The 69,650-nt window shown below is 41.2% G+C and overlaps 8 protein-coding genes across 8 annotated transcripts; 3 read left to right on the top strand and 5 right to left on the bottom strand.

The window, feature by feature from the left end:
- Positions 1–20,507: 20,507 nt before the first annotated feature.
- c1qtnf4 (C1q and TNF related 4) lies at positions 20,508–22,176 on the top strand (the record flags this gene model as incomplete). Its single annotated transcript, XM_080028837.1, has 2 exons — positions 20,508–20,864; positions 21,352–22,176. 2 exons carry the CDS (start codon positions 20,508–20,510, stop codon positions 22,174–22,176), a joined length of 1,182 nt encoding a protein of 393 aa, XP_079884963.1.
- A 3,230-nt stretch (positions 22,177–25,406) lies between these two features.
- Positions 25,407–28,307, bottom strand: ndufs3 (NADH:ubiquinone oxidoreductase core subunit S3). Its single transcript, XM_080050290.1, has 7 exons — positions 28,237–28,307; positions 27,754–27,822; positions 27,246–27,343; positions 26,801–26,950; positions 26,508–26,633; positions 26,251–26,370; positions 25,407–25,692 (listed from the first exon to the last, which is right to left on the bottom strand). Exons 1-7 carry the CDS (start codon positions 28,289–28,291, stop codon positions 25,525–25,527), a joined length of 786 nt encoding a protein of 261 aa, XP_079906416.1. The 5' UTR covers positions 28,292–28,307; the 3' UTR covers positions 25,407–25,524.
- Positions 28,308–29,164: 857 nt separating this feature from the next.
- Positions 29,165–35,159, bottom strand: ptpmt1 (protein tyrosine phosphatase mitochondrial 1). The gene is made up of 5 exons (XM_080024900.1): positions 35,081–35,159; positions 34,826–34,982; positions 31,610–31,690; positions 30,940–31,131; positions 29,165–29,846 (listed from the first exon to the last, which is right to left on the bottom strand). Exons 2-5 carry the CDS (start codon positions 34,970–34,972, stop codon positions 29,718–29,720), a joined length of 549 nt encoding a protein of 182 aa, XP_079881026.1. The 5' UTR covers positions 34,973–34,982; positions 35,081–35,159; the 3' UTR covers positions 29,165–29,717.
- Positions 35,160–36,554: 1,395 nt separating this feature from the next.
- On the bottom strand, positions 36,555–43,317 carry prc1b (protein regulator of cytokinesis 1b). The gene is made up of 14 exons (XM_080025871.1): positions 43,210–43,317; positions 42,834–42,966; positions 42,108–42,230; positions 41,511–41,744; positions 41,263–41,433; positions 40,881–41,030; positions 40,619–40,766; positions 40,384–40,520; positions 39,966–40,061; positions 39,715–39,861; positions 39,516–39,626; positions 39,298–39,408; positions 38,588–38,770; positions 36,555–37,233 (listed from the first exon to the last, which is right to left on the bottom strand). The coding sequence occupies exons 1-14, from the start codon at positions 43,218–43,220 to the stop codon at positions 37,162–37,164; spliced, it is 1,827 nt and encodes a 608-aa protein (XP_079881997.1). The 5' UTR covers positions 43,221–43,317; the 3' UTR covers positions 36,555–37,161.
- Positions 43,318–43,752: 435 nt separating this feature from the next.
- On the bottom strand, positions 43,753–51,935 carry vps33b (VPS33B late endosome and lysosome associated). The gene is given in 24 exon segments (XM_080025137.1): positions 43,753–43,977; positions 44,739–44,858; positions 45,274–45,349; positions 45,481–45,582; positions 45,702–45,775; positions 45,895–45,902; positions 45,904–46,025; positions 46,508–46,554; positions 46,652–46,771; positions 46,908–46,982; positions 47,070–47,160; positions 47,248–47,334; positions 47,437–47,510; positions 47,961–48,038; positions 48,128–48,218; positions 48,367–48,471; positions 49,674–49,768; positions 49,865–49,910; positions 50,001–50,068; positions 50,495–50,544; positions 50,662–50,723; positions 50,859–50,939; positions 51,429–51,565; positions 51,825–51,935. Coding segments are annotated over 23 exon segments (1,848 nt in total). The 5' UTR covers positions 51,525–51,565; positions 51,825–51,935; the 3' UTR covers positions 43,753–43,897.
- A 5-nt stretch (positions 51,936–51,940) lies between these two features.
- On the top strand, positions 51,941–54,711 carry hddc3 (HD domain containing 3). The gene is made up of 4 exons (XM_080025123.1): positions 51,941–52,165; positions 53,589–53,644; positions 53,739–53,979; positions 54,508–54,711. The coding sequence occupies exons 1-4, from the start codon at positions 52,054–52,056 to the stop codon at positions 54,636–54,638; spliced, it is 540 nt and encodes a 179-aa protein (XP_079881249.1). The 5' UTR covers positions 51,941–52,053; the 3' UTR covers positions 54,639–54,711.
- Positions 54,712–61,830: 7,119 nt separating this feature from the next.
- On the top strand, positions 61,831–66,291 carry mfap1 (microfibril associated protein 1). Its single transcript, XM_080036795.1, has 8 exons — positions 61,831–62,012; positions 62,581–62,794; positions 62,893–63,058; positions 63,507–63,694; positions 64,300–64,569; positions 64,698–64,857; positions 65,359–65,448; positions 65,811–66,291. Exons 1-8 carry the CDS (start codon positions 61,931–61,933, stop codon positions 65,988–65,990), a joined length of 1,350 nt encoding a protein of 449 aa, XP_079892921.1. The 5' UTR covers positions 61,831–61,930; the 3' UTR covers positions 65,991–66,291.
- A 168-nt stretch (positions 66,292–66,459) lies between these two features.
- hypk (huntingtin interacting protein K) lies at positions 66,460–68,450 on the bottom strand. Its single transcript, XM_080036902.1, has 4 exons — positions 68,275–68,450; positions 67,279–67,334; positions 67,033–67,084; positions 66,460–66,705 (listed from the first exon to the last, which is right to left on the bottom strand). Exons 1-4 carry the CDS (start codon positions 68,434–68,436, stop codon positions 66,610–66,612), a joined length of 366 nt encoding a protein of 121 aa, XP_079893028.1. The 5' UTR covers positions 68,437–68,450; the 3' UTR covers positions 66,460–66,609.
- Between the last annotated feature and the right edge of the window lie 1,200 nt (positions 68,451–69,650).

The following is a 69,650-nucleotide window of genomic DNA, read 5'->3' as shown; positions in this document are numbered from 1 at the left end:
CTGCCAAGGGGGTAAAAAGGAAAACGAGGGGGACATAGGGACCAATTTGCTGTCTCCTACCATCATTAACTGATAGCTGGGGCGAGTCGTTAGCCGAGTGTGTCCTGTGCGCTGGTCTCGCGGTGCAGGATGAGGAGCACTGGCTGAAGGTGGCAGATGGCAGAATAAAGAGCCCATAAATAGATATTCAAGGGGGGGGGGGAATGGTAGATGATTCAGGCCCTGTCCTGTTTTCTGATTATTATTAATTTAATTAAAGGGACAATGTGGAGTTTGTCAAAGGGATAAACAAAAAAGAGAAATCTACAAATTACTTATTAACAAAAACGAAACAGCCCCTAGGCTCCAGAATCGCTAAGTCCACCTTTAATGTTAAAAGGTTTAATAATTTCCTTTAAAGTAGCGGTGTGCTCCATGAATTTACTCTTGGCAAGCCTTAAAAACTTCTTCACAAAACCACAGCTCTCACAAAGACAATAATTGGATTTTGTAACATGGATTGGGATTGGACTAATAGAGCAGACAGTCAAGGCAGCAGGTTGACCGATGAGTAGTCAGGTGATGGGGAAAGGAGCGAAAGTCTAAATGTAATGTGACAAAGAAACGGCCCAGAGAAAAGTAAATGTGGCTGGAGACAAGGTACAAATAGAGAGACTCCGACAAGATGAGAACGGATCAGATGGATCAACACAATTGTAATAAATATTTGGAATCACTCAACCTTATCTGCATTATTTTTGTCAGTACATGAGATTATCGAGTTTACTTTATTTGTATTAAAGTTTGCGTGAAAATGTTTTGAACTCTAAAACATGGTTGACATTTTTTGTTAAGAAACTGAGTCTGGCCGGAAAGCACAGAGGAAGAACATGGAACAGTGTAGGTCAAAATCCCAGTAGACAGGAAGTCCCCTTAACACACACACCAAGATAAAGCATTCAGACAAGAATTAGTTAGAAAAGCCCAAACAATCAAAGAAGGTGGTGACGGGGACATACGCTTCAACAAACAACACCTGAAAAAGGAAAGGGTCTACAACAACGTAGATCTACAAAACCGAGCCACAATTTTGAGTGACATTGATTTTGTGGTTCTATTATCATGTAATTTGACCTATTCCTTTGCACTAACAGTGCTGCATTAATTGAACCTATGTTGTTTTGGACAATTTCTGAAACTAATCAGAGATAAAAAAAAAATTTAAAAAGGACTGCAAAATCAAAAAAAGTTTATGAGCATTTTAGTCACGAGACCATTAGCAAGGCAACAGTGTAGGCTATCTTGGTAAGCATACACTCGGAAATATTTTGCAATCGGTTTCATCACCACTAACTTTTTGCATTTTCCTTGGCTCTGTGTGAGCAACAAACGTTCACAAGAATTTCAGAAAAGTGTAAAGAAAACCTCCTGTCCACGTCCTGAGCTTTTGGCGGCTTCACACTCCATTACCTTATCCTGGTCAGAGCAGACGCGTGTGGCCAGCCTGCCATTAAGACCCGTTTAGCCTCATTGCATGGCCGTTCTTCCCGCTCTTTTAATTCTATTTCTGTGTGTTGGCCGAAACACAAAGAGATCGTCGGTTTTCAGAGAAGTGTCGGATGCTCGGATGCAACAGAGCGCGGCAGGCAGGCAGCCCGCCAAATGCTGGCCAAGAAAAGCAAAGGCGCAGGAGGGATTTAGTCAAGTGCTCATTTAAACATGAGCGAGCAACAGACTGTGGAATTTGAATGAGATTTCAAAAGGACGTGGTTAGATGAATTTCAATTTTGAGTGCAAAACATGCATGCTCCCTGTCTCGTCCCCCTTTACTCTTTCCCCCTCCCCTCCCCCCAACTCCCCACCCCTCACACATACACACACTTCCGCCCCCTCCCTCCCAGAGGTGAGATAATGACAATTTGCAAGAGGGAGGAACTTGGCAGCAATTTTGCCACATAGCGGTGTCCCACAGTTATTGTGGCACAGCTGCTCCTCCCCTCCTGTTTATCCATGAACACACCAACACATGGACACACAGCAGCAGACACACATGTGAACACACAAAAGCAAAGCCACACACACACACACACACACACACACACACACACACACACACACACACACACACACACACACACACACAGACAGGCACACATACACACACACACACACACACACACATAGGTTAACAGAGCATCATATCTGAGTGCATCTCACCAGCAGCTCGCTCACTGCAGTGGTGCGCATTGCACCTCCAAAACCTCCTTATCAGATCACAACCCCCTGTGGCATATCACCCAGTGTGTGTGTGTGTGTGTGTGTGTGTGTGTGTGTGTGTGTGTGTGTGTGTGTGTGTGTGTGTGTGTGTGTGTGTGTGTGTGTGTGTGTGTGTGTGTGTGTGTGTGTGTGTGTGTGTGTGTGTGTGTGTGTGTAAATGGCGGTGGGGGGTTGCCTAATGCAGCTTCAAAGACAGCAGCAGGTTGAAGGAAGACACTGGAGGAGGGAGAAAGGAGGCAGATGGAGAGAAAAAACTGCGAGTGACGGAGAAAAAGAGCAAGGAGGGTGGAAGAGAGCTGACTGAAAGAGAGGGAGAGAGTGAGAGTAAAGAGGGAGAGAGAGAGAGAGAGAGAGGGAGGGGAGGTTTAGCCAACAGCGCTCTGGTGAGACAGAAGTTTCAGCTCTCCGCTAGACACACATCCAGGACACTCATAAAAACAGGTGAGATAACTTCTCTTCATCTCAGTGAGGTGGTTTTGTATTCATTATGCTTTTCTCGGAGCTGTAATGTGATGCAGAGTCTCTGGTGTGTAGGTGAGTGCAGTGTTGGTGCGATGATGAACTTGGCGCTCAAGTTGTGAGTGTGTGCAGGCATGCAGCATACACACCGGGGCATCAGTGGATGCCGACACGGACAACAGAGATAAAGAGTGCAGAATGTGTATCATTTTCTAGATGAACTCTTAACACAAAAAGGGGTGTTAGTGTCGCTGGAATATTGATGGACGCTTTCCTTAAGTGTTGCATGCTGTGTGAGTGCCGGTTGGGAGAAGCGCTATACGGTCTGTGAGTGCGTTCAGCAGTCGTGCCGAGTCTGAGCTGCATGCATTATTTATCTGCACTGATCTCCAGAAACAGTGAAACCTCTCCGGGAGCGGAGGGAGGACTGTATATATATGCCATACTATATTCAATTTTAATACCATATGTGATAGCTGGACTGATCTAATCCGTGAGAGGAGAGAGCAAATGGACAACCTGCATCTTTTATGTGTGCATGATCTGTGCCATACTGGCTTTGTCTTGTTTTGGAGGCTGCAGCATTGCAGGAGCAGTATCCTATGCATGGATCTCCTATGGTTTATTTATGTCATTATATGTGGGAGAGATACGGGAGAGCCCCAGTATAGCAGCAAGAGGCTGTGAATGAGGTTGATGTGATGAAATCTCTCTTATCTTTATATGGGGGTTTGCACTGCCAGGAGGTTGACTCCTTTGTCTGCAGATATAGAGTATCTTTATCCACATCAGTGTAACCTTCCGCTGCAGGCTAAAGATTACTATTCTGACTCTGTATGTGCAGATTTGTACACATTTGAAGGGGGCATAAGCCAGTGTTATTTACATCATCTGTGTGTGTGTGTGTGTGTGTGTGTGTGTGTGTGTGTGTGTGTGTGTGTGTGTGTGTGTGTGTGTGTGTGTGTGTGTGTGTGTGTGTGTTTGCATGCATGCACACAGCTGCTTCTGTCCTATTTTATTTAAGATTGCAGGCAGCTCCTGAGAGAGTAAACAAATAAACTAGCAGTTATAAAGCAGTTAATTTGGCCCATATCTAGATCACTCAATATCAAAAACACACAGACACTCTCACAGCACATGACACATTGAAGGTAGTTTTGAGCTGGGTGTTTCGAGCAGAACTGTGGCTGTGATCTTGGATTCACAGTAATTGGATGGATTGGATGTTTTTTTTTATTGAAAGTCTGGAAGCAGCAAATTGACGACTCGAGCAAAACACACTGCACAACTTAAACTGTAGGTAGACTATGATTACAATTGCGTTGCAAGAGAGGAAATTGTCCGAGAACATGAATTCTTGTGAGTCTGTGTACCAAAACAGAAATGTTTATTCTACAAAAAGTCTGTCTTGTCGATTCATTCTGAAATGAATCCAAAAAAGGCATCAGGCAAAGAATCACAACATATCTCCTTGCTTTAAGCAAACATGTTACATGTCACAAAGAAAAACATCTAACAGTCTGCAAATGTCATGGAGTGATAAACATTTGTTATTCAAAACCCATTTTTGTTGGACTAGTTCTGATGCAGGTGATGATGAGTAGACACTACAATGGCTCATACCACGACATTAAAGGATCACTCCGCTGTACAGTGACAGGTGTTCATTTTCCCAGAGGGAGTTAATTGAATTTTCTGAGTCATTTGAAGATAAAATCAATTATATGTTTCCCCCATTAAAGCAGAAGTGATCGTTTGGATCATTTTAGCTAACTTTCTGTAAATTACTGTAGTCAATAGTCCCCTCCCTTGTCTCTACGTCACCACATCAAAGTGCAGCGGTCTTGAGCCTTAAGTTACTGTATCTAGTGTCACCTCAGATCTGTAAGAACGATAAAACATGATAAAAACCATGAAAACAAACATAGGAATGATTTTTATCTGCTCCGCCATTGTAGCCGGGTAAACATTCAGCTCTCTTCGCGTTCACGGGCAGAGAGATCCACCTCTTCTCTCTCCTGATTGAATAAAGGGATATGAAATACAAGAAAAATGTAACTGCCAATTTATGCATATAGCAGTGTTACTGAGAGACCTGCATTATAATTATATGAGTGTAAGTGATTGCTGTATGAATTTATCCAGAGATGTAAGATTGCGTATATCAACTCGTATATCAACACAAATATTGTTTACTTCTGCTATAAGGAGTGAAAAACAAGCCTCAGACTTCTTCCTCAATTATTTTTTGAATTTGACTCTGAACATGAACACAGTGCGGATGCAGAAAATAATAGGCCTGTTTTTCTCTCAAAAGCACCAACTGTTTTTCTCCCACACTGTTATGTAGCTCACACAGTATTTAAATCACTGATGCACAAATGCATAACAATGCAGACCAAACATAGATGCTACTTAATGATGATCCACAATGAGATCCTTTTCAAATAGATGGCAGACCATTTAAAGGTATGGTTCAACAATAGTGCAAAGCATTTATGATAGAAAAAAACAAATAATGATGTGTCTGGTAATTATAACTTGACATACATGCGAGATCCGTATCTCATAATCATTGGAAAAATATTTGAGTTATTTATCTTGTAACTATTGATTATCGATCATCATTTTTAGCATTATTGTCTTGTGTTTTTGTTCTCTGTTAAATGCCATGCATTTCCCGAGTAACCAAACCTAGAATTCATATGAAAAACTGACGGTGACATCTGAAAGTGATCATTTCCAAATTTTGCACCAGAGTGGATGAAGTGAGAATTGCGGCAGAATATTTGTAAACGTTTTGCAAAAATAAGTATTTACACTTCATTGTCACTTCTTTGTCACAAGGAAACCCCTGTCGTGTGCTTATCATATTTCCAAAGAGACACTATCATCATCAAGTTCAAGGACATCTTGACCATCCCTCAAGTGTCTTTGAGGATTTCCTCTGCACAGCAGTGGAAGCAGCGTGCGATGCTGGTGCTTCAGTACTGAACTCTGTTGGATATTTGGAGGTTCTGAACCAGGCTTGTGCTTTAACAGTACAACTGCCAGAATGTTCTAAATAAAACTGAATGTGGGCCATTTGCAAAGGCGGTGTAGCCTGCAGTCCAGTATACCTCTGCAAGGCTACAATCACAATACTTAAAGCAGATGGAAGCCTGCTCGTTCTGAGCTTGCCAGTTTTTAAATCATAACATCAACCCACACAGGACACATAAACAGAATGCCACCAACCACAATAGACCAACTGCAGGTGAGTGGACTGTGGAGCAGTGAGCACAGCTCTGTGAGAAAAGAGTATAATGTGCGGACTACAAGAGAAAAAGCGATGCAGTCAGTCTATTTTTAAGCATTAACTTCACACCTTGAGATTTGGATTACTGCGAGTGCCTGATATAAACCAGTCATAGAATAAACCCTGAGCAGAGAGAAACATGACAGTACCGCAGCAGAAGATGTCTTTGAGCTACACACAGGGAGTCTTCATCTGATAATCCCTCTGTTGCTGCACTTATCTATCTCCTGCATCACCCTGACAATCTCACACATACACATACAGTTCATTCCTCTGAACCAAACCCTGAACCCTTTCCTCTGTGTATCAAAACGTATTCTTAACCCCTTTGGGAATACAAATCTATCCATCTATCTATCTACAATATCTATCTATCTATCTATCTATCTATCTATCTATCTATCTATCTATCTATCTATCTATCTATCTATCTATCTATCTATCTATCTATCTATCTATCTATCTATCTATCTATCTATCTATCTATCTATCTATCTATCTATCTATCTATCTATCTATCTATCTATCTATCTATCTATCTCATCTTCTAACATTTTAGAAATGTAATTGTGAGAAAATGAGCTTGCTGTCGTTACCATTTACTGCAAACCAGCTCTAATGTGAGAGCTACTGATCCAGTCAGTAGCTCATGGGGATTTAAAATGTGTTCATTTGTGAACTGGAAAGCTTCAATCCAGATGAGGATTATATAAACGAGAAAGATAAGATTATTTTTAGGGATTAATTGGATAAACCAAGAGTAAGTGGATAAATCATTCACTGTTCCTCCTTTGATGGATTTTGCTCTGCGCCATTGTGGAAAATCCATGTTGAAGTAAAACGGGCTGCTCCAAAAAGAAGCTCTTTGACTTCAAGGATCTGACACCAAAACATAATGTGTTTATGTTTTAGAAACATAGAAACTGTTGTGCTGGAAATATTTCAATGTGATGATAATTCACTTGTTTTGGTTGATTATAAAAAAAAAAAAATCTGAATTAAAAAATACAAAGAGGAAAGATAAATCATTACTACTGTATTTGTTTCTTTGTGATTTCCTGCAACCCTACACTCACATTTTAATCCCAAACCAGCCAGCTCCCAGGACTGATAGTGTATTTGTTCCTCATAACCGCACACAGAATGAGCAGAGGCAGCAGTCTGCTTGTGTCTTGCCTGTCACTTGTGGATTGAACCCTGCTGAGTTCCCTAGGAAGACATCAGGTTGCTGCCATAACTGTTACTCTCTCTCTCTCTCTCTCTCTCTCTCTCTCTCTCTGTGTATCTCTCTCTCTCTCTCTCTCTCTCTCTCTGTATCTCTCTCTCGCTCTCTGTTCCTTTTTCTTTTTACATCTTTCTGAGGTCACAACTGATGAATGTACAGAACTGAGAGCTCCAGGTTTTATTTTTACTGAGACTGGCAAGAGAAAGAAGATGTTTACAGGACGGATTATCGTTCATAGAAATGGATCCTTCTCTTTTGTTTCAACCTGACTACACCTTTCTACATCTTTCTTTCTTTTGAATTCCTTCTTTCTGTCTTTCTCTCCATCCGTACCATCCCCTCCCGAGGCTTGTCCTGTGTCTACGGTGTCTACAGTTGAGCAGGCAGCTGACAGCACGCTGACAAGTGTTGATGAGAAGCAGTGGAGGGAGGGAGGGAGGAAGGGAGAAAGGGAGGGAGGGAGGGAGGGGGACTATTGAGAGGGACAGCAGCAGCGGGGGTCTGTCACTGCACCTTCAGATAAAAGCCCGACCCCACTCTCTTTGATATCTGTCCCAAGAGACCAGGGTCCATCCTCAGCTCATAGCATTGAGGTGTGTCTGTGTGTGTGTGTGTGTGTGTGTGTGTGTGTGTGTGTGTGTGTGTGTGTGTGTGTGTGTGTGTGTGTGTGTGTGTGTGTGTGTGTGTGTGGACGGGGGAAAGGGGGGGGACTTATTAGCCACTCGTGCCTTTTTCCCCCCACCTTTGTACACTTGTAAAGAAGGAGAAGTAGAGGAGGGTAGTGTCAGCCCTGGCTTGGATCAAAAAGCCAAAAGCAGAATTAAGAGAAGATCCAATACTGCGGTTGGGAGAGTGAAATGATTTATTTCAGAGGATTAGCGATACAGTCAGGTTCTCCGCCCAGTACATTCTCCCTCCGCTGGGTTTGTATGAGAAACCGAGGAGCTGAAGGAGGAGGCAACAGGGAGAGATAATTTCTAATTTGGGAAATCCCAAAACAACATGAGTGAGTTCACAAGGGAAAAGCTGCTACAGTCATATTGTCAAATTGTCTGTATATGACAACACAGGACAACAGGGGATATTACATAAAACCCACTTTCCACTTGGGGTTGCAATATATACTGACACACACACACACACACACACTCACACTATATTTGTATATATATATATATATATATATATATATATATATATATATATATATATATATATATATATATATATATGTGTGTGTGTGTGTGTGTGTGTGTGTGTGTGTGTGTGTGTGTGTGTGTGTGTGTGTGTGTGTGTAATATAAGGATAAAACATGGGAATTATTTTAACAAAATTAATTCAACAATGAATTAATAATGTCAAAAACTACAAAGTATGTGCATATATGTGAAGTAAAGAGTTCATTCATTCTGGAACATATTACTGTAAATGGTATTATATTACTTAATGCTATTACATTCAACCCCCACAGCTATATTGTGGAAATAGTGTATCCATGTTATATTGTACTGTAATGTGTTAATGTAAATTAGTTATAGAAACTTTTAGCAGGGTGCAGAACTTTATTATTCCATTATTGCTCGAGGATCTATACCGCAGCAAAAACATGTTTTTCAGGATTGATGCTTTAAATGAATACGGAGGTCACAAGGTCAACTGGGTGTAAAGCACAAACAGCAGGGTCAGCATTTTTGTCCAGGGTAAAATGACCAGGGAATAGCTGTCATGCTGTAACATACACTGTACGAAACAGAGCTTGTGATAAAAGTGTCTATTATTGCAGAAAACAAAAGCCACCTCTATGTTCCTCCATTTTCCTTATTATTTTGGCAGCTGTGGTGGTTGTGGCACAGCAAGTAGGGCAGGTTTTCTGTGCAAGACAATGGACCTCAAATCTAACCTGATGGGAGCCTTGTTGCCAGCAGTGTGTGTGTGTGTGTGTGTGTGTGTGTGTGTGTGTGTGTGTGTGTGTGTGTGTGTGTGTGTGTGTGTGTGTGTGTGTTTGCATGCGTTTAAGTATTATGTGTGCACACAGCATGCTGACTGTTATTTATCTGACTGAAGGAGCATTTCATACAGTGTTCAGAGTGTCCTAGTTGGTGGAGAGCCCAGTGATATATCTGTATAACTACGAGAGGTCATTAAGATCACTTCCTTTGTTCAGGTTGTCCCACATAAGATATTCCAGCTCCTTTTTTTAACATAAGAAAGCTTACTTTTCTAGATCCTGAAAAGTCTGGTTTTAAAAACCGATGCAATTTAACGTAATAGCATGAAGTATTCATAAATACAAACTTTGAAGTCCCCAAAAGGGTATTTTAGTTCAGACTCAAGGTGCTTGCTATCAGTTCTCCTAGCCCAAAACCCCAGACTTCTCTGGGCTTTGGCTCACACACACAGCTGATTATACGATACAGAAGTCAGCTCAGGAATCCCCATTTTGAATTCCCCTGTCAGGATTACAGATCACGAGAATAGACAGTCATCAAAGTAGACTTAGTACTTTGATGTCCATCCAAGAAGTGTACATTTTGATACTGACTTCTACTCAGAGGTGTGAACCTTCATACCCCCCCCTCCCTCAGAAGCCTTTGCTTTGATTTGGCCCTCCCAGCCCCACAGCAGGCAGGAGTCTGACTGAGCTGGTTGGAGAACATCAGTCACACCCTGCAACCTTCAACCTTCGAAAACAGAACTGCAGTATTGATCATAATGGAGACCTTTCATGTGCTGTGAATTTTTTTGTGTGCAATAAATAGTACATGTACGTAGATGTGACAAATATGATGTGTATTGTGTTTTTGCATTGAATTGATTGGCGAGGAGAAAGAACTGGTTTTGTGCTCTTTCTAATAAGCCTCTGGAGGCTTTTCAGTTGGAAACAGTCACTCAGTTTAAATAGGTAGGAGTCAGGTAAAACACATTAGCCCCTTTTACACAGCCAGTGAAAGCCGGGAATATGCCGGCCTTTCGGCCCTCCCCCCAGCTGTGTAAATGCGACAGTTGCGGAACGAGGGAAGAAAGGTGCGAGTGATCGTTCCGGGAATTTTACTACCTCGGGGGGTAGTAAGATTCCCGACACGATCAGTTCCGCCTCTCTGTTTAAATGCTCCAGCTTGTTGTTGCGGAACAGGGGGGCGTTTGACGTTCCATAGTCTACGTTCTAAACATGCGACCATGTTAGCAGTTGAAGGACGTGTGTTTAACATTAACCACGGCGGCCTGATGTCCCGTAAAAATCACCAAATAAAAGGAACGGTGTATAATCTAGCTGATCATAAGGTCCGTTGCTCAATCCAAACCCCCGCGCTTCATTTTGCAGAGTGTATGAGTCTATTTCTGCCCAGGAGAAGTTGTACAATGGAAAGCTAGGCTAGGCTAAGTAAGGGATAAAGTATAGCAAACGGGTCACTTGCTAGAAATAAAGACCGACAAGCTGAAGCAGGAGCCCGACGCGCAGCGGAGGGCTCTTGTTCAGCTTGAAGGTCGACCTAGTAACGGGGGAATAGTCTGCTCGCCCCGCTAGACTGTCTGCTTCAGCTGACTGAAGGCTCGGGCTCAGCTGTTAGCCACAGCTAACTGTTTTGCTAACACATTCCGCCGCCGCTATTATTATCCTTACTGAGCGTATATCCACACTTTATTTCTGTCTACAGTAACGTGACTTCACACACTGTGTGTATGTGTGTGTATGTCTGATTGGCAGATCGCTGCCCTCACAAAGAGACTCGCTCACAACCAACCTGTCACACACACACACACACACACACAGAGGTGAAGCGGTCGGATTGATTTAGTCAGTTTGGTTAACTGTCCCAGTGATGTTGGACTCAGCGCGTAGCGAGATCAACTGGCACATCGTGGGGACAGTAAAATACGGCCCTCTTACTGCAAGCTCCAGCACTTCTGCTCTCAATTCACCGGCCATTGTTGTTGTTGTAAAGCAGCTGACCGGCGCGGCGCTAAATGTTTACGTCACACCTGACGCTGTTTACAAGCACCTCTTTCATTCCGGAGCGCTGTGTAAAAGGGACTACTGATGCGCCAGCAGGCTGGCGTTGCTTGGTTCTGTGTAAATAACACAGAAGCAAGCAAAGCCGGCATATTGGAGTGATGTTGTTCCGTCAATATGCCGCAATCTCTGTGTAAAAGGGGCTACAGATTATTTTTTTCTTTTCAAACTGGCAACGTTCAATAGGCATGAAAGGGCACTGAAGTCAGTAAGAGGGTTGTGCGCTTACTATATGTTTGCCACATTGCACTGAATGATGGCACAATGTACTAGACAGAATGATAGCTGTTTGGAGGAAGGCTCTTAAATCTCATTAAGTGACAATTATGATGGCCACCATTTTGATCCACACCTTAAAGGGTTATTCAGGTTAATCACAGCTAGCGTGTTATGTTATGTATGTACAGTTTGGGCCATCTTTCCAGTAACATTGTACCTACCAAGTAAATGGTTCTGACGGGGCAGAAAGACATATAGTCAGACGATCAGACAGATTGGAAAGAAACCCAAGCAACTAACTTGTTGAGTACAGCGTAATCATTGATATAATAATGTTAAAAAATAAATAAATAAAAAATGATTTAATATTTAGAGGACTGAGTCTCTATGGAGGGAGGCACACTCTAACCACTACACAACGAGCGCCCCCAAACGATTGTTTAATTTTTCTTAGTGCTTAAAACATCAGCACAATTTTGCAGCAACTTTCAATAACCATGCAGGCGGAAATCCACTGCAAAAAAGCAAAGAGAAAATGTGTTTAGCTGTGTCCCCTCTCTCTCTCTCTCTCTCTCTCTCTCTCTCTCTCTCTCTCTCTCTCTTGTTACTGTTGCTATCACAACAGTGTAACTATTTCTGTTTGATATGGATCAAAGTCAGGTGAGATATTGCTGAAATGCATTCTGAAAAAAAGTACAAATTCAAAAACCCAAGTAGAGGTGGGTGGCTGAGAGAATAAGGTAGGAAACTGCAGTGGTTCTGTTATGGCAATGAAACAATGACTACAGTGCTGACTTTCAGATTAAACACATTTTTACATTTGGATATTCTCCAAATCTGAGACCATGCAAAAACGTTTTGCCCCTCCTTATACCCTCTTAAAACCTACATAAATCCTTTTCAGATGCTTGAGAGCATGGACATGGTCGTGAATACAGTATTGACATATTTTATGTTAATATGGTAGACTTGTTGGCAACTTAAGCAGTTGCCCGTAACATCTAGCAATAATCAGGCAACATTACCTTATATTTTGAGGCGTATATATGTCCATGTGTCAAATGTTAGCCCAATATACATTCTCTTTAGGGTTATGTTTTTGGTCTCCACCAATGCCTGAGGGGAATACTGTATACCTGTCTCTTTAGCTGTTAAATGTACTGTTAGGACAAAATGGAAGCTGGATGTCAGCATTTCAACCTCACAACCCAATAAAACATCACTGTCCTAATACTCTCTGATAACACTGCAGTTTCCAGGACATAAACTTCATTACAAACTCATATCATCGTTTTAATATGTTTCAATTTGGTTTGACAGTGAAAGAAGATAGATTTTGCCTCATAAATATCCTTGTTGATGATGTGACACATTAGGAGAGATGGACAATCATTGTTATGAATAAACACAATCAGTTTCCAACGCCTGCAGCATCTATCATGTTGCTGCTTATTTACATGGATTGATGAGTATCCACACCGCTTAAGGCAGTGATTATTTTCTCATCGGGATATAGTCTTTCTCCTCTCAGCAGAGAATTTGGACCTGATGTCACTGATTTTTTTTTGTGTGTGTTTTTTCAAGGTTTCGTGCTGCAAATCAAAAAAAAATAATTTCAAAGGGGCTTTTACTCATATGGCAGCGGGAGAGGAGAAAGCAGCAGCAGCCTCCATCGCCGCCCCCTTTTGTTGTGAGGAGATGAGCGGTTGGGTTTGGCCTTGAGCTGCCTCTGCACAATGGATGTTTGTCTAAGCTCATAAAGCAAAATATCTTTCATCCTCTGTGTTTGGGTAAACACGGGCCTAAATGGAGACGTATGGGTCCAGTGCGTGTTACTGAGCCAGGACACAGGGACAGGGACAGGAACGATGTGTGATCAATCTTATGAAGGACATGACAGCAGAGACGCAAAAGCACATTTCACATTTGTAGGCATGAATGTAGTGCTGATTACAATTGTATACAACCTTAAAAGGAAGAATTAGCTTTCTTACCATGTGCGATATAAGAGGATCAACATTAATCTCAAATTTTTTAGACAAGTAGGGAGCTGCTGTTCGGACAAGGTAACCACAGCTCAGCAACAGAAAACGACTGTGAATCAGTTTAGCTGAGTTCCAGAGTTCAAAAAGACACGTTTACCTACACCTCTGAAGCTCACTAAATTTCAAACTTTATCTTGTTTTTCAAGCATGAACAAAAACTGACAATGTGTGGATTAAAAGAGAGTCACTACTGTATGTGTTCTTATCTGGATATAATTATATTATTATTATATAATATATATTTGACAGTTTATTCATCTGCCCATTACTTCTGTGCCCACCAAACAGTTTTCTAATGCTTACATTTCTTGTTGTAATGAAATGAAGAAGCACAAAAACAATAAATAGTGTGAGTGTTTTGATATGCACGTGCACCCATACACTTATGTTATTTTTGCTTCAGTAGAGGCATGCAGCCATGCTCGACTACACAATGGAACAATGGTTCTCTCTGTGTGGCTTTGATCTAATGAGAGAGAGAGAGAGAGAGAGAGAGAGAGAGAGAGAGAGAGAGAGAGAGAGAGAGAGAGAGGGAGAGAGAGAGAGAGGATGAGAGTACGAGAGAACAATGTTCTGGGAGGCACAGAAGAGAGATGGATTTACACTTTGATCATGATGATAGTGAATCAGCTTCTCCAAGAACTGATTCCACTTTAGCTTGACCAAAGAACTTGAAATACAAATTGAACTACATTGTCATAAAGAGTGACACAACATTATTTTTGAGCATACAATGCCTAAAGAGAAGCTCTCAACAGAGGCAAAGGAATGATTTACAAAATTGAAGCTAGTTAATTATATCAATCCTTGACAGCTTGCCGCCCATTCCACTCACTATGTTGATCTGGCGTTTTGCGTTGGCGCTTATACCTGTCAGCAATTCAAAGATTCACTCAATTGAATCCCAAGCCATCCAATTAACTTCTTCATTTTTTTGGTAGAGCAATTGGCCGTTACATCCAGCTATAAAACAGTGTCGACCGAACATGGCAAAATCCAAACAGTGTACAAGTGATTGTTGGCATCCTACCAAAATGGATGACTGTCACATTCCCATTCCCTAAATGGAGCGGGCTACACGTAAAGGGTAATATCAGGAGGTCTTTACTGGAAGGGGCTCTAAAGACAGTATTACGATGACAGTTATTACAAATCAGAAAAAGGAAATGAAATGGTAAAGAAACAAGGACACTGGAAAGACAGAAGTAAAGACCATATGTCAAATTACTTCCATTGTCCGTAATGCAAGAAACAAGGTCTATACAGTACAACATTGTAATTGAATCTATGTCCAATATTGACTATAATTTTAACTTTGGTCTCCACCAACTCCTGAAAAAGTGTCTGTCTTTTTAGCTGCTAGATGTTCAACCATCTAAGTCCTGAATTGTTTTTGTCCCCTGTATTATGTTGGGCAGGCTGTTGGGTAGAACAGTGGGTCCGTTAGAGCATGTTTGCTGAAAAAAGCTGCCTGTAGCTGCTGGAAAAGAGCTCAATAAAAGCACTCAATGAGAGCCTCATAGGCCCCTCCAGAATTGGCAAAGATCTCTAAGGGTTTGGCCCTACGTGCAAAGCCCTCTCACCTAACATGAAGTCAGTGCATTCAGTGGTAATATTAAATATTGATAAAGTGCAGCTATGAGAAGAGAACTCCAATCGCAGTGGAATCTCCCCCAAACTCCGACCTTAGCCACTGTGGGACAAATTCAGGAGCCTCTGGTTGACGGTTAAAAGGCCTCCTGATATTTTTCCATGATGCCCCTACTGTGCTTGCACTGCAGCGGGAGGAAATATGAAAACATATTAACAGGTTCTTAGATCAGACTTAAAGGTAATATGAACTAGTAATCCTCAGTCAGGCGGTGCGAGTTGGGGATTGGTTGTGCTGCTTCAGTCTGAGGGCCACTGTGTTTGTTATCACCTAAGGCAGGTGGCCCAGCAAGTAGGAGAGAATTACTTGCACACAACCACACTGTGGTAACACACATTCAAACACAAAAGATATCATGCACATCCAGCCTACATACACATATGCCTTAACACACATACTATACTGTACTTATGGATCTATATGTCTAATCTACTGTAGACACATTTTGCACACACAACCAGAAATACATTATGCTTTACTATATTATATAGGACACACACATGCAGAATTCCTGTGACCCAACCCTTTTTCACAGAAATACATTTTACATTAGTACACACACATGCACACAAATGCACTCGGATACACACACCACAACAGCATCGTACGAAACTAGGAATATGCAAACACACACACACACACACACACACACACACACACACACACACACACACACAACCTCATTGTATAACCATCATCCCTATAAACACACAAATACCAGCCACACAGCTTCCCACTTTTGATCAGCTTTCTCTCCTGGCATCTCCTCCTTGCATTTCCTCTCCCTCCTCCCGTCCTTCCCCATCTTGATCATCAGTTATTGATCCGTCTCCAGGGAGGAGAAATGAGCTTTTCTACTTCCTCTATTTTTAGACTTGGAGAAGATCTCAGGGAGAGCCTCAACCTGAATGGGATGCAGCTGATATACTGCCAGGTGCTGCTCTATTTGATGGCAAAGCGATACAAGAGTTGAATAAAGACCGAGCCTGTAAAGTAATGAAGTCCAACTACTTGCGAGAAAGTTTGGTTCTCTCCAGGGACACGACACGAGCACACTGACATGCAATTGTAGTGTTGTTTTTCATATTTTTGCATATAAACCCTAATGTAAAAAGTTAGACAATGCTTCAAGGGGTTGAGGAACAACAGCCATTGAGTTTGTGAGACACTTTTAGGTAACACTTTTAGGTAACACTTTACAATCAGAATACATTAATGACCTTTTAGTTAAGGTTTAGTTAATGCTTAATAAACATTTAAGAAGCATTAACTTATTATTAATAACTGCTTAGTTAGTGCTTAATAAGTATTGACTAAGCATGAACTAACCGGTATGCTTAGTTAATACTTATCTAAGCATTAGTTAACTAAGCATTAGATAACTAAGCATTAGTTAACTAAGCGTAGTTAATTCCTTACCAAGCATTTACTAACTGTAAACAACTAACAGTTAGTTCATTCTAAATAAGCATTAACTAACCATTAATAGCAATAACTAAGCATTAAATAACAGTTAATTAATGTATTGTAAAGTGTTACCCAATTTTACAATGCACCATATAATGAGAAATGCATGAAGGTCAAATTTAAAATAAGGCTGGTTTTGAAGGTTTTGAAATCCTTGGGAGACTGATCTTTTGGAGACAATATACATTCAGCTAAAAAAAACACACTAATAACTGATGGTGTGTTCAGACATGGTTGCTCCATCTCTCCCTTGTACCCTCTGTCTTTTTCTTAGAAGGGCACATCAACCCTTTCAGCCTGAGCAGACAGACTCAAAATGTCAAACACTATTATAATCACAGTTATGGAGATTTTGGAGATAGTGGAGATCAGATGACAGTGTTTAATGGCTGAAATAATTAACCAGGTGTTGAGGGACAGATGGCTCTTCGACAGCAGACAATGGTACATGACCAAATCCCTTTTTCATTGTGAAAGTTGATCACTCCGAAGCCAGCGGTTCTCTTTGTCAACGCTATCTCCAGACAGGAGCGTCGGTATTGAAGGATTCTGCAAAAACCCTGGATTACATTCTAAGGCAACGGCTATTATGAGTATGATAATGGGAAACAGGTATAGCTATGGTTTGTTTCACATACTGTCTGGCAATTGTGGGTCTTTGTCGTGCGAACGTTGCTCTCGACAGACGTTGTGAAGTTTCAAGAAAGAACCTATATATTTTGGGGGTGGACTGTGCGGGCCTCCTTTAGCTTTTTACTTCAAACATCTGTCTATGAGTCAGACAGTGCTGCCCCACACTGAGAAGAGCCAGGTGTTGGGCATCTGGTTGCTCCAAAAATGTTGTTCCAAGTAATCCTCACTGCAACCAGCGTGATTGTAGATTGGGGAATTTTATGCCAATTGACATTAATGTACCAGATGTTCATGAGTCATAAATGAATCCAATGTCCCATTTCAAACTGTCTTATGCTTGTTTTGCAAACCACACCAGACTTAAGCCATGTACCTGTTTACTTACTCACTGGAAAAAAGCATTTCAGTGCAAAATAGTAGAACAGATTGTACATATTTGAACATTTCTAACTTTCAAAACCATACATGGATCGAGTAGACTGTGAACTGAGACTGCCGTCCCAAAAAAAAAAACTTAAAAATCTGTTATTTCAGCATATAAACCACAATCATGTCATGTAGTGGCCACAGGAATTATGACATAATAAAATAATATAAAATTCAGTGTAGGGAGGTCAAGGGGGACTCTTTTTAATTTCCTGTTTCAAACCGAAAGTGAGATTATCTCAAAAAAATGTAATATACAGTACCTTTCCTCAACTTCTGAAAAGTATTTAGAAGTGTAATAAACCCTGAAACTGTCAAAGAATGTAAGAACAGTATGTGAAAAGATATATAACAAATTAACAGATTAATCTAGCCCTAGTCTGTTTGAGCCTATGGGAATCCCCCAGAGGGACCTGGACCAGGCTGCTGGGCAAAGGAGGCTGCGAGGCTCCTCCTGTCGGGATTGTATCTCTGACCCATAAATTGTATACAATTTGATGATGGATGGATATTTGGAGATAAGACTTTAATTGCAAAATAAAATGCAATTCATAATATAATTCACAGCATTAGTTAAATGGATGAATATAATCTTCTTGTATCTATCAAAATGATGAATGATTTTTTTCAGACTCCATTTTGGCATTAAGCCATCATAATTAAGTGCTGGTGGTCACATCAAGTTTGCATAAGCTATAATTTGCTAGTAAGAGCAGGGAGTAGCTCCATTGTCAGGGACAAATATGATCATTTAATCTTGTCTCCTCTTGAAACAAGCATCATCAAGATAATTAACTCTAACTCAGTTGTTTGAGAGTGTGCTCTAAATGAGGGGTTCACATGACAGTGTTCACCACACTATGTTGGAGCCATTCATACAACAGAGAAAAATGTCTAAATAATAATAATAACAAACTACAATCTCAGTCAGTTTCTGCTTTTGATTGATTGAAGAAGAGTTCTGTGCTCTTAAATATATCTTAACAACTATTGGTTGGATTGTTCTTTTGTTTTAAGATATATTGCAATAACTGTTCTGACTTCACATATAGCCTCTCCATCAGGGTAAAAGATGTATTGGTCCAAAGCTTTGCGTCACGGACAGATATGACCTTCCCATCTGCCACTGCACAAATTCATGTATCATTAGCATGTGTACATGCTGAACACATGTATTGAACATTTATACTATTTCATACATCTATACTATAGTTAAATGGCCTATTAAAAATAACAACAACAAAAAATAAGACGAACGCCGTGCTGTTAATTTTTAATTCAAAACATTTTATTACTAAGTTGTGCTCCAGTATTTTCTGTTCTGTTGCTCCTCTCTGTGCTTAACTCCCAGTGGCCCTCATTATGGAACAGGTTTGTTTGATCTGTTCTTTCTTTGCTGTTTGAACCTGAAGCCTCACAGTCTCTAAAGAGTATAGTCTATCCAAATGACGAGTTACAATTGCTGCCATTACCAGCACAAACAAACACTATTATAGTGCAAGCTGCCATTTTACGAACAAGTCTAACTGCTGCATTGTAAATTCTGTATTTTCTTTTTGTTTATTTATTTAATTGTCTACATTTAACAAAAAATATGTGTGCTTAGATTCCTCAAGGAAACTGATAACACTGCAGCAGCTTTTGCTCTAGCAGAATGGATTTTTCCCCTGCTGCAGCGGGACAAGCGATCAGATAAAAACAATCAGTCGTGCCTCATTGCCTTCTGTACAATTAACCGCTGTAATTATTTTTCATTTAGAGGTCGGTTTAAGATAAACATACAAGAAGAACATTTAGTTTCAGCAAATAACTTCCAAGGCCTTGGAAGGGGTGCATTGCAACAGGGAAAACATTCATATTAATCACCAAACAAGTATAACACAAAGTTAACAAAAGCGTTTATAAACTGATGTCAACCCTTGACACTGGGGCAGGAGTCTAGATAAATCCCAAGAAGCTCCCAGAAAATGTTTAAGTTGTTGTTTGAACTGCTAAGACAAAAACTTGGATGTACAGCAGAAGGAATCAAATCCATGCACATTCACCGAAGGCTTACCTCATGTAGATGCGCCGACAGTGTTGTTGTAATAACTAATTAAGTAATGCACTATAGCTTTGAGGCTAAAACAGCCAATCCAGTTGCTTTACATTACCGTACACTAGATTAAGGAGCAGTTCCACTTCTACATACTGTATTTGTTCCTCGTATATGTTGATAAACTGTACTGAACAACTTCAGTGGTTCTGGTTGGTAGCTCTGTACATGACACTATCTCATTCTGTTGTAAGGGGCTCCACCTGTGCACATCTGCTTCCTGCTGGTTCATTAGAGGGAGACAATTAGACACTGAGAGTGCTTGTCTCTGTTAATAAAAGACACAATAATACCTCCTCCACTGAGAGCAATCTGCTTGAATGGTTCAGACACTGCACAGGGATTGTGTGTACAGTATATGTGTGTGTGTGTGTGTGTGTGTGTGTGTGTTTGTGTTTATCTTTTAGACACATTTGCTGAAGCTTATTCTGTGTGTTTGTGATGTGCAAATGTATGCTTGCACCATAATGTGAGATTTGTCCGTCTATGTGTGTGGTTTTATTTAGTTTTACCTCCCAGCTTGTGTAACGAACCTCAGTGCCTACTTTGGGAACTGAGGGAGACTAGAAGAGACAAGTTTCAACTGACCACAATAGAAAAATACACATTCGTTTTCCAGCCTGTTGAGTTTCATATCACGCAGTGCAACTACCCTGTCATAGCTGCAGTATTCAAAGATCTGAAAGCCCATTGATAATTTTTCTCTGTTTCTGCAGATACAATGCTGCTGTCATCGAGCCTGCTGCTTGGCCTGCTGTGCCTGAGCCATGCAGGCGGTGTGTGGGGATTCGCTCGTCTGCAGGAGGACGTGGAGTTACGCTCTGCTTTCTCCGTTTCGCGCACCAACAGCATGGAGGGAGGGCCCAAGATGACCGTGACCTTTGACACCGTTTACGTCAACATCGGCGGGGATTTCGACCCCAAGGCTGGCTTGCTGCGCTGCCGTATCCCCGGGGCCTACTACTTCTCCTTCACCGTGGGGAAGTTCCCGCACAAAGACCTGTCTGTGATGCTGATGAAGAACAGGAACGAGGTGCAGGCCATTGTCTACGAGGAAAATGCTGGAGAGGAGAGGAAGGTAGGTTTCAGACCACTCACCTCTAAGTGATCAGCAATTAATGGCTTTTTCTTGGTTGATGCTCCAACCACGCCACTTTGTGGGCATTTGTGGGTGGCATCAAATTCATCAGACTGGCACTAGAAATATTCCATTTTATAGTCATCATATTGTAAGCCCTATTTTACAAAATGTCATACTACAATATTAACTTAAGGCTGAGTTCTGATTCAGGATGGATTTGCCACTCTGAGGAAATATTTACTAAGGTAGTTTATCATGTCGAAGCTCTCTCGTTGTAGGCCTATGATATTGCAATGTGGCTCTAATCACAGAGGGTGGGTTTGTGATGGGGTACTGAAGGAAAACAGAACAGAGGGGATTACACACCAAACTCCCCTAAATGAGGAGCTGCGTGAGGTAGACGATCGTATTATGTTTGGAGTGGATGGTAAAACAGATCAGTGAGTCCGTAGCTGCCATTACTAACGTCTGCTTCCATCTCCAGGTGCAGAGTCAGAGTGTGATGCTGCAGCTGGAGTTCGGTGACACCGTCTGGCTGCGTCTCCACGGCGACCCTCGCTACGCGCTCTATAGCAACACCGGCCACTACACCACCTTCAACGGTTACCTGGTCTACCCCGACACCTATGGCTACCAGACACACCACCGCCAACACCGTCCTGCCATCAACTCCCAGCAGCCCAGGCAAGACGAAATCATCAACAGCAACCAGGCCACTGAAGCCGACAGGTCTGGAACAATAGACAAGCTGGAGGAGAAGGAGCTTCAACAAACGGATGAGGAAGATGAAGATGAAGATGAAGAGGATGACCAGAGATCTGCCTTCTCGGTGGGGCGCACCCAAAGCATTGTGGGAGAGGACCAGGTGGGCATGCCTCAGCACCAGCCGGTCAGCTTCGACACGGCGTTCGTCAACATCGGAGAGGACTTCAACGTGACGGACGGCGTGTTTACGTGTCGCGTTCCAGGCGCGTACTACTTCTCCTTCAACGTGGGCAAGCTGCCGACCAAGACGCTGTCTGTCAAGCTGATGAAGAACCGGCTGGAGGTGCAGGCCATGATCTACGACGACAGCCAGGGCGAGAAGGCTCTGCAGAGTCAGAGCTTGATGCTGTCGCTGAAACCCGGGGACACGGTCTGGCTCTACTCCCACCAGAGAGACGGCTTCGGGGCCTACAGCAACCACGCCAAGTACATCACCTTCACCGGCTTCCTGGTCTATCCAGACTCTGCCAGCAGCACTACCACCAAGACCGCTGCCGCCGCCACAACCGCCGCCAGCCAATCATACGCAGACAAGAAACCGTAGCGGCAGAACTACGAGCTATAAGGACTGAACATTGTGGAAGGAATTTGTGCAAAGTGGAAAAGTCTCCCAGTCAACAGAAGGGCAGCTTTATACTGTAGTTGAATGTTGCTTCGTGGTTGTCTTTGAAGCTTCCCCTTCATGTGAATTCCTTAGCAAAGTCACAAGGACCTTGAATTGAGTTTAGAGCGTGAATGAAAATGTCTTTAATTTCCAGCTAATGGCTTCCCAGGATATGACTTCTCAACTCAAATATTGAACCACGAGTGACAGTAATGTGAACTCTAATTGAATTTCACTCCATATCGAAAATCCGGTCATTACCTTCTCGCCTGTGTGTCTGCCAAACTCCTATTTGAATAAGTGCGAACACCAAAACGCAAAAGGAGATAGCTTCCGTACTGACATGTCATTGGCATTGGAAAAAAATAAAATTTGCCCTCAATGATTGGAGTCATTTATAATGAAATGATTGCCCAGTGGGTGCAGAAGTTAACAGAAAACCAAATGATGGCAGTTCAGTCAGATTATCAGGCTAAAAAAGTTTATTAAAAAATGATGCAATTTTCAGTGCCCTTTTTCTAACTAAAGGTCAGGCTCATTATCTGCAGCAGCATAGGGAGTTTGGTAGTCTTACATATTGTTCTTGAGGTGGTAATCACAGGATTTTACTTTTGTAAGTGCATTTGTTATCCTTGTCTGTTTGTAAAAAGTCTATTTACCTTCCTTGTCTTTTAGAGGCATGTGAAAATGATACATGAACTATGTGTTTTGTGTCAAAATGGGGTCTGACCTTTCCTCATTTTGGAGTGTTTCTCGACCTGATGCTCAGCCACAGTTGGGAGCACAGGACAGCAGGACGAAACAGACGTACATTTGGAAATGTGCAGACTGCATATCCATCCCGTACTGTCTGTTGACCCCATGTCGCCTTTGGGCCTACGGGGATCTGGCCATAATTTGATTTCTAATTCTAGCAGCGTGTAATTCATTTCTTCAGATAGTGACCACTGTGGGGGAGATTGAATTGCTTCTCCCAGACCGCTGTTATATCCATGTCTGTTTAATTTCACACCACCAGGAGAACGATGATTCAGTTCAAATTGTGATGAACCTTGACTTTATGAAAATCACCCACTCTGTTGGAGAGGCACCATGTGAAGTGATGCTTCACTGTGAATTATGACATCTATTTTTATTTGTATTACAGCTCCCTTGATAAGGATTTCTGAGAGGAGAAGTTTGGTTTAAACACATCAGTTCAAATGTCAAGTTCAATGTCCTTTTTTTTCATACGCTCTATACAAATACAGAAGCAGTCGTTGGCAATGGAATTCTTTGTACTGATTCTGTCTCCAACAGTATAAAAAAAAATATATAGTGCAAGTTTAAATAAAATAATAATATATATAAAATAATAAAATAAAATATAATAATAATACTGCAGGCAGGATGATTTACATATTGAAAGTGGTCAGAAATCTCAGAGATAGACATCCCAAAACCTGGGCACAGGGCACCAACATTATCGACCATAAACTTCTTGATAGATTTTTAAAATGACTCAGTCCACACACTGAGGCCAAAACCTTTGAAGAAGGTTACTAACAACATCCCTACAAACAGGTGGATACTGGACCACATTTTCAAACCTTCATGGGGACATGAATCTAATAAGTTCCTATCAAAATGAAATGTCAAAAAAAGCTTATGGAATGTTATACTGCATTCTTGAATGTAAACAATTGATCTAAAGGATTGAGTTCAGACAGCAAAACATATTCTAACTAGGCTTCACTTGATATTTTAACTATTAGTTTTCAAAACTTAAAAAGGGTAAATGGAATACTATCAAGCTTAACCTGAAAATGTGACCACACTGTGCAGTCATAGCGTTGAAAAGCTGAATTTCCTTTAAGTCCTAAGAGTCCTCACCTCAGACTGAACTCTTCGTCACTAGGAAAATGCTCTCACACCTCTAAAAACTAATAACAGACGGCTTCACACTTGCACACAGTGTTTCTAATCGACAATTTCCAGTTGCCTTAAGGCTGCAGTGATTTCTAAGAAAGTGACGACATTTTGGACAATGAGGAAGTCATTTTTTTTTTACATGAACATGAAATTATACTATGAGTGTGTCTCATTTCAGATGATAATGTATTTTATCAGTCTAACCTTTGGTGGCTTCTCTAGCTCATCCTCAGTGAGCCAGCAGTGCACAGGGGGATGGCCACAGTTTTACTTTAAGAAAGACCTGACCCGGGTCATTTAATCGGTCTGTGAAGGTGATACATGTTAACAAATAGTGACACATCCTGCACAGAACTCATGGTGTGTGTAGTGACTTGATTCAAAACTCAACTGACCCACCTGTGTGATGCATGCCTAAAAACGGAAAATACCGTGAATTAAAAAAGATACTCTCATGATGGCTAAAGAGCTTCATAGGCCCAGGCAAAGCCTGTTAACTGTGTATTTTTATTGAGTGAATTATCTGTACAGTAATTGACAATATGTTGAATGTTTCTGGTCTGTGCTTCTTTCCGTCTAATAATCCTGATGGAAGATTGATCATTGTGTATAAAAAAACTTTGTCGAGCAGACGTGGGTCAAAATGTGGTTGAAAGTACTTCTCAGATTGTGTTCAATTTGGCTAAAAATATGTTGCCAAAATAAGCAATTTTGAGTCCCAAAAACATAAATCTAGTCATGATAAAAAAAATTACAAAGCAAAAATAAACATTCTGACCTGCGTCTTGTTTTTAGTAGTGTTTTGAGTATTCCTTTTTCTTATATGTAAAATGAATGCTTCAATGAAAATGTTTGACAAAATAAAAAATATAAAATGTACAGGTTGCATCAGATATCATGAATCAATGGATGAAAGCATTGGGAGAAATGTACAGCTTCACATCTCCCCCGTTAATATTCTGTGCTGCAGTACCACCTGCTGGGCCTTTCTAGCTCCTTCACTGTAAGTGAGAGAACGGTTATTAATGCCACAACATACAGTAATATTTGAGACAAAGGAGCTTGTGACTGAATGGGAGGAAATCCCTGCATCCACTGGTCAATTACTGGTAGAAAGCCTTTTATAAACAGCAGATTTGAATGAATTGTTCAAAAGCCAAATAAAAAAAAGTGTACAATTCTGGTATCTGCAAGTTTTTTGCCATGAAGGGTAAGACATTTTAACTTAATCTTGCAAAAAAAACACAAATCCACTTAACTCTTTTGAAGATTGTTTTATTAGTATTTTTATTTACATAAATATCTCAGATGGGCTTGTTCAGGGATATTTGGAAATGACGCTAGCAGACAGAATACGTTGATGAAACAGAAGGGACATCATTTCTTCTCCGGGGCCTCTCCGGCCTCTAGTTTGGGTGCAGCCTCTTTGGGCTCTCTGTATGCGGGGAACACCTCCCAGGGCGTGTTCAGGTCAAACTTTCTGAACTCCTGTGACAGCTCCACCGGCTCTGCCACCACACGCTTCACCTCATCATCATAACGCACCTGCAGGGGGCGACATGCTTCAGTTAGCAAGTGGTCACGGTTTCAACTAACTTTTTTAAATTTGATTTAAAGTTAATTCAGGGCTTTCATGATTAAGAATGGAAATGTAAAAGGACTTAAAACGTGTAACTTCACAAGAAGATTTTTATGTTGTATTTCTACAGGGTACTGTCTTCAAATTAATAATGAATTATTTCAAGGATTCAGTTTCAGAAAGTATTCAGGTAATAAATTATTCTCTGCCTGCACAACCTATCAAGGGTTTTCAAGGCACGTGGGAGCCCTGCATTTATTATCAGGTTGTCAATAAATAAATAAATACATTTATGAATTACAATCACAGGATCCAGCAGAGGTTGAGCTCCTAAGCGTCTGAGCACAGCTTCCATACCTCCAGCCAATACTATCACACTTACAGGACACCGATGAATGATACCGTAAGCAGCCGTCTAAATCACTTAGCCATGTTAGTACTTTATTTTTTCAAGCAAAACACGTCATGACCGATTAATGAATCACACATTAATGAAGCTGAATTAAGGTGACGACAGAACTCACCTCTACGTATCCTGAGAGAGGGAAGTCCTTCCTGAAGGGATGGCCCTCGAAGCCGTAGTCTGTCAGAATACGCCTCAGGTCCGGGTGGTTGGCAAAGAACACACCATACATGTCCCACACCTAAAGAAACACACGCTTTTACACTCCGTTTGTCTGCATCGATGCCACAAAGTCATGTGAAAGCCCTTACTATTTTACCGTTATGGTCTAAAACAGTGTAATGAATGTTGAGATTAGGCCTACAGGTTGTGACTCACCTCCCTCTCATACCAGTTGGCACAGTTGTGGATCGTCACAGCAGAGTCCACCGGGCTCAACTCGTCTGTGTACGTCTTAATGCGGATACGGGAGTTGAAGCGCAGCGACAGCAGGTTGTACACAATCTGTAAACAAAACCAGCACACAATCACTATCAGAACTCATCAAAAGAGAGAGTGAGTGAGTGAGTGAGTGAGTGAGTGAGTGAGTGAGTGAGTGAGTGAGTGAGTGAGTGAGTGAGTGAGTGAGTGAGTGAGTGAGTGAGTGAGTGAGTGTTCTATGTGACAAGAACCTCAAAGCGGTTCTGCCTTGTTGGGACGTCTACAGCTGTCAGATCAATCATGTTCCTGAACTGGGCGTTGGTGTGGTCCCTAAGGAAGGTCAGCACAGGGATCACTCCATCAGGATGGATCATCATCTCCAGCTCATTAAAACAAGTCACCTACACATACACACAAACAAAAACAATCTGGTTAAACTGGTATACGGTAGCAATGGTCTGCTGTGGCATATTTTCAGAGGCCCCAACCACAAGTTCCTGCTTGTGTGACATGTTTGCAAAACATTTGGTCAACGCACTGCAAGTTTAATTCTATAACGCAAACTGCACACTTAGGGCCCATGTTAACCTAGCTTTTTTTGGTGGTAGGTGGACACGGGCCCTTAAGGTCATTTGGCCAATACAGGGAGACAATGACCTCAGAACTACTGACACTCTTGTGGGCATTAGCACTGACCTGGACCTGCTGGATATATTTGGGCATCATCTCGGACACATACTCCCCAAACGCAGACAGCTGGTTGTGAGTGACGTCATCCTTGGGCCTGACGGTGGCTGTGTGAAGGACACAGGACACAAGAAATGTATAATGATTGAACGCAGGGATCACTCCATGACAATTAACATAGCAAAGTAAGTTGCGGAAGGATGAATGATGTGCTGGAGTTTGAGGGACATTTCTGGTTTTTCTGAGATGCCTCCTGCCAGGTGAAACGGTGCTCTTAACATACTCCCCCCCAAAAAAATTACTAATTAAGCTTCGAGTTTTTGCAGCCTGTGTATCTCTAATAATAAAAATAATAATGGATTTTACTTATATAGCACACCTTAAAATACAACGAAATCTAAAAATGCTTTACACAAAACAAGGGCCAATCAGCAGTTGCACAAGAATAGTAAAATAGAGAGATCAGTGATCGAGACCTGCATTCTTATTCAGATCAGTGTCAGAAGTGTTTACTCACGAGTTGCGTCTGTGGTGGAGCTCTGCAGCCTGGTCTGCTGCTGCTGGAGCAGACACGAAGTCCTGGCAACTGAAAATGAAATAAAGAAAATAAACAAGAAGAAGGATGCAATGCAAACAAAGAATTAAACATACCACTGAAAACTGAATCTGCATGTCTACAAATGAACTCCAACAAAAAGATCCACCAAGAACACGTGGGTACGCAATTGATTGTTTATAAAAGACGCAACGTCCTGTTAATGTTGTCTCGATGAACTCATATGTAACGTAGGGTAACACAACATCTGCATTATAACGTCGTGTCTGTTATTATATAGCGGCTAACGTTAGCATTAGCTAGCTCGAAGGTCAAACTTGAGACATTTGACGGCTTCAAATGAGACAGTGCAGTTTTCGGAGGCGAACAAAAACACGCTGAATAAGACAGACACCTGCAGCAAACAGGCCTGTAAAAATGTAAATGATTTTCAGGTCAACGTACTGTTATAACTCCGGCCGAGTCCTCCGCGGACAAACCGCATCAGCGACGCCGCCATGTTTCCTCTGAAGCCGTTTTTCTTCGGGCACAGGAGAGCGACTGTCAGCGCTTTGTCGCCACCTGATGGGCCGGAGGTGGTGGTCTGTGAGAAGAGCTGGACCTTTTTTATGTTTTATAAGCATAACAAATACATGCGAAGTCTTTGGCAGTGAAAATATTTAATCTCCCTCTATCAATGCAAAAGGCAAAACGTACACATTTATAAATAGTTCTAAGTATAAAAATGGAGATGAAATAAAATGTATTCAAATAAAATGGAATGTAACACAATATACTGAAAACAGTATATAAACACATGGTATGAACCCCTAGTTTATAGCTGTGCTGCCCTTTAAATGAATGAAGAAGAAAAAAGCGACTATAAAAAGCTTTTAACCCTCGATTAATAGGAAAACTACTTTAAAGGCCACTGCTCGACATTTAAGTCAAATGATTGAAGAATATTGAATATTTTTCCTTTGAATTACAAAGAAATCTGTTTTTAGATTAACCTTACTTCAAGTAGCCTAAGTCTACTCAACAACTGTACTGAGGTAAAGAAACAGTAAACCTTCATACTGATTGTCCTGTTTGATATCTTTGGGAACTCAAACTGTCTTAGACAGTTTGAGTTCCCAAAAGATATCAAATCTCATTTGAAATGTAGCCAAAGAAAACACATACAATATGACAAAATGAAAAACATTCCAATAAGGACAAACAGTATGAAGGTTTACTGTTTCTTTACCTCAGTACAGTTGTTGAGTAGATGTACTACCTTTTCAGTTCCAGCTAACATGGATGTGGTGCAACTTCTTGAACTGTCCCATAATGTGAAACATTACAAAATAAAAACTGCATAAACACCATAAGATTGTAATCATATCACAGATCTTTTATTCAACATAGTTATCACACTTTTTTTCTTTTGTAAAAAGGCACCATAGGAAAATATGTTAAACTGAAAAATAAAATATGATAAATGATATATGATATTTTATTATTATGTTTACAAACGGACAATTTCGCAATGTTGACTTGTGTAAGGGATTTAAAAGTATTTCTGTCTGATGAGACTGTTCAAAGATTTTAAAAGTTTGAGGGTTTTTCCATTTTCTAAACATTATTCTCAGCTTCAAAATTTCCAAGATATAAAATAATTATACTGCAGTCGCAATCAGAAAACCAGGTAGTCAAGGAGTTAAAGGAAAGAAGCCACAGGAATTATAAGACTTAAAAAAAGAAAGAATACTAATTGGTTGTAAATTTACTAAAACTTTACTAAAAATCATAAGAATTTGACTTTAAAATGTATGTGGAAAAAGAAATAGTTGTGGCATTTTACTTCAGTGAGTAAACATTATGTAATGAATGATTGCACATGGCTCAGGGTCCAGTCTTCCAGCTGCTCTAGGCTTGTAGTGATGTGTGACGGCCCTCCTCTCTCAGCTGGCCTGTGCACACACCTGCAGGTAGTATTTCCTCAGCACCTCCAGCTGAGCCGAGCGCACCAGGACGTGCGACCGAACAGATGCAAGTTTCTGACAGGCCTCCTCAGGAGTGCAGCAGTGTAACTGTGAGCAGAGAGAAGGCACACTGTGAAAATCACTATATGACTGACTTAGCGAGCAGACAGTTATTTGGACCATGTTTCATAGAGGCAGTGTTGTAGATTTATGACTAGAAAGCGTCTGATTCTCCTCTATGTTGGTGTCATTACTGTTGCTGGCCTTGAAATGAAACAATGACTTTATGGTGGTTAAGCTGTTAACATCCAGCTTTGCATTGCAGCCGAGTCCAACACCATTCACCCAATCAGGATGTAGACAAGCTGAATGTAAAGCTTAAAATGAAGCTCATCGTTTCATATATTCATAGTTCATATACCCTGGAGTGAGAAAATACTAGACAATTTACATACAAAGTGTGCTGTATGATACACGAAATACATTGTAGTAGTTTGTGACCAACTGTATTAAGACAATGAAGCCAGATAAAAGACAAATAATTATTCAAACACTAAAATTGATGTTCATAAATGTTTTCATTACTAATTGACGTATTTATCAATTGTTCTTCTAGCAAAACATGATACAAGTAGGAAAATAGATAGGGCCTAAAAACATAATGTACCAAAGACAATCCCAGAAAAAAAAATAACCTCAACTAAAACATCTTCATTGTGTAAACTCGGATCTTGAAGTTCAGCTAGTACTTGCTTCCTTCTTGGTCTCATTGAACTTAAAAACAATTGTTGAACTGAAACATTTTGTGTCACTGTGTTCCCTGAGCACTCATCTCCACTTTCAGACTTGATATCACAAGGGTCCAGCCATTAAAACAAACAATCTCGATCTGATTGCTCTTAACACTTTGAAGATACCCACTTGCTGATGTCTTCAATTAGCCTCATCATTTTGCACAGAATGAGGACTATTGATTTCAATGTATGTGTTTGTCAGATAAAAATGTGAAAGTATCCTTTAGGGTACTAGGAGAGTATTTGTTGAAGGGGTTTACATTGCATTACAGTGTAAAAGGGGTTTCTATTTTTCGGCTACCTCAGTTTACGTGCCAACCATCTTATTAAAGTGATGACTAGGTTTGAGTGTAAACAGCAGGGCAGGAAATGATGGTGTGACCCCCTCAAAGTTCCTGTACACTGACCCGTATGAGGTAGGCAGCAGCCATTGTGGCGCTGCGGGAGCGTCCAGCCTTACAGTGGACGTACACACTGGTTCCCTGGTCTCTGTGCTGCAGTGCAAACTCCACGCCTCGGTTCAGGTTCTCCAGGCTGGGAACGCCCGTCAGGTCCACGGTGCTCAACCTCAACTGCTCCACTCCTGCAGCCCGCCACTCCTGTCAATCAACCATCAGTTACTTATGAATGAGTGGAATACATAAAAGGCAAAAAGACAACCCTAGTCCTATTGACACAGTTTGGATTGGTAAGGTAATCTAAGGCTTCACCAAATCATTATTTTCATTGTGTTGATAAGTATGCAGATTCATGCCACAAACAGCCACAAAAAATAGGCAGTAAATACCAACTTCAAACCAGTTCTTGTCTTTTACAATAGAAAGCAATGTTATATTTGTAAAGAAGGGTCACAGCCAAATTACTTCGAGTCGTTACATTCCAATAACGGAACTGTGTGAATACGTTTCTGCAGTGTGGCTAAGTCCCCTGTGTTTTAGGATGGCCTGGAGAAAAATGTCAATGTAGCGACATTGACCAATAAAGCAAATGAACTTAACTTTTATTTTATTCACACAAGACAGCTGGCACAGCTCAATCTTTAACCCTAGAGTGGATAAACAAGTGACGTGAACTCACCTCAGCAGAGTTGCAGAAATATTTGGTCTCATACATCTCATTCATGGTGATAACCCCTCTGACATTCTCTGCTTCAACCAGCTGCAACATAACAAATGGCCACCGTCAGTTCTCAGAGTCAAACATACAGACAACAACGTCTATTCATTGGCTTGATTTATTCAGCATCACATCTTTTTACACAGTTTTTAAACAGTTGCAGTTTACTTCTCCCTGTGGACTAATCAATCGGTAAAGTACTTTAGTCAAAAAATAGTTTTACAACATAAACAGCACCATCACCGCAAAACTAAAAAGATTGAGTTGCCTGTCAATTTTTTTTCTATGCTTTGAAATGAGAAAGACAGTTTAGTGCAGGCAATAGAATAAATTGTAAAATAATTTTTTTCAGCTCAGATAATTTCTATGAGGTGTCCAGAACAACATACTAAAAGTCCTAAGAAATCCTAGTTGAGGAAATATGTATAATTCCCATCAATCCGAGATGTGTGCCAATAAGGCGAGACAACAATACAACCCAATGGGGCTATTTTTTTCCTTTAGTCCTATCAAAATGAAACTTTACACAATAAAAGTATCCATGAAAATTAACTTTTTTTGTATTACAAGTTTCTTTGAAAATGAATTTGTATATGCAAATGAGCTATACACTTATCGTACATGCCCAAAATAAAACCAAATAGGCTTACTTTTTTCCTTTACTCCTACCACAATAAAACTTAACATAGTAAAAGTATACTTGAAAAGTAACTTTTTTTGTATTACAAGTTTCTTTTTAAAATCAATTTGCATATGCACATGAGCTCCACACTTATTGAATATCCAATCATCCTACTGCCAATGGGTGATGGCGATGCTGCTTTTAGACTGGCCTCTAACCAGAAAAACTGCCTGGCTTACCTGAGGCACCCGTTATACCCCTATAACAGGTGCCTCTCAGGAATTAGATTCATCTCTCCCCCCATACAGTGATACAAGAGCTTTTTCATCTGCTGCAATGATGATGCTTTTTCCCACATTTTCCTGTAACTAGCTTGTTCGAGAAAGCTAGTGTAATTTTTTACTTTTTTCAGTGCCATTCCCTTTCCTATGCCAAATAGACGAGAAGTAGAATCACAGCCTGAAATGGCATGGATAAAGAGGAGATCGTCACGCACCTTGGGACCAAGTAACTCCTTTGTCTACTTTATGCACCATATGTGTCTTGTTTTTGTTGCTTTCTTTGGTTCTGGTGCCAGAAACAGCTCGTGTGCATTCAGACCAGCATGATGCAACAAGAGTACCAACAAGTCTGTGTCATCACCTTCTGAGACTGTGTCTTTTGTTCTGGCAGAGGTAATGGCAGTTTGGACAATGATCACATCTATATCGTGCTTTGCATGGTCTGTGATACACACTATTTTTTGTATTACAAGTTTCTTTGAAAATACATTTTAATATGCAAATGAGCTATACACTAATCAAATATAGGCTACCCAAAATATATACGCATAGGCTTCATTTCTTTACGCATAGGCTTCATTTTTTCCTTTAAAGATCCAAGTGACTGCTGCAGATATTGCTGCGGTTGGTCGCATACACATTCAGTACTTTCTGATTCCTCCGATATGTGAACCTATTGTGTATCAGCCACTGGCTCTGTTGCCAGCAGATAACAAAACATCACAGCTGGATGTTTTGTGGAAGACATCCCTACTCCTTCACTCTCAAAGACCATTATGGTCTGGTATGATGCAGATCCTGCATCTTCTAGATGAACACCCTGGGAGAGCTTCAGTAACATTACTTTCAATGATTGATCTTGATCCCAGTGATGAATCCTGCATATACTCAACACTGAGGTTTGTGGCAACTCAAGCTCTGCAGTATGATGTGACCCCTGTTCTGACGTTCGACCAACCCCTTCTGGAAAGCCTTGACCATTATAAGTTAACTTCTAATACAAATGTTATACTTTTCATATAGACTTCCATTGTGTAAAGTTTTAATGTGGTAGGAGTAAAGGTAAAAATTAAGCCTATGCGGATATATTTTGGGTAGCCTATATTTGATTAGTGTATAGCTAGCTAATTTGCATATTAAATACATTTTCAAAGAAACTTGTAATACAAAAAATGGTGTGTATCACAGACCATGCAAAGCACAATGCAGATGTGCTCATTGTCCAAACTTCCATTACCTCTGCCAGAACAAAAAACAGTCTCAGTAGGTGATGACACAGACTTGTTGGTACTCTTGTTGCATCATGCTGATCTGAATGCACACAAGCTGTTTCTGGCACCAGAACCAAATAAAGCAACAAAAACAAGACGGATATGGTGCATAAAGTAGACAAAGGAGTTACTTGGTTCCAAGGTGTGTGACAATCTCTTCTTTATCCATGCCATTTCAGGCTGTGATTCTACGTATTGTCTATTTGGCAAGGAAATGGCACCGAAAAAAGTAAAAAATTACACTAGCTAGGTGTGTGTGTGTGTGTGGGGGGGGGGGGTTCTAATTCCTTAGAGGCACCTGTTATACACCTGGCAGGTAAGCCAGGCAGTTTTTCAGGTTAGAGGCCAGTCTTAAAGCAGCATCGCCATCACCCATTGGCAGTAGGATGATTGGATATGCTCATGTGCACATGCAAATTGATTTAAGAAGAAACTTGTAATACAAAAAAAGTTACTTTTCAAGTATACTTTTACTATGTAAAGTTTTATTGTGGTAGGAGTAAAGGAAAAAAGTAAGCCTATTTGGTTTTATTTTGGGCATGTACGATTAGTTTATAGCTCATTTGCATATTAAAATTCATTTTCAAAGAAACTTGTAATTTTTTCATGGATACTTTCATTGTGTAAAGTTTCATTTCGATAGGAGTAAAGGAAAAAAATAGCCCCATTGGGTTGTATTGTTGTCTCGCCTTATTGGCACACATCTCGGATTGATGAGAATTAAACATATTTCCTCAACTAGGATTTCTTAGGACTTTTAGTATGTTGTTCTGGACACCTCATAGAAATTATCTGAGCTGAAAAAAAATATTTTACAATTAATTCTATTTTTGGCCCCAAAATGCCTTACTTTGCTTGGTCTAGTTGTTCAGAGTGAGGACTATCAGGTAAGAAATACACCAAAATAAATAGCGCTAATAAATAATACAGTTTGTGTGTATCATAGTTTTTGTTCTGCTTCTTGGGACTAAGATGCAGAACAAAGCTAGAGAGTGTGAACGACCTGTTGTGTCATGGACCTGAACGGCAGCGCTCCGAGGATCACGGTTTCGTCCACTCGGTCAAACCACCGTCTCGAGGACATCTTCTCCATGACAACATTATAGGCGAGAGTCGGATAGAACAGCAGCCTTGCTAACGCTCCAGACATGACTGCTGACCTGTTTGAACACAAAAAAAAACTTGTACATACTCAGATTTCAAACTCGGCCAGTTTCTCACTGCTGAGCAATGTCATGGAGTGGAGTGTGTCTCTCACCCTGAAATAGTGCAGCCTAATCTGTCAACCACCAGTGCATGTGTGTGCTTCTGTATTAAAATTTCTCCATCCGGAGACGTTTCCGGCTTCCGGGACGAATCCTTCAAAATAAAATCAGTGACCTCTACGAAATCTACTGACTCATTACAAAACAGTCTCAGCTTTTATTTCCATTGTTGTACCTGCAATTTATACATTATTGCTGCCTGCACTATTCCTTAAATTCTAGTCTATTCTATCTATTTGTATTTTATCATTACATTTTTTTTATATCTGCCTTAGCATTATGCTTCCTGCTCCTTCTTGAACACATCCTTTTTATGTTCTTGAATGGAATCTCTTCATTTATCTAGTGTTTTTAAAATGTTAAAAACAAGAACGACCAGTTAATGAAAACATCAAATCAATGAGAAAAAGACAAAAACTCATAGCAAAAACTACAAGGTAGGCTACTCAAATTGTATGAGCCGCATGGATTAGGCTACTAGATAACCTTCAATTATGGACAGAAAACTGACAACATTTTCACATGGACCAGTTAAAGAAGAATAGGTCAGCATCAATACATTGTGGCTGATCTGGGAGCTGATTGGGCAAGTTAGTAGACAATGAAAAAAAGCCATAGGTATACTTGGGTAACATAATACGTAATATCACATCAGATTTAAAGCTCCAGAAGACAATGCCAGATAACATCACCTTTATTCAATTAGACAAATAAACCACGTCACCAATCCAACTACATGTTGACAACAGCCTGACCTTTGCCCTGCGAGATAAACTCCAGCTATAGGTTATTACAGTTGTAATTGTTGCTTGTTTTATTTTGCCTTTACAGTGAGGACTGATCCAAGTCAGCTGGCAACTCTTTTCAGATCTTATTTTAGTACTTAGCTTTAGTTTTACTTTTAGGTGATGAACTTATTTTCTTTATTGTGTACAAGGCGTATCAGTCCAATGAGAAAATCTTTAAAACCTTTCAGTCATAGGAATGTGCCGACACTTAGGTTAGAGATTGATACACAGAAAACAATCTGAAATCCATGCCGTCTCATGTTTTATTGACTGGATTTCTCTTTGATGAAGCTCAGCCAAAAATAATATACTATATAGTATAGTAAGAAATACAAAATAATATCCAATAGATAGAAATCAATCAATATTCTCTTCAATAAAAAAATTGTCATAAAGCAGATAGAACTCCAGTTAAAAAAGAAAAGAAAAAAAGAATTAAACAGAAAGTAATAGAGCACCAAGACGCCACATATTATGACCGTGAAGTCTGTCTACACTGTGGCGGCATCAACACCTGAATCTGGTTCATTCACACCTGACAAACTTTAAAACAGTAGCTGGCATTGCTGGACTAAAGACTTTAAAAGACACTATAGCAAATCTATAGATTTCAACCGAATATGCCGATTATTTTTATTATATTTTTATACACCTTTCCAAAACAGCAATGGTCGTGTGAATTCCTTTGATTGAACTACGTTTAAACTGTCATGCAGCACCAATACATGACGTACTTTAATCATCAATCACAAAAGTTCCTATGAAAAGAACAGCAGATACAGAAATATATATTTACAAATACACATCGTACATACATGCATGTATAAAAACTGATTTGGATGGAGAAGTGTGTGTGTGTGTGTTAAACTATACGCTGCAATATATTGTCAAGATAAAAAAAAGTGCAAAATACTCATAATACATTTGGCCTTTAAACCCATATTGCATAACTTCAGAAAGCTAATATTTCTTTCACTCCTTGTTTTACAAGATGCAGACAACATTTGTAACATCTTAATAACTGGCAACATTTAGAGTTAAAGTAGTGTTAGTTTGACTATTGATACAAACATTCTCTCATCATACAGATAATGACTGACCAACACCATTAGCAACGGACAACAGAAACCTTGTTCATCACCGACTTAACTCTTAATATATTATAACCTTCATTTACATATAAAAAAGGCAGGTAGCAGTGAGAGACAGTGATCTACATGGGGAGGGGATCAGAACTCCGTTGAGAGGAATGCGATACGATAGTAGTCTCCATCAGAGTGGAGAGGTCAATGGTTGGTGGTGGTGGAGTTCAAGATGTTGTGCTGGATCTTGGCGTCAGTGGCCTTCGACAGGTCTCGCTATGGAAACAGAAAAACAGCCAATAAGGGTGGATTCTCTCAGAATGTAATGCCAGAATATGAGAAAGAGGCAACGCCCCAAAGTTAAAATTTGCTAATAATTATGAAATGACACACATGAAGCATGTTAGTGTGAATTAGAGGACACAATCGCGCATCAAGCTATTTCATGAAGTGTTGTTATTTCATTTGGGTCTGGCTTTTTTCCCCTGAACCTATAATGGTCCCCTTAATGTATACTACATTCTGATCAACTGTTGTCAAGTCAATGTACTCTTTTTCTCTTCTACAATGGACTTCACACCAAAACCTGATATCTGTGCGGTGGTTGTGGAGAGTGTGGGTCAAGCCATTCAAGAGCATGCAACATAGAGAAGCAGTGGCACTTTGTGGTGTTGAACTAAGTGTTTGATCTATCATCCCAACCACTGAGACCCAGGCTCCAGAGTCTTTAGTTCTGCCTGGTCACCTCAGCCTTGCTGCAGAGTCCCTCTCTCTGCCTTCCAACAAAAAAAGTAGACGCAAAAAAAGATTCTTTGGGACGCAGTCAGGTGTGTGTATAGTTGTTGTTAATCAAAATGAAGCATCAATATTCCAATTCAACACACGTATGTGTATAGATGTGACAGACTTGTGAAGGGCGCGATGAGAAAAAAACACAGCCCTGTCTCAGTTGAATGAGGCTAGTCTGTTGGTACCAACCAACCAATGGGGCATCAGCAAAAAAAGTTCGACCTGGCTCGACTCATACAAAAACAAAACAAAACATTTCATCTGGAAGACAGCATGATGGCCAATCAAATGCATTTTAGCGCTCAATTCTGCTGGGGATAACTTTACTAGCCACTATTACTTTTATTACTTGCCACCAAGATAAGTTGTAAAAAGTGTTTGAGAAGGGCTCAAATTCACAGATATGTTACTCAAATTACATTTCCTGGATATTGCATATTAAATGTCACACCTGTAGATGCAGAAGCACCTCCTCACCAACACAGCCCCCTGCATGATTCTTAACACAGAATTGATTTTGGTCTGAATGCCTGCCAACTGTGCATGTTCCAGCTAAAACAGCATGGTAAATTGCTTCTTAAGGGGCCATTCTCCTAGCGATTAGAAGCATGCCGTTACTGCCAGTTAAATAAGGGATTAGTCACAAATACACAAGGTTTTAATATTCCAAACAGACCTGGACTGAATTGGTTCAGTGTTGACCAAGTCTCTCTAAAATATAAAGTTATATTATCAACATTTGTACATCATCAGCACATATCTACACAATACACTTAAAATGTGTGGTTGCACAGAAATGAGGAGAAAGAAAAATTGATTAGAAGACAAAAGGGTGAATTACCACAAACTCTGAATATGTGCTGGCCACAGAGGCTAAGCTGAAGTTACGATGTGGACTAGCGGGAGTCAGCAACGCACCACTCAGAGGGGTGGTCCCCTTCAGCTGGGCCTCATTCTCCTTGTTGCAGCCTTGGAGCCGTGGCTGGGGAGGTTTAACACCAACTGGAGTACGTGATGCTGGAACCTGAAGGACACATGACAACAGCAGGAGGGAAGACCATTAGGCAAGTTGGACCAACTGTCCTCTTTAACACCACAACGGTCTGATTTAAAGAGAGAAATGGATACAGAAATAATAGCCGGAAGGAAGAACCCCACCGAATCATCAGAATTAAACCCGTGAATAAGTTGGGAGTAAGGTACAAGAAATAACATATTTACTAGTTCATATTCATCGGACAAACATTTCTGTAAAGATGAGAAAGAAAAAAATGTATGTTATGTAGGTTATCTATGCTGCAAAGCACAGACAGGCGCAGTGTTATACAGTCTTTGCAAACAGGTCATGTTATTAGTAAGTTGGGTCATTGTCTGCGTGTTTGACGGCAGTTTGGATAATCCTGTCACTTAATTCTCATGGTTCTGTTGGGTTATTCAGAATCGCTCGTCAAAACGTATTTTCCTACAAGTTTGATTTGAGTGCGCAAATTACTTTTTCTTTTGGTCTGATGATATGCGTATAACGTTTGACCTCTTTCATTCTGAACCAACCTTGTTTGCTGAGAGAGGTGGGCGGGGCCCAGGCGAGCGACAGACAGTTCCACCAAAGACAGAGCGTGTGCTGTTAGAGGTGGCGCTAGAAATGCTGGAGGTGGCGTTAAACTGCACAGAGAGACAAAGGGAGAGAGTTAGTGCTGACAGAGCCGGAAGCAAAACCAATCATTTATACAGTAATTATTAAAAAGTGAGCCACAGACTGGGTTTATCACCTTCCGAGTCTTATTGGGGGTGGTGATGCCAAGTAATCTGCGTTTGGTGGGTGTTCGCACAGCCGTTCCGTACAGCATATCCTCCTCGGTCTGTTTGCTCTTCTTCAGATGCTGTAAGTTTGTAAAAGAAATGAGTCAACACATTTTACCAGTTAATACACAGGCTAAGCCTTTAAAACAACAATGTGTTCTCGTTTACCCGCTCTTGTTTCTCCTTCTCTTTCTCTAGCCGGTGCAGCTCCCACTGTTCCTCCACATACTGCAGAAACTTCTGGCCGTTGACTAGAAACTCACGAGCCTGTTCACCTTCCCATGCATCAATCTCGGCTTTTAACTTCTTTTCAAGCTTGAATTAAAGATAAAAGAAAAATCTGTGCATAAAGACCAGTTAACTGTCAAACGAAAATATATTTTCCTCGTAGAACATAATAGTCTGCCTTCATGTCTTACCTTCGGCACGCTTTTATGCAGCTCAGACCTCTGCTTCTCCTCTTTGAGAAGATTCCCTCCTCTGTTGGTGAATCTTGTCGGATCCGTGGCCTTTTTCTGTGAATGAGAACAATGAGGGATGGATTATGACCCCGCTTCTATGTAGACATAAAAGGCTCATTCTAAGGTAATAATAACAATAAAAAAATACTTTATTTTCAAGCGATTATACACTAAGTAAAACAAACTACTGAATATTATATTACATTTTTACCAAGTCTGTTCTGAAAAACGGCAATTCATTCTAAACACTGTCTTTCCCTTCAAAAGAATTGGAGTGGGCCGTTATCTGCAAACCAGCTCAGGTTTGGCTATTATCTTTAAAGGAATGGAACGTTTTGTTGTTACTGTATCCTACTCCTTATCACAGTGTGCTCACCTCCAGCTCCCGGTAGAGTCTCCAGCTGTCTTCCCACTGGCGAACCCCATCGAACAGCTCTTTGTGTTCCTCATAATGCTGCCTCAGGCGCTGGATCTCAGCGTCATGCAGACTCAACAGCTCTTCAGAAAAATCCTCTACAAAATAGTCAAGTCAAAGTCTTAGCATTGTTCCAAACTCTAGTATTGTTCTTTTTTTCTTAAGGCAGTTAAAATGTCTAACAAGAGGAACCCACCGCTAAAATATGGAGCGAAAGCCTGTCGCTGTTCGGTGCTGAAGAAGCACTTTTCCCAGAACACGGCGACCTCGGAGCGGATGTTGTCGGTGACGGTGCGGATGTTTAACAGTTTGAGCTCCTCCAGACGCTGAACTTCTGCTTGTAACTGAAGGGGAAAGATATAAGTGTAAACTAAACAGTAGCCACAGCACTGACAGTTATGGCTCAAAATGGATAAAGTGGGCAGTCAGCAGCACACAGGACACTCCAGTCTCCTCACCGCTTCCAGGTTCCTCTTCCTGGATGAGACCATGTGTTCGTTGAAGGCCTCCCTCTCCTCCTGAGGAGCCTGCAGTCTGTCCCACAGCTGCTGGATCTTCTCTCTGTGAATCTCACACATTACCTCCCTCTCTGCCTTGCGTTCCTCTAGCTGCAAGACAGTAGCATCAGTAACAAACTCAGCTTCACCTAACACCTTGATAAGAGGTTAAGCCAGTGCCGGATTGTTGATCAAATAAACTGACTGGACTATAGAAAAACATCAAACATTTTCCTGTCAACTTTCAAGGCCTGATTATAATTTTTTTGTGGGGAAATATTACTTTCTCAAATCTTTACAGAACTCAGACGTATGAATGCAATGAACTAAACAAACTTCTGACCTGACAGAGAAGGAGTTTGAGTGACGTAATGTTGTCTCTGGAAAGGCAAAACGAGTCCTCGTCCTCACAGACGACGTCCTTCTCAAAGCTGTTCTCTGGGATGTGGTCCAGCTGCTCCATGTGCACGATGATGTGCTTCTTGATGTCCGTGAACTCAGCATACCGCCTTGCCTGAAAAACATCATTTGGTCAAGTACGGGTAAGATGGAGTCCTTGACTAAAGTTCTGACTGTGTTGTTTCCCCTCACCTTCTCAGCGTTCTGGTTAGCGATGTGCTGGCTGAAGTTCTCCAGGGTTTCCAGTGAGGGGACAGAGTCTGGCACGATGCCATAAGGCATGGAGCACAGGATGTCACACAGGTCCTGGTCCTGGTCCAGAAGAACCTTCAGCTTCTGCATGCGCTGACTCTTCTCCTTCATCAGAGCCTCCACCTGTGTGCGGATGTTCTTCTCCTGCTGCAGCATGCTGATGCCACCCTCCTCCTAAACACACACACAGAAGATACCAGCAAAGTCAAATCAGAAAGATGTTTCTCAAGGCATTGTCTTCAACTCTGCACAATTGATCTGTTTAGCATCAACTGAAAACTTAAATAACTTTGAGGCATTTTAGGTCATAAAAAATAGTCTGCAAGCTGTTTAATGCAGTGAACTAACTGAAAAAAAAAATATATATATATATAAAAAAATTATAATAATAATAATAATAATACTACTAATAATACTAATACTAATAATAATAATAATAATAATAATAGGGATGTGTGCACAAAAGCCAGTGTTAGTAATGTCACTCTGCCGGTGCTGTAAGTAGATGTGTTGTGCTTTGAACAAAGTTGCAGTTACCTCGAACACAGGGAGCTTCAGATCAAGGCAGAGTTTCTGCATTTCCGTCCTGCATGATTGAATGCTTGTTACGAGCCTGGTTTTCAAAGATTCCTCTTCTTTGATCATCATCTCCAATAAGCTCTGGTGGATAAATAAAGTAATATACATCAGCATTATGCAGACTGAGGAGTGTAGCAAAGGAAAGTATTGCAACATTGAGATTTAAGAAAAAAGCACAGAAAGTTAGATATCAGCGTTTACGTGCTTGTAAGTTTAGCTTCAATCTTTAAGTTAACTCAAAGATTTCTATCTTTCTCCTTATATCTAAGATAAATCTCAGATTGTAGCCACTACAAGTTTATTTTTACACTGTAAATTTACCCAATCAATATTGAGAAACTAAATGTTACTTCAAACACATCAGCCAAAGGATCATTATCAGATGATTTACTATTTAATATTAACATCAGTCTAAAACAGTTTAATTCAGGATCTAATTACATCGTTGAAACTCTAGAAAGTATCTTTGTTGACCAGATGTCTCGCAGTTTCATGCATTGAGGTAGAGTTCTTGTAGAAACAGCCCCCCCCCCCCCCCCCCCTGTCCAAAAACCTGTTTCGGGTCAAGTGATAATAACCTCGCACATACATATTATCCAAACTAAGAAAGCAGCAGGTGTAGCGACAGTATCAGATCTATCTGTACAGCCATGCTCGTGTCCTTTTTGCTCCTCGGGTTCTCACCTTAATGTGGTTCTTGACAACACTGGTCCTCTGTAGTCTTTGGTCCTCTGGGATACCGATCTCCTCCCAAATGTCCTTCAGATGGCACAAAGCTTTATTCAGGCATGACACCGACTCCGCTGCGAGCACCTCGCTATAGGGACGGACACACAGTGGGAGACACTAGTTTAGCAAACAACTTAGAAAATGGTAATAGTTTAAACCAAATAAAACACACAGTAACACAAATCTGATCAATCTAACCGACGTTGGCGTTAGTTCAGCTAATGCAAGCTAGCTCGGTTGATATTACTCCCGATCTCGTCTAGCCAATATCTAACATTATTGTACCAATTTGCGGCAAACCAATTCGGTCGCAAAGAGTATTTGAACTTACCTTTTTCTCATCGTTAAATCCCAAAAGTTTTTGCAGTTATCGTGGAACAGTATAAATCCAATAAAACTTGTCAGTGACAAGCGTAGCGTCGAGTAGCCTCTCTACCTGCTCGGTGCAGTCCGTTTCCACTCAGTTCAAAATACGCGTATAGCGGCGTTCTGCTCTCTGATTGGCTTGTTCAGCGGGAGCGCGTGTTGTGTCAAACCAACGCAGCCCGACAGATTCTTCAACTAGCCTCGTTCGAGTTGGAGCCGTCTTGCTAAGACCTGCGCAATTATGACGCTCGGCTTGCTGAGCGCACAGCATTTTTGTTGTGCGCTCAGCAAGACGCGCGTCATAGTTGCGCAGGTCTGAGCAGGACGGCTAATAAATCGAACGAGGCTAATCATTAGTGGGCACCGCCCATCGCCCAACCCAGGGAAGAAACAAACACACCAGTTTCAGGAAACTATGACGGTATTATTATTTTAAGAATTCACGGCAGTACAGTACAGTAAAGGAAAACAAGCAACAACCCCGTTAAAAACATTTATTCACTTTATACATGTTTACAGTTATCTTTCTGTCAGACTCAGACACTTGGCAAACACTCTCCGTTTGTACCGCCGGTGCTGGACGGAGAACAGAACAAGCGCCTGCAGCAGGAATGTCTCGGTTTCTGTGTGTTGTCATGATGTGCTGGCAGGCTTCATACATTGTTGTCCAGCAACGCCTCGAGAAGTCTTGAACTGTTTGTAATCGCAGTGGTCACCACGATGAATTTATAACCTGCAGAAAATAAAAAATCAGTAAAGTTTGTTAAAATAACATTGATCTTTTCGCACAAAGCAACAACTGAATTTAGGGCTTTTCCAATCATTTCCAAGTAGTTTCAATTAATTGTATTACTATTTTATTTCTTTATTACAATTAATTGTTGCATGTTATTCTGTTAACACACAGCATGCTCATTTGCCTACTACAGTAAAGCATTCAGTTAGACATAGGCCTATATGAACATATATTAAATATTTTAGTGAATGAATATCTACTTACACTTAAACAACTTTTTATTTGCTTTATAACAAAAATACAGACATGTGAAATTAAAAAATACTGCTTATTACTGACAACTATAATCAAATATCAAAGTCCAACCATACTCTTCAAATTTTTCAGTGTAGCTACTCAATGTAATTGGGTAATGTCTTTGTAGCATAACAAAGGTGCATAATAAGCTATTTATAAATTAGCACAGTTTGCTGAATGTGAAGTTAATAGGATATGACGTGTTTTTGAGGAATTAGTTTGTAAGCCTTATACATCTCAGGAGCAGTTCAGACAACAATGAGGCTTCTGTCTGTTCCATGAATAGTGGTGGTGGTATGAATGTGTGTGTGTGTGTGTGTGTGTGTGTGTGTGTGTGTGTGTGTGTGTGTGTGTGTGTGTGTGTGTGTGTGTGTGTGTGTGTGTGTGTGTGTGTGTGTGTGTGCGTATGTGCGTATGTGCGTGCGTGTGTGTATGAGAATGGGCATTCAGGCCATGTTTACCTTTCTCTCTGCCTAGGAAGCGTAGGGCTGAAATCTCAGAAAATGTGCAGCCGCCAAGGAACATGACAAGAACGATGCGCTGAGCATCATTCTTTGCTTTTAAATCAGCTCCGTTGCTGCCTGATTGGAGAGAAAAAACATATGAAGCATTCATCGATTCAAAACATTTATCTGTGGATTTACTTGTTCAATTTTAAACTACCAGCATGTTTACACACATGCATGCTAGTAACAAGGTAACTAAGATCAAAATGACGATACAAACGCTTGCCCTGTAGCATCCTGGTTACCTTAAATCCTTCGTTACATGCAGCAGTGATCAAATTTATCCCTAACCGCAATCTTATTTAAACTGGGAGTGACTCTTGGATGAATGCAGTTTTCCTTAAAAATTGTTTTCTCTAATCCCCTTCCCTAATAACAAAGCTGGCATTTAACAAATCCAAGTTACTGACTTGCATATAAACACTCACTGAACTCAAAAGCCTCAAATTATTCATTAAATATTATCAACATTATATTAACATCTCCTAACCTGTAACAGCAAATTCATGTCCATTCAGCAGCCTGGTGACTTCTTCAAGCCCCGTCCAACCGTCTCGCTCCAACACCTACAGAGGACCAAACCAGGAATAACATTCAGAAAAGGGTTTCATCATATTGGCACTATTCGTCTTTAGTTGAATTCCTTCACAGAAACAACGCAAGTCAGATCCTTTGGAATAAATGAAGGTTGACTCACCTGCTCGATGAGTTTGCAGCTCAGAGGGACGTAGGCACCGCTGAATATGTAAGCCATGTCTCGAGGGATGCGCAGGTCATATTCTTCACTTGACTTTGGCACCTTTACACAAAATATGATAATACTAATAACATACAGTGTGGCACAGTGACATTATCTTTACATCCTTAAATCTATTTTTGTTATTTTCAATTAAGCAAAACAATTGAGAGATAATTTACCAGGTTGAGCTTTCTGCTAAGAGCTCTGAAATTGCTCTTCCTTGCAAGAGAAGAAAAGGCATCGGTCAGCTTTCCTGGAAAAATTAAAAAATAAATAAGAAGGATCAGGACAGTTCATTGGAAATCTGTCTTGCATTCATAAATTCATTTTGTCAAGGAGACTGTGATTAAGGAGAAGTGGTTAAGAATCTACCTGCGGTTGTCGTTGACCAGTTTGCCTAAATTGCTCTCCATGACAGTCAGTGTTTCCCCCGGCTGCTGCTCCACCAGCAGCCCCAACTGCCTCAGGTTGGCGAATGTGAGCAGGTGGTTCACACCATAGCTCTGATGAGGTGAAGCAGAGAAAATGGTACAATGGTATTAACTTGGGTCAGCACTACAATGACGATGGGTGGGGAGATTATATGTTTTTCTCAATGTCTCATTGTCGTCAAGTAACGTAAAAAGCCCAAATGGATGTGCGCTAGTCCGTCTCTCAGTACTTTCTGAAATCCACAACCCTCTCAGTGGCCTACAGCACCAAGCCTATTCAATTACAGTTTCTAATGACCTAAAATTGCTGTAGTTTTGCGAAAATAGCGCATTTATTTGGGACTACTATCAATGCAAATTGATTAAATCTGGTGCATTACCCATATGTACTTTGCTCAGCAGCATAACAAAACCTTGCAAAATAGAAAAAATGTATGTGTCCAACTCAAATGTATGTTTTTTTTTTCTTGTATCCGATATGCTCCCATTAGTCCTCATCTAGAAAGATGAACAGTTTTGTTTGGCAACCCCTGACAGCAGTTGGTAAATCTCACCTGTAGAAACTGTGCTTTTATTGACCGGTAATCTTTTGGCAGAAGTCCTGTCAGAAAAATACGATCACACAGTTAATACGTATTGAGAATCATTTGAGATTATGCGTATACTGTATATACAGTATAAACTGACAGACAACTTACCATTTTCTGTGATGGAAAGAAGACAAATCAACCTCAGACTTTCTATAAAGGACACCTGTCTGTTGATGTGCTCCTCTATGAAAGTAATGCATTCACGGATTTCAAATCCTTCAAGTAAAGCTGGAACAGAAAACAAGATGTAAAGATTTCAATCAACAACAACATGAACAAATCACACACTGTAAAGCAGAAGTTACAATGACGACAACGCATAAAGTCTGGATAGGCAAAATGGACAATTGAAAGTATTTCTTACAGTGTTCTGTCTTCAACATCTCCTGAAAGTCCTGCTTTGTTTTCTTTTTCATTATCGATTCACTGGCGCCTATGTCTGAAATAGAATAGGTTATTCAGCAATGTAGTCCTGCAAATTTGACTTCAATCAGCCTGATGTACTATACTGTGCTGTTACACTCACGTAGGCTGAGTAGCCGATGTTCCTGTTTTAACCCCTTTAGTTCCTCCGACACAAACGTCTTCATCTGCTTTATATCCATCCCCCGACGCTTCTGCAGGATTAATGAAGGAGACAGGTCAAAGCTCAGTCAGCCACTTTCAAGTACTAGTGCTTCTGAGGGTCATAAACATTTACTCACATCATATGCTGTCTGGAGATTTCTGGCCTTCTGACTGAGATAGCCAAAGACGTTGGAGAAGTGCTCGTTTCTGATTTCGTTGAAGACCTACGAGACGTGTGAGAGATAAGACAGACATTTAACTAAACGTCCTGATTAAGACTGGATGTGCAGTTGACGTTCCCCTTCTAATGTAAGCCCACAACCTACCTTATCCTGAGAGTTCAGCATGACTTTGATACTTTTGTCAGCGGAGGTAACGTCAGGTCCAAACTCCACACATCCTACAGACAGAGAAGCAGTGATGAGAGGACATATCCACACACAAGCATGTGCCAAATAATCTGACACTATAGTTTTATTATTCAACTGAAAGGTGGAAGGTATAAGCACAGTTTCTGTTATAATTGATTCTGAGGTTAATATGTTATGCTTTACATAGCAGTCAGGGTACAAAGGCTTAACATAAACTGGTTTTGTAATAATGCAAGCAAAAGACAGCATCTGAGGATCTTTAAAATTATAAAAATATATATAGTTTTATATACATTACATATCAATATCAAAAATATAATTTCATCAAATTAAATTTTCCTGTTATCCATTTGTTTGTGTGTGAGCGGATATCTTCATGAAAGTGAACCGAGAACACTAGTAAAGACACGTAAACAGTATTCAGATGTAGCTGGCTTCATGTGGACAGACACAGCTTAACGAGTCGCTTTGATACCCACCACATTTGATTTTAAATATGTCATCCACGAGTCCTTCATAGACAACTTGTGAGCAGAGAGGAGTGACAAAGTCCACATCTGTAAAGATATGAGAATGAGTCAGGGGGTAGACACAGCACAGCTCAGCATGTCGTCCAATGACTGAAGAAAACACGGACGCTTCTGACCTCTGTCGATGAGAAAAACTTTTCCTATTTCCGCCTGACTAGCATGTTGTTCTCCCTCTGCGACCTGCTCCCTCCACGACTCGTACGCCATCTGTACCAGACAGACAGACAGACAGAGTGAATGGCAGCTCAAACCTTCAGCAGCAGATGCATTGCTTAGGTAAAGACAAAAAACGTCACAGTGAATCTAGAAGTTAAACTAGATGAGAAACGGCTTTTGGTTTCTGATCATACTGCACCTTGGAACACCGTCCGATCCCGTACATCTTTGAGAAGGGGCCGTAAAGAGAGTGCAGGAGGTGCAGGGCGCTGCCAGCTGTCCTCACCCAGCGCTGGTCCCCCGCCTGTGTGATGAAAGATGAAATACACCATGATACAACTGTGAGGGTACTTAGGTGCTACAGTTTGTGCTACAATTAAGCTTTTCTTATGTATACAGTAGTTCAAATTGACACTAGTGTTGATATGATCACATAATATCAGAAAATTCTCTCCACAATTTGCTGGATTATATCCAAATTGCATGTCCAACATTCCATATTTGCACTTTCAACATCAAATTATGGCAAAATGCCCCAGAAATTATTAAAAAAAAAAAAATGTAAGACTAAGAAGTGCAGCAAAATTCATATTATAAAGGTGGGGAACCCATGAATTTATGGCACCTCTGCTTTAAGAAATGACTGCACCAATTCACCAAAATGACCTGATAATTGACGGGCCCGACCGATTTATCGAATATATTGGCCGATTTTCGCATATTTCGGAATTATCGGCATCGGCCGTTTTTTTGTCTATTTTTCCCGATTTTTTTTTTTTTTTTTTAAGCAATCATGTGTGAAATGTATTCCTGGAGGTAGCCTAATTGAATTGCATTAATGCTATAGCCTATTTACAGCAGCAGCAGGTGTGTTGTAATACATTGGATTAATTTACACTTGACAGTTCCCCCTGCAACCAATAGCAGAGGCATTGGTCATCGCTTGACAGTTAATAATAATAATAATTGATAGAATTTATATGGTGCTTTTTTGAGGGTCATTCAAAGACACTTTACATCATAGAGAATCATACATGTAGAAAAAGAAAACAAAATACAGAAAAAATTAAAATAAGGTTTGAAGTGGAGTCAGGTGTCATTATGCTTCCAAAGAGGTGAGTTTTGAGTTGACTTTTGAATGAGTGTATTGAGTCTGAGATGCTGATGTTTGGGCGGAGGGAGTTCCAGAGGGTTGGTGCAGTAAGATAAAATGCATAATGTCTGAATTCAGACATATTTGTTACACTTTATTTTTTTTAGACAATGCGTATTGCAATAAAGAAAAAGTTCCTGTACATGTTTTCAACAGTAAAAGGTATATATATATTTAAATAAATTTTTTCAATATATATTTGGGGGATTTTTTATTTATTTTTTAATCGGCCGATTTAATCGTAATCGTAATTTTTCTCTGAAAATAATCGGCATCGGCACTCCAAAATCAATATCGGTCGGGCCCTATAATAAACTAATCCTTTCAACTGTATTTCAGACCCCGTTATTTACCAGGAAGTTGTCTCTAAAGAATTCAGGAAGCTCCAGACTGATGATGTCATCATCAAGTGGAAGAAGGTAGAACGCCCATTCATCGGTGGTCACGTCTGTGTGAAGGCGAAAAACATGGTCAACCCTTCATTCAGCCAACTTTTATTTGTATAGCTACTAAAACAGAAAGTAAAGAAAAAATGGCCGCTCACCGCCAAACAGGCCCTGCTCCTCTAGCACCGCCTCACACGCATAGAACTGGATGAGGACAGGAGGGTCAGCAGGTCAATTTCAAGATCCAACACAAATCACAATAGAGTGTGTACAATAATGTAAAATGAGAAATACCTTCTGAGGGGTAAAGATGATCTTATATCTTCTGAATTTCCCCGCAGCCTTGTCTGCATTGGCCACATCTGGAACAGGAAAGCATATTGCATTAAATGGATCTGAGACTATTTAGTTTTCTACAATATTAAAGGAGTACAGGAGTAATGTCAGAACTAAGTCACTACATGTATGTACAGCTGGGTGTCGTGGAAAGTGCAAATACCATATCTGAGTTTTTGTAATAAAACAGTAAAAAATGTAAATTCCTATATCATATTGAGAAATAGATATATACCTTTTACGAAATTAAGTTGAAAGTGTCGATAGATATATTTTTTTAACCTACAATATGCAACACTGCCTTTTAATTTGGGGTTACCATAATTATAATTGTTGTATTATTACTTGTATCATAATTTAATTCCTGTTATTAAAAGATTTATCAAAAGGTTATTATTAATATTAACTATCATCAATTCAAAAATAACACAAAAACATAAAACACTACTTACCACATATCCATTTCACAGTTTTTATTCTTGGCCGGATCAGAAAACAGAGCCTAAGAGAGAGGAATGCAGTCATATAAGGTGTGTGTGTATGTGTGTATGTGTGTGTGTGTGTGTGTGTGTGTGTGTGTGTATGTATATATAAAATGGTTTTATGGTGCAGAGCTCACTGATCTGAGGTGCTGACAATAGGTTTGTATTCCACTTTGTAGAGTTTGTCGACTTCATGTTGCTGTAGAAAAAAAGGAGGACACACACACACACACACACACACACACACACACAATGTTTTTAAAATATTTTTTAGTTTTTCCTAAAAAGTTTCTCAATCTCAACAGTCATTAGTGTAATAGCTGATGGGATTCACCTTTAGTGTTGAAACGTTGGCAATACGATCCAGCGGGCTCATCAAGTCTGACTCAATGAAGAGGTCCTTCTTCCCCGGCAGCTGTGACAAAGAAAAGAAGTTGGAAGGGTAAAGGGAAAATGTGCAAATCCATCCAAAAGTAAACACCCAAAAAAATATTTTTACTGTTCCCAACACAAAGTTTTTGGTCGTAACCAAGTCTGAGGCACAGCACATGAAAGACAAGAGTTTGCACAATTTATATTATTAAATCGCTCCTTATCTGTAAGACTGTTGTCATTTAGTTTGATTTACTTAGGTAGTTTAGGCTTTGAATATACAGTCAATAATTCTTTATAACTCATTGTTGGTTTGGGTCATTTTATGGGATTTTTTGACAAATATAGATATTCACTAGTTATGCTCAGGTTATACTGCTGTGACATCACAGATGGGGTGTGGTCAGAAATGTAACAGCTGCTTTGGAAATTCGATTTCGTACATTGTACGTCTGCAGCAGGAGGCACGCTGCAGCCAGCCGTATAACATATAAGCATAACCACATTGTGACCGATTGTGACATGCTCCCACCTGTTCCAGCAGGTAGATGAGCTGATCTCTGGCCAGCCTCTTGAGCAGAGAGAAGTCAGGCAGCTCCGGGGAATCTCTCCTGGCACTGTGAGCCATCCTGGGCCACACACGGAGAGAGGACACCGGTCACTCACCCACTGCACACATAAAGATAACTCATACAACGTTACTACTCCAGACTATGTAATGACGCAGAGGCTACACCCAACGCAACACACAGGAGAGATTGTATCTGTGCTGTGGTATCCCTGACAGCTAAGTTAGCTTGATGGCTAAAAACACATCCATCACATTACGCGACGTTCCCACACAGAGAGTAGCGTAAACATGCTGACATTGATATGGAAACAATTCACAATCGTGTTCGATAAATGAGGAAAATTGAGCTATGAATACCTGTCAAAACATCGGCAAAAATGGGTGTTTAGTCGATATGAGAAGATACCTGCTTCCGTAGCTAAAAAGGCGGATCTAATTCCATCATGAGCTGTTTCTCCCCGGACAACAAAAGAGATGGACTACTACTCTTGAACATAGCTCTTGAAGAGGGGCGATACCGGCGATACCAAAGCAAAACAGCAGATGCAGTTTATTTTCTTATACTTTATGTTTGTTGTTTTACACCATGGATTCAGAAGCTGTTTTACTGTTAGAAACCGCTCACTTTGCGGCGGAGAAACATCGTAACCAGAGGCGCAAAGATTCAGAAGCTACGCCGTACATTAATCACCCCATAGGTAAGGTACTGCATGGAATTTGCTGCGGTGCATTCAGGTGCTGCTCGAAAAAGACTAATAATCAGAAATATTTAGTTATTGGTGCCGGCGGGCAAATTCGTTTTTGTTACATTTGCATTTAGAACAGAAATATATATTTAAAAAAAGAAAATAAATCAGAACGATGTTATGTTATGTGGCTTGGACACCAAAAATAAACGTACACAATAGAGTTATACAAGAATAAAAATACAAGTATAAGAACAATCAAAATATGTATATTAAATTTCAATGTTTAAACAAATTAAGTAGCCTAGCCTAATAAAAATACCTAGGAGAATATGTAAACATATTTGGATTGATAGCTACTAGGGCTGTCAAGCGATGAAAAAATTGTATCTAATTAATTACAGGCTCTGTGATTAATTAATCTAAATTAATTGCATATTTTTATGACACTTTTATACCTGTTTATAAACAGCTGTATAGCCTGCTACAGTCTCTCTCTCTCTCTCTCTCTCTCTCTCTCTCTCTGTCTCGCTCTCCTTCTCTCCTAACTTCTGTCTCCACAACAGACAGCTCTGCACTGCCACAGATGTCTATGCCGATTCATTCACCATCGTCGTACTCATAGGCAAAAATATTGACACACACACACAAACACACACACACACACATACATACACACACACACACACGGGGCGGGTGTCCGTTTACGCGGGAGACGAGACAGCTAGCAAACAAAATTGAGACAAACGGAGGAAGATTGAGAGATACCGTTTTGAACCTATATTGTTGCACCACTAAATCAATAATGCACAGACACTGTGGAGAATAAAGTAAGATGTCTTCCTACCTTCATGCTTATTTTGCCAAAGCATCCCATAAACCGTCCATAGAGCCCTCGGCCACCCTTTCCTCTGCTTCTCTCTTTACTTTTCTCCCTTTCACCCATGCGGGCTGTGTCTGCAAGCTACAGGTGCAGCTCACCGAGCTGCGCACCACTTTTGCACCGGGTCAAAGGGCTTTATAGAAGTGCGATTAATCTTTAATTTTTTTAATCTCGTTAATTTTTCTGTGATTAATTAATCGAAATTAATGCGTTAATTTGACAGCCCTAATAGCTACTAAATTAATACAGTCAACATAAATGTGCCTACTGCAATAAGAAAGAAAATTAATAAAAACAGGATTGAGTCCCAAAATAGTTTTCTGATATTTAATGTTTGATAATGGTTTTGATACTTATGAGAACTTGACCGGTATGACGATATCGGCTCTTTGAATATCAGTACAGCTATACTTGTTGGCCGATAAGTATCAAGAAGTTAATTGGTCCGATTAGACCAGATATTTTTGGCAGCAATTTAAAAACAATAACATCTCTCGTTGACTTTCTGTGTGTGTGTGTGTGTGTGTGTGTTTGTGTGTGTGTGTTTTTAAGGAGTAGCGAGAATCTTGAGCCACGAAGGAGGCATCGCGGACATTGAGGTTTTGCAAGTAAGTTAACAGTTAGTTACTTTCAAGTGACGTAAAGTTGTCAACAATAGCTTGTGTTGCATCACTGAGCCTGTGTTCTGTCTTTGTGTTGCAGGCTGCTCTGCTTCATGACACGGTGGAGGACACGGACACGTCTCCCTCGGAGCTTGAAGCAAAGTTTGGCCCGATCGTGGCTCGTATTGTCCAGGAGGTGACGGACGACAAAGGCCTGACCAAACAGGAGAGGAAGCGCCAGCAGGTGGAGCACGCCCCTCATTCCAGCCGCCAAGCCAAACTGGTTAAACTGGCTGATAAACTGTACAACTTGAGGGACCTGAACCGCTCCACACCTGTCGGTAAGTACCTTTATTCTACTCGGAGTCATTGAGTCGCTTGTTTTCAGGATTCTTAATGGTGTTTAAAACAAATGGCATTAAAAATGTACTTACAATATATAGTTCATTGTACAGTGGTTACACATTTTAATATCTGAATAGGGAAAGAACATAATGTGACATGGAATATGGAAAAAGTACATAGTGTGCCTGTGATAAAACTAGTGATGTCATCAACACCTGTATAGTCAAATACATGAATTAAGGTAAGGATTATTACCAAATAACTTATACTTCACAATGTAGTAGAATGTAATGTGTGTGTGTGTGTGTGTGTGTGTGTGTGTGTGTGTGTGTGTGTGTGTGTGTGTGTGTGTGTGTGTGTGTGTGTGTGTGTCTGTGTGTGTGTGTGTGTGTGTGTGTGTGTGTGTGTGTGTGTGTGTGTGTGTGTGTGTGTGTGTGTGTGTGTGTGTGTGTGTGTGTGTGTGTGTGTGTGTGTGTGTGTGTGTGTGTGTGTGTGTGTGTGTGTGTGTGTGTGTGTGTGTGTAGGTTGGACGGCCGAGCGTGTGCAGGAGTATTTTGCTTGGGCCTCTGAGGTGGTGAAAGGCCTAAGAGGAACCAACTCCGCTCTGGAGGAAAAGCTGGACGAGCTGTTCAGACAGAGAGGCGTCCAGCTCTGACAACACGGCAACACAATACAAACAAACTACTGTTTCATTTGTAAATTATTAGAATAAATCTGATTCCTTATCATTTGTCTGGTCCTAATTTATTTTTTCATGTTTTAGTGGTAAACTTTAGGCAAGGTTGAAAGTTTAGTGATGTCAATTATTTTATTACAGAAGGGAAAAATTATATGCGCTGATTATCTATCTATCTATCTATCTATCTATCTATCTATCTATCTATCTATCTATCTATCTATCTATCTATCTATCTATCTATCTGTCTGTCAGCCACTAGAGGGCGGTATTATATTGTACATATCTGTACATTATTTACATCAGCTTAAATCTTCTCTTTAATCAACTCCTAAATAATTATAATACACGTTATTTGTATAATAGCACCTTTCATACAAATGCAGCTCAAAGTGCTTTACAATACAGAAATGATGCATGCATTACAATGTACTTTACATTAAAATAGAAATGGAATTAACATGAAAACAGGGATGGAATACCATAAAATTAAAATAATTTGGAGAAAAAAAACACACTTCATAAAAGAAGCAAATAAGACCAATAATTTCAAAATAATTTAAATTAACAAAAAATAACCAAACAATGTCAACATAGGATCAAATAAATTAAGAAAGTCTCTTTTACCTGACATTAATAGTGTAACACCCGGGACTTTAAGAATCTATAGTAGTAATGGAGGCAAGTCAAGTGTACATCATATACTCCTTTAATTTGTATCATATGGACAGGGAAAACAGTGACATAGCATCTCTGCCAATAAACAAACAAAACACAACATTAGTGTATCCTAAAAACGTCATTCCTTGAATATAAAATACATTATAAATCCTAAAACATCTCGTACCTTCCTTGCAGTAAGTTTGCAGGGAACTGGCGTCAACAAGCGCCTCCCGAGCCCGAACCCACCGGCCCAGCCCGCTACAATCACAACACAAATCACACGTCTATCAAACACATCACACATCGGACCATACCAACAGAAGCATTCTTAATCGCACTCTACTCACAGTTCTGTGTGCAACGGCTCGGCTTCCCCGCACGCTGCCGAGTCCCGGCAGTGTTTACAAACTCAGGAAGCTGCCATATTGACATGACGCTCCCCCTTTATTAGCGTCATGAACCTACTGGCTCCCGTAATACAGGGAGTAACCGCGCCCAGGCTATTCAGCAAAAACGCCCGGACTACGTGCGTCTTTTTACCGTTACATCCCCGAGGGTATGTTACACTCACCCCCCCTTTACACAAATCATCGTCCCGATGATAAAAACACAAAACAAACACAAATAAAAATCTGAAGGGTTACCTACAGGGTCCAACCACAGCCTATTGGTCACTATACAGTTTACCGACTAAGGTAGAGATAATGTCCCTAAGAGCTATAAGACACAGATGATTAGTATGAGCCACCACCTGAGCCTCAGCCCCTCCCCCTACCCCTCCCCTCCTCACCGCTGACCTTGGTAAGTTGAAGGGGTTGGAATTGATCCCAGCCGTTGTCCTGGTGGTACGCCGCAGCTGCTTTGGGGCCTGATCTGGCCCCTCCCCCTCAGACTGCTCCGACTCTGAAGACTCCTGCAGCACTGGTTCCGAAAGCTCTTCCCCACCCCCTCTCTGCTCTGGTTCCTCCTCTTCTAGTAGCGGGGACTGAACTGGCTCCTCCCTCTCCGATTGCTCAGACTGTGGTGGCCCCTGCAGCTCTGGTTCCGACAGTTCCTCCTCCCACTCCTCAGGCACTGCTTGCAAGAGCAGGACCCCTTTTCTTCCATCTGGATCTCCTTCCTCCTCCAAGGGGACATCTCCCGCTTCCCCCTGCTCTTCCAGCAAAGACTGCTCCGGGCCACAAGGCCGCAGCTCCATCCGGTGAATGTTCTTCGGCGGACAGGAACCATCGACTGGGACCACAGTATACACTGCCGCCGTTGGATCTGGCTGTGCCAAGATTTCGAATGGCATCGGCACCCACAGATCCTGAATCTTATGTCGGCCCTGGAAACTGTGATTTTTCCTATAGACCAACTGTCCAACTTTCAGGGCGCTCTGCTTGGATGGTGGGCCATGATACCTTCTCCGTGCTTCTGCAGCCTGTTTCATTTTTACTGTGGCACTTTGGTGGGCAGCCCTCAGTCGCACCTGATGCTCACGGACCCAGTCATCAATGTCCCCGCTGAACTCGTCCTCTCCCACCCCCAATAGAATGTCAATAGGCAGATTAGGGGATTGGCCAAACATGAGGAAGTATGGTGTGTATCCGGTGCTGGAGTGTTCGCTTGTGTTATAAGCGAACACCATCTCGGGCAGATGCTCTACCCACCTTCTTTTTTTGGGGGGGGAAAGTGTCCTCAACAGATCGTGCAGAGTCCTATTGAACCTCTCACACTGCCCGTTACCCTGTGGGTGGTAAGGCGTAGTGCGGCTCTGCCGGATTCCATAGACACTACACAAACTCTTCACTATCTCGGCTTCAAAACATCTCCCCTGATCGGAATGGATGCGTTGGGGGACTCCATACCTCTGAATCCATTCCTTAACCAGAGCCTTGGCAACCGTCCCTGCCTTTTGATCCCTGGTGGGCACCGCTACAGTGAACTTGGAGAAGACGTCTGTAAAGATAAGGACATTTTCACGCCCATCACTGGATCGCTCCAATACTGTAAAGTCCATTGCTACCACTTCACCTGGTTTGGATGCCAGCAAGCTCCCCCACTCCGTGACTACCCTAGGCAATGGGGCTTTTGCCACAATACAACGGGCACAGTGTTTACAGTATTGTTCGATGTCTCCATACATTCCTGGCCAATAACATCTGCCCCTGATCAACTGGAAAGTCCTTTCCACCCCCTGATGCCCATGGCCATCATGCATCCGGCTAAGGACCTCCCCCTGCAGACTGTGCGGAAGCAGCACCTGCCTAATACGGCCTCGTCTTGTGTCCAGTAGCTTGCGGTACAGTACACCCCCCTCAATCTCCAGCTTCTCCCACTGCCGCACCAGTTCCAATGTCTTATGGTTTTCTCCTGCTCTTTCCGCCGGACCCGGTCTCTTCCCCTGAGTCCAGTACTTTAGGAATGCCTGGATGGCCGAATCTGCGTGTTGCTGAGCCTTTAAGAAGTCACAGGAGTATACCGGGAAGCTTGAAGACGCCCCTATTCCATTCAATGAAACGTGCTGGCTTTGATCGACTCCTACAGAGAGTGAGGTTTGGACCTCCTCATGTGACTGCAGGACCTCGGGACCCTCCATTGACCCCCTGTTCTGAGTATACTGTCTCGACAGCCCATCCGCATTCCCATTCTGCCGCCCAGGCCGATACTGCAGGTCAAAGTCAAACCTGGCCAGTTCAGACACCCATCTTTGTTCTATGGCCCCCAGTTTGGCAGTTCTCAGATGGCTAAGGGGGTTATTGTCTGTGAAGACTGTGAACTTGTGACCAAGCAGATACTCATGGAACTTGTCAGTTACTGCCCACTTAAGCGCCAGCATCTCCAACTTCATCGCGCTGTAGTTTTCCATATTTCTTTCTGATGGGCGGAGGCCCCGGCTGGCATATGCAACTGGCCTCCTACCATCCTCGCTGTCCTGCGACAGGACTGCTCCGAGCCCTTGATGGCTTGCATCGATTTCCAGAAAAAATGGCTTGGTGAAGTCTGCATAAGCCAAGACCGGTGCCGAAATAAGCCGCTGCTTCAGAGCCTGGAACGCTGCCTGACACTCGGTACTCCACAGTAGCTTGAAAGGCGGAACACCCCCTCTGGATTTTTGTGTCTTTGGGGAGCCAATAGCTGAAAGGGCATGTAAGGGGGCTGCCAGCCGTGAAAAACCCTCCACAAACCGCCTGTAGTATCCTGCAAAGCCCATGAATGACCTCAGTTCTTTAAAGTTCACGGGTTGCTGCCATTCTGCCACAGCACGAATCTTCCCCGGATCTGTCGCCACCCCCTGTGTTGAGATGACGTGACCCAAATAGGAGACTTCATGCTGGAAAAACGAACATTTGCTCCACTTGACCTTGAGCCCATGCTCCCGGAACCGAGATAAGACCATCTGCAGGCGAATCAGGTGCTGGTCAAAAGAGGATGAGAATACAATTACGTCATCGAGGTACAACAGTAGTGATTGGAAGTGCTGGTCACTAAAGATTCGCTCCATAAGGCGCTGAAAGGTACCTGGTGCGTTACACAGGCCAAAAGGCATACGGTTGAACTCATACAACCCAAATGGCGTACAGAAAGCAGTCTTCTGACGGTCTTTCTCTGCCACTATGACCTGATTGTAACCACTGGCCAAGTCCAGCGTTGAGAACCACTTAGCTCCACTGAGAGCATCCAGGGATTCCTCAATCCTTGGAAGTGGGTAGGCATCCTTCCTGGTCTTCCAGTTGAGCAGCCTGTAGTCGACACACATCCTGAGAGTCCCATCTTTTTTCCGCACAATGACCAGCGGTGAGGAATATGGGCTACAGCTCTCCCTTATAACCCCCTGCTCTAGCAGCTGTTTGATATGAGCTTTCACTTCAGCGTATTGGCTTGGGGGTAATCTCCTATAGCGTTGTCTAACAGGGGCTTCATCTATCAAAGGGATCTCATGTTCAAGTACACTGGTGCAACCTAGGTCATTATCCTTGAACGCAAAAACATCTGAATTCTCCTCTAACATCTTTTTGACCTGTGCTAATTGAGGCTCAGATAGGTGTGGGCAGTTAAAGTCAAAGGGGAAGGACTGCAAATGTGATGCTTTGTTTTTCTGACTGTCTAACATGGCCTCTTGTGTACACACCGATACCTCCACTTCCTGAGGCCCTACTTCTTCAAACATGACCGTCTCAGTTCCCCCTGCAACAATGTCTGCTGTAGCTATGCGGGCAATACGTGTGCGTGGGGACAAACACACATCAATTGTACCCACATTCATTACAGGTACTGCTAGCTCCCCTTCTTGCATCCAAACATATGCTGTAGAAACAATTAAATTGCCTGGCAGTGTGCCCTCATCTACTTCTAATGCCTCCACTAACACCGGATGACCTGTGCTGTTACTATGTTGGAAACCTGTGGCTGGGACAAAACACATGGACCCTGCAGGCACCACAACAGGAGCAGATGCTAACACTTTAGCAAAGCCCGCAGGGGCTGATGTAGGTTCACAGGGGAGACCAGGTGGACAAGATGAACGTTCTCTGCATTTTTTTATTATATTCATGCCCAGTATGCCAGGGACCAGTTTCCTTTTCATTTTAGTGACTGAATCAATCGGATCCTTTACAACCAAGATACCACATTGAGAATGCACTACATCATTTATCACAACATTGAGTCTCAAATAACCAACAAATGGCATTGGCACCCCATTGGCTCCTCTCAAACTCAACCACCCACACCCTTTTAAGGCAGCTTTCCCCATGCCCTCTAGGTGTTCCTTAAAAAAACTTTCTGTAATGACAGAGACATTGGACCCAGTATCCCACAAACAGGACAACGGAACACCCCCCATGACTGCTTTAATTACAGGGATAGGACCCACTAAAGCCTCAACCACTTCCTCTTGGTCGCTTATTGAGTTATCTGAGCCCGGTTGAACTCCATCTGCAGTTTGGCTCCTTACTACAGAGGGAGATAGTTTCCCTGCTGCCCCTGCATATCACCACTTGGTTGAGCTGGAGGTGAATTGTGCCTAGCATTAACATTACCGACACTGCCCCCCCTACACACCCTGGCAATATGACCCACCCCCTGACACTTAAAACAGATTGGTTTGCCGGATGGATCATACCTGGGCCCCTGCCTTTGGCCTCGTGGGTGCCCTGCTATCTGTGTCTGGAGTTGTGCTAACTCTCTCGCCAAAAACTCAATTTTTTCATCTTGTTTTCGCATAGCCTCCCTTAGCTCCAACAATATAGGGTCAGGGTTAGCAGTTATATTTATGGCTGAACATTCAGCAACAGTTTCACATGCGTAAGCAGTTTTACCCCTGACATTGTCATCTTCACTTAGCAAAATAGCCTCCCTGCACAGGGCTTTGAAGGTTATACCAGAGTCCTGCCTAAGAAGTTTCTTCAGCTCCCTGCGGAGAGGAGGGTCCCTCACATTTTCTGCAAACTGCCCTTTAACAGCCTCCTCTCCACACACCTCTTTACCCCCAGTACAGCGACTCACCTCCCCAGCCAAGGACAGCAACACATGAGAATATTCCCTCAAGCCTTCCCCTTCCTTCTGCTTTCTATCAAAAAAACGTTTCTGAGCTCTGGTCAAGGAAATGGACTGACCATATGCTTCCTCCAGAACCTCAAAAATCAGCTTTGGGTCCCCCCTCACTAGAGGTGAGGAGTGTTTTATCTCCTGCTGTGCTTCTCCCTCTAAATGGTCATAGATATAAGCAGCCTGCTGTCTCCCCTTACATCTATTGAAATTAATAGAGTGCTCCAACTCATCAATCCAATCATGAAAAGATATAGTGCCCTCTTGACCAGAAAACATCAACGCCTTTTTTTCTTTTGATAAGTAAACAATCTCCATTGAAGGTAACATGCTAGCAGTGGTAGAAGGTGTAGTCTCTGGGAGTTTGGCTGTCAAAGCCTCATTTTCCACCTTCAACCTGTCCATTTCAGTCTTTTCCTTCATCAACCTCTCCTTGAGGCCTTTGAGCTCCTCCTCTAGCGCCTCTGCAGCCATGTTGGAAAAGCAGTCTTCACAGGTGCAGTTGATCTCACAGCTCCTCCCCTTCAATGGCCAACGTCTTCTCTCTATGCCACTGTTTTCCCAATTTTAATTTACCTGACCTGCCCCAAAAAAAAAAACCAGTAACCAGTCAACTGCAGTGGGTCAGTTGTGTAAAATGTTATATGATTTTGTGTTGAATAGTCCCTGCGTTCCAAATCACATACTCTTTCTTTTGACTACACTACATACTAAAGTACAGAAGAGTTTTAGGGCCATGGGAGAGAAAAAAAAATGAGAAAGATTTTTTTTCCATTATGTCGAGAAATGTCAAGAATAAAGAGGAATACTCCAAAATGCTATTGGAGTTAGTGAGGCCGAGGCGTTTATGTATTTTCAGCATACTACAATTGACGTGCATGTATTGGGACATTTTAAATCTTTTGCTGGCATAAAAGGAAGTATAGTGATTGGAACGCAGGAACAGGGACAAATCCACTTCCTGTCCGCTCGCTCTTCAGTGAGTTGAACTTCCGCTTGGTTGAGGCGAGCTAGTTTCTCCAAAGCAAAACTGCTCATTTTCATCTTTATTCCGTTGATACCGTCGACCAGGCATCATGTCTAGTCGCGAAGCGCTCAACATGAAGCTCCCTCCGATCCAGTCCACGGCTGGAGCCGTTCCGATCCGCAATGAGAAAGGTGAGACTTAGCGGCGTGCTAAATTAGCCCGCTAGCTTAGCATATCCTCACTGTTGACACAAACGACAATAATAATCTGTCGGAAGTTACTTTGCTGGCTGCATGAGCATAGCATCATTAGTGGAAGCTATCCCACTGCATTAATGCCCGTGGTTTGGCATTAGATGCTCAACAGTCACATATACGTTTTATATTGGTTGTCCTTACCTTAACAACATCACCACGAAAGACCATTGAATAAGTCATATGATTCACTATCAACAACAAGTTAATTAATATAAATACAACTTCCAGTACTACTTGATAAAGGTGAAATAATAGTGGATATTATCAAACTTCTACTGGGGTTTGTATCTATCTGCAGGGGGTTTAAGTGTTACAGGTGTTGTGCTGAGTCCATTTCCCAGAGCCGGGGCAGAAAATCATCACATTTGATAAGCTGGAACCTGCTATTTTTGGGGGCATTTTTGCATGATAAAAGATTAATTGTCTTTCGTAGTTATTGCAGAAATCATTGGTAGGAAAATATAGCTTGACTGAGCTCATTATTATTACCTCCGTGTCCCAGGTGAGCTCTCCATGGAGAAGGTGAAGGTGAAGAGGTATGTGTCGGGTAAACGTCCTGACTACGCTCCTATGGAGTCGTCTGACGAGGAGGAAGAGGACTTCCAGTTTGTGAAGAAGGGAAAGGAGGACGCTGAGGCAGAGCAGGAGGAAGAGGATGTGTCTGACCCACGCCTCAAACGTTTGCTCAACCGGGTCTCCGAGGACGTGGAGGAAAGGTAACGCACTGCTCTGAAGATCTCATCCAAGTTGATGTGATGTGTGTGTTAAATGAAATGCTAATTTGACCGCATCACTTCCCGGTCTTTGCCCTCAGGCTTGCGAGACACAGACACATCGCAGAGCCTGAAGTTGTCGCCGAGAGCAGCGAGGATTCTGACGAAGGCACGTGGCACCCGGAGCGTGAGGAGAGTAGTGACGACGAGGAAGAGGAGGAGGAGGAAGAAGAGGAGGAGGAGGAAGAGGAAGAAGTGGACGATGAGGTCGGCAACTGTGCTTTTTAATTTGAACTTAAAGTTGGAGTCAGCCATTCTGGGGAATGCTTGTGGTCAAAATCACTTATCGTCAAAAATCCCTGAATGTCTCCTCACAATGCGCTAGCTGTCCGTACTGTGTGTGCGCAAAAAATCTGGTGTTAATACAAAGCCTAGGCTCTGTGTACTGGTATGTAAACAAAGGGGATCTACTATAGCTAGCAAGATGCTGGTTTACAGAGCCTAGGCTGTGTATTTTCACCTGATTCTTTTTTTCAGCACACACAATGTACGTACAGGTAGCGGATCGTGAGGAAATATTTACTGATTTTTACAACGTGATTTTGACAACAAGCATCCTTTTTAGAATCGCTGACTCAACATTTAACGTTTTGTAGTGTGCTTGTCTCAGTCCAAACAGGAACGTTTCTAACATGAACTTTCTGATTCTGTGCAGGAAATTGAGAGGAGACGACAGATGATGCGGCAGCGAGCCGTCGATCGGAAGAACGAGGAGATGGAAGTGATGGAGGTGGAGGAGGAGGGGAAGTCGGGGGCGGAGTCAGAGTCTGAGTCTGAATATGAAGAATACACGGACAGCGAGGACGAAGCAGAGCCGCGACTCAAACCTGTCTTCATTCGCAAGTATGAACTGAAACAGCTGCAAATGATTCTAAAGACAAAGAGCCCAGAAAAAGTTATGGAAACTTTCTCGTTATGTGTCAACAGATAACACACATAAAAATGTCGAGAAACCCTCCACTGTAGCCTGGGAAATCAGGATTTTTTTTAAATAAATTATATTAAAATACCCCACACTTTTGTTTGGTGTTTGGTTTAACACCTTCAATCATGTTTCATCTGGGAATTCCCTATTTTCTCGAACAGTCTTGCGGAAAAACAAATTTAACACAGTTGTTATGCATAGTTTTTCTACATTTGAATACAAAAAAACGTTGACCTCTTAACAGTAGCGTAGCAAGCTGTTACCCCCTTAGATTAAGCTATGTTCATTTGTTAGCAGCTCCACTAAAACATTATGAACCTAATGGTATGTAAGGGAAATAAATGTTTTCAACTGGTAAGATAACATTAGGTATCTTAACTTTTGAGGTTGTGATTCCCTCGTGTCTTACAAAGTCTGTTTACATACACTGCTCTGGAGGTTGGTCTATTGGACTGACTATTGACCAATTCATTTTCCACTTCATAGGAGGTTTAATCTCTATCTATCTCTGTTTGCCCCATAGGAAGGACAGAGTGACGGTGGCAGAGCGTGAAGCAGAGGAACTGAAGCAACGGGAGCTGGAGGCCGAGGCCAAGAAGCAGGTAGAGGAGAGACGGCGCTACACGCTGAAGATAGTGGAGGAGGAAGCTAAGAAAGAGTTTGAGGAGAACAGACGCACGCTGGCTGCTCTGGACGGTCTGGACACGGATGGAGAGAATGAGGAGGAAGAGTACGAAGCCTGGAAGGTACGAGAGCTCAAACGCATCAAGAGGGACAGAGAGCTCAGAGAAACGTGAGTAAAGATTTGTCTCCTTGAAGTGACTTCACTTAATCATGAAATGAACTATTAGCTACCTTCCAGTGAGCACAGTGCTGTCTTTTGTTTTTGTACTAAATGCTATCGATGGTGTTTGTCCTCAGCATGGAGAAGGAGAAGGCTGAAATTGAAAGATTCCACAATCTGACGGAGGAGGAGCGCAGGGCCGAGCTGCGCAACAGCGGCAAAGTCATCACCAACAAAGCCTCCAAAGGCAAATACAAGTTCCTCCAAAAGTACTACCACAGAGGAGCCTTCTTCATGGTGAGTCGGGGAATTCACAAGGGAATTCTGTCTGCGTATAGCTTTTGTTCTCATGACTACAAAATTTCTGACACTTTGATGCAGGAGCGTTCATTGGTATTTATCATTTTCTAATATTGCGGATGCCTTATTTTTTTCTTATTGTATACCAAGTTTGTTCTAATACGGCTTCCTATCTTTGATTCCCTTTTTAAAATACATTTCTAATCACAATGCTGAATGTGATTTTTATTTTTTTTTTTAATTTAAGATTAAATCTGTATTTATTTTTATTCAGATTGTTGTAGAGTCTGCCTGATACTGTAGCATTGCCAATATTGGCTTATCAAAGAGATGCATTCAAGTCAGAGAGAATGGCTTCCATTCAGTACATATCTTGGTCAAACAATGTTTTCTTAACCAAGGAGCTTATAAGGTTTTGTTTGATGTAGTGTTATAGTTGCTTACACCAGAGCAGCAAGCTCCGGCTGGTCACTAACTTTAAACATGATTCTGTTCCAGGAGGAGGATGACGACGTGTACAAGAGAGATTTCAGTGCTCCTACTCTGGAAGATCACTTTAACAAAACCATCCTACCCAAAGTCATGCAGGTAAGCTGCTTTTAAATTTCATCAGTATTACACCAACAGTACCATTTTGTTATCGTAGCAAAATCTTAATATTGTGGAAGTCTTCAGATTTTTTTTCCCCCTGAAGGTGGCCCTAAAACTGTCATACAAATGTGTATAAGCATGTCAAAACACCATGACCCTTGCCATTAACCTGAAGCTTTTGATTTGACATTAGTGTTTGTTTACATCAAATTCAGTTTTAAACTAGTTTTGTTTCATTGAAGCTATATTTCAATCCAAGTAAATGGATGCACCTTTTTGTATTTTCTACATTTTAGTGTTCAGTAACAATAAGTCACCTTTTGATTTGACCTGCTGTGATTTTGTTTTCCCTCCATAAGGTCAAAAACTTTGGGCGGTCTGGACGCACCAAGTACACCCATCTGGTGGACCAGGACACCACGTCGTTCGACTCTGCCTGGGCCCAGGAGAGCGCACAGAACAGCAAGTTCTTCAAGCAGAAGGCGGCAGGCGTGAGGGACGTGTTTGACCGGCCCACAGTCAAGAAGAGGAAGACTTAAGATGTGTCAAAACAGAATTTACCGGACACAACATAGACTGACCCAACCACTTGGATCGTTTTGATGATGAACTGTTAATCTTACAGAAATGTGCAGCATCATTTAATGTTGCAGCTGGTTTTCAATTTGTCAAGATTCAGAATATCCCTTTGACATGGGGTCGTGGCTGTGAAATATGAATACAGCTTAAATTTCCCAAAATAATTTGATCTCAGCATCACACCAAGATACTTCCCTCAGTTTTGAAGCAGTGGGATTTAATGTTGTATAAATCAGCTTGTAACTACAATTAAGTATGCAGATATGTGTACTGGTTTTCCTTTATCGCCCTTTTGTCCCACCATTTTTGTTAAAGTTCATTTTATTGTAACTTGGTTTGTTTGTGAATAAAACTTGTATTTTCATCATTTTAAAAACATTTTCAAAGAGAGCAAAACAAGAATTTAATTTAATTATAGCCACAAAAGGAGGCAGCTCAGAGTTTATTTTAAAAAAGAAAGTGTTTGTGGTAAATATAACATCACAACAGTTTAGCCACTGCGTTCAGTTCAGCCTCATTGTCTCCATGAGCCTTGTTAAACAAAACCAATTGAAGCAGTCCAGTGTGAAGAGTAACTGTTCAGTGTGTCAGGGTCACCAGAGCCTCCACCACGTTCCCCATGTGTTCCCTCAGACTGCGCTCTGCCACGGACCTCGAAATCTCCATCTCTGACATCTGAAAAGAAACGTCAGAATGTCAACCATCTGTACTTTATAGAATATGAAGAGAGCTTAAACTAAGAAAGTTCTTCAAACTGCCAATTTATTTTAATTTAACTTTACTATTAGAAAAATAACAGTTACAAACAATCCAACAAGGACTACATAGTTAAATGTGTTATAATGTTTAATATAATCTTGTATGAAAGTCTCTTGATGTGCATTATAATGCTACTACATACCATAATGATATTTTAGCAGCAGATTGCTTTTCCTATGTCCATACTTCAGGCCATGCATTGTACAAAGAACAGTCGTTTGACTTTAAAGATTTAGAACTTACTATTAGTTCGACGTCCTCTTTCTTGATGGTAACTTTGGCCAATTCCTTCTCTCTGAAAAAAGAACCACAAGGTGAGCAAATATCAACAAGCTCTGTTTTCTACATCAAAGTTGCAGACTGTATGTAACTTAGGTATCATGAGTTGAAAAATCCCTCAACCTGCTCATTACAAATGTTTTGCTTTTCATAGAACTGTGGATTCATATTTCCTCCAAAAGAGAGGAGTTGAGGCTGCTGTGAACTTACCTCTCTTGTTTGGCTTTCTGTTCTCGTGACCTTCTGTCTCCAATGACTGACATCGCCTGAAAGAAAAACATTCTGACTTTAGTATTTTTCACCCCGTTTCAAACATGAAAGCCGAATGTAGGTTGGAGCCCCTCCACAAAAATGTGAAATAAAAATAAAAAAGCATTATAGTTACTTATACAGTATACACCCGGCTTTGTTTGGTAAATTTGAACGGTTTCTGACTTTTATTCTTTTTAAAAATATATATTTTTTTAAATATATCTAAAACAAAGCACCAATGGGCTACATCATTTATTTTGCATTATATGACATGGTCATTATCACGATATACTATATCCTTTACTATAAATATATCTAATATCTATACATGTTGAAATACATGTCTGCACTTTAGTTTATAATATTCTGCTATTGATATATTCAGATCTACAGATTAATTAATGATGGTTGTTGCTCTGAACATTTTTGAAAGGGATATTAACTTATGTATCCCTAATAGACCAGGCCTTTCACGAACAATTAAACCAATTCATTTCTACAACCTTAGTTTATTGCTCTCTTGTTATACGGATGTAGAAACCACATAGGCCTACGTTTCTGGTCCCATTGTTGACACCCTGTCTCATTAGACAATGTTATATTTTTGAGAACAGTGATGTCAATGAGGTCATAAATCACTGTCAGTAAATACCAACACAACACGACTTATACTGGTGAAGTTGAAGTCTGACACTGACAATGTGTCTTGTACGTTTGAAGAGGCTTTGACTTTAGTTTGCTGTGAGGCAGCTAGCCCCCCGAGTTAATTGTTCACTTCACTGTTACCAAGTAAACGTCAATGAGTATCTTGAATTTAAGTAAAACTGATGCTATACAGCTACTAATCCCGGCGAGAAGTATTTCCTTCTGCACCCTTCTCGTGTTTGGTACGGTCTGTGTAACACCGGCTGTGGCCGCATGTTTCCGGGCTAAACGTTAGCCCGCAGCTCTCACCGTTTCTAAGTCAGAGCTGGATATTTCCTTCTCCTCCGCATAGTCCGTGACTCTCTCCAGATCAGCGGCTCCGCTGTCATGTTTGCGAGGCTTCTCTGCCGGCTTTCCAGTGCAGTTTTCATCGACTTCCAGGTCCAAATCGACGTCTCCCTCGGCCGCCATGTTTGCTTCAGTGAGGTCGGAACAAAGAGGAAGGTTCCGCCAAACGTCGGACGGAAAACTGGGTAGCACCGGAAAGGAGTTGTGGACTTGTGGATCATGTTCATGCTGTGGATATTTGGATTTTGAAAATAATGTGATTCGATTTAGTTTTGTACTCAATGAAGCCTACTTGTTATTACTTTGTATTTCCATAGTATGGGAGGACATTTATTTTACTAGTTAGCCTAGGCTTACTAATTTTTCACTTACAGTTATTAATTTTTATTCAAAAATTATAAACCAGTGATAGGCCCTATATTAGAAATTATTCTGAAATGGGCCTTTCTGCATTACTTTTGGTACTTTTAAGTACATTGCTAATAGGCCTAACTTTACTTTTACTTTCCCTAAACGAGATTAACCTTTACAAGAAACATGAGTTGACTTAAAATGCAACAGGCCTGCAGCATGGTTTTGAAAACTTGCCTGTGCAGTAGTTTCAGTTTGCAGTCGACTGAATTATCCCCACTCTTGCTATTGTCGGAGCAATCGTGAGAAACAATGGTAAGAAAAAGACAATAACTGGATTATTTGAATTTAAATTTGTGTGTTACTGAATCATTATTTGCTGCTCTTCCTTGTTCTTTTCCTGTCTGGTACAAGAGGTTTACTACATTAGAAATAACTATTCAGTGATACCTAATATAATTCCTGTGTCGCTAGACTTTTCCAGCCCTGTATAGTAGTGGGTTTGAGTTTTTCGCAATCCACCTACCAATCATCAGATTTAAGGAAAGAGAAACCCGCTATTGCATTCTGAACAGGACAGAGTTCCACCTCAGTGCTCTCTGGTTAACCTGAGGAGATGTGTGTGGCTGCGAGCAACATGGCACCGGGCCAAAGGGAAGCCTCTGTCGTCATACCAACCACTTCATCCTGCTGTATGACTGACGGCTGTCTGACTGTTAACAAGCCTCTTCACCTCAGGGACGTGATGTAAGGCTTCAGACTCAGGTCAGACTCTGCATGATGCAACAGCTGTTTTTATGGTAAACAATAACATTACATGCTGAGATCGATGATAAAAGCATGACAGACATCTCTCAACATTAAGAAAAGTGTTTGTTCAAAACCATGAAGAACAGCCCAAAATCAATAGTGCACAAAACATGTAGGCAACAGTGTCCTCATATTTTGCCCATGTAGTGTAAATATTACGATAAACAGTTTATAGA

The sequence above is a fragment of the Ammodytes marinus genome, assembly GCF_949987685.1.
Source record: "Ammodytes marinus genome assembly, chromosome: 1".
NCBI classification, from domain to species: Eukaryota; Metazoa; Chordata; class Actinopteri; order Uranoscopiformes; family Ammodytidae; genus Ammodytes; species Ammodytes marinus.
This window is presented reverse-complemented; position numbering and strand designations above follow the sequence as displayed.

Coding starts and splice junctions, on each gene's coding strand:
- hypk (XM_080036902.1), bottom strand. CDS start 68,436: ATGGCGGCCGAGGGAGACGTCGATTTGGACCTGGAAGTCGATGAAAAC. Junction 67,085..67,278: donor CAGAAAGCCAAACAAGAGAG/GTAAGTTCACAG, acceptor TTCTTTTTTCAG/AGAGAAGGAATTGGCCAAAG. Junction 66,706..67,032: donor AAGAGGACGTCGAACTAATA/GTAAGTTCTAAA, acceptor GTTTCTTTTCAG/ATGTCAGAGATGGAGATTTC.
- prc1b (XM_080025871.1), bottom strand. Junction 42,231..42,833: donor TTGTCAAGAACCACATTAAG/GTGAGAACCCGA, acceptor TTTATCCACCAG/AGCTTATTGGAGATGATGAT. Junction 41,031..41,262: donor TCAAACTCCTTCTCTGTCAG/GTCAGAAGTTTG, acceptor ACTGTCTTGCAG/CTAGAGGAACGCAAGGCAGA.
- mfap1 (XM_080036795.1), top strand. CDS start 61,931: ATGTCTAGTCGCGAAGCGCTCAACATGAAGCTCCCTCCGATCCAGTCC. Junction 63,059..63,506: donor AGGAAGAAGTGGACGATGAG/GTCGGCAACTGT, acceptor GATTCTGTGCAG/GAAATTGAGAGGAGACGACA. Junction 64,570..64,697: donor GACAGAGAGCTCAGAGAAAC/GTGAGTAAAGAT, acceptor GTTTGTCCTCAG/CATGGAGAAGGAGAAGGCTG.
- hddc3 (XM_080025123.1), top strand. CDS start 52,054: ATGGATTCAGAAGCTGTTTTACTGTTAGAAACCGCTCACTTTGCGGCG. Junction 52,166..53,588: donor GTACATTAATCACCCCATAG/GTAAGGTACTGC, acceptor TGTGTTTTTAAG/GAGTAGCGAGAATCTTGAGC. Junction 53,980..54,507: donor GAACCGCTCCACACCTGTCG/GTAAGTACCTTT, acceptor GTGTGTGTGTAG/GTTGGACGGCCGAGCGTGTG.
- ndufs3 (XM_080050290.1), bottom strand. CDS start 28,291: ATGGCGGCGTCGCTGATGCGGTTTGTCCGCGGAGGACTCGGCCGGAGT. Junction 26,951..27,245: donor AATATATCCAGCAGGTCCAG/GTCAGTGCTAAT, acceptor GTGTATGTGTAG/GTGACTTGTTTTAATGAGCT. Junction 26,634..26,800: donor CAAGGCAGAACCGCTTTGAG/GTTCTTGTCACA, acceptor TTTTGTTTACAG/ATTGTGTACAACCTGCTGTC.
- ptpmt1 (XM_080024900.1), bottom strand. CDS start 34,972: ATGTCTGGAGCGTTAGCAAGGCTGCTGTTCTATCCGACTCTCGCCTAT. Junction 31,691..34,825: donor TCAGGTCCATGACACAACAG/GTCGTTCACACT, acceptor GTTATGTTGCAG/CTGGTTGAAGCAGAGAATGT. Junction 31,132..31,609: donor ATTTCTGCAACTCTGCTGAG/GTGAGTTCACGT, acceptor GTTGATTGACAG/GAGTGGCGGGCTGCAGGAGT.